This window comes from Petromyzon marinus, chromosome 5 (assembly GCF_048934315.1).
Source record: "Petromyzon marinus isolate PM22_M1 ecotype Great Lakes invasive population chromosome 5, UKy_Petmar_22M1.pri1.0, whole genome shotgun sequence".
NCBI lineage: Eukaryota > Metazoa > Chordata > Hyperoartia > Petromyzontiformes > Petromyzontidae > Petromyzon > Petromyzon marinus.
In genome coordinates, this window is record NC_133671.1 from 859036 (window position 1) to 930914 (window position 71879).

The window sequence follows — 71879 nt, forward strand, 5'->3', positions numbered from 1 at the left end:
TCCTTGGTCTTGGGGGAACCGCCCGCCGTAGTTGTTCAGCGCCCACGGAGGACCACCTCTTCGTTTCCAGCAGTCGCGGGCAAGATGACCCCTCCGCCCGCACTCGTAGCAGGTCCGATGCACGCCGTCTCCATATGCCCCGGGACGACGCCGTCGGTCTCTGGTCGACACTCCGGCCGCCGCTGCCATCGGCGGCGCCTCGTCCACCACCACCGCCACCATGCTCGCAGCCCGGGCAGGGGTCGTCAGCGACGGCTGCGCTACTGCCGCCGCTGGTTCGTCTCGTATATCAAGGTTGACTTGTATGTTCCTGGCGATCAGCAACGATGACACGTCGTCGTCATCATCCTTGTCCGGGAGCGACAAGACGACTTTCAGTTCCTTCGCCAGCTGTAACATCTTCTCTTGCAGCAGGGAGTCCCAGCCCTCCTCGTCCATCGCCGGGTACGCAACCTGGGCAAGGGCCAGCAAGGCGCTGCGAAATGCCAGGGGGGACACCGTGGCCTCCCGTTTCCTCTGTTGAAATCGACGTTTGGCGACCGACCGCGGCTCGTAGACCTTCCTCATTGCCGCAATAGCACCGTCCAATGTTTTTCTGACAGCGGCAGGGAGTCCGTTAAAAGTCGCCAAGGAGTCATCATCCAATGCCGTCGGCAGTGCTCGTAACGCGGCACTCTCCGTCCACTTCAGGGACTCGTAAGCCGCATGGAATCTTCATATGAATGCCGTCCAATCTCCCACTTTGGCCTCAAATCGATGTATGTGTAGCCGTCGTGGCGGTCCCTCCGTCTGGTCGTCTTCGTCGTCAGAATCTTCCAACCGCTCCGGCTGAGCGGCAACCTCCGGCGGTGGACCCGGTACGGGTAGTTGAATGCAGTTCTCCGTCAAGAAGTTCTGGAATTCCTCCGACAATGTCTCCATTCTGGCCTCCCACTGGGTCATGAGGACTCGCCAATCGTCTGGCGATCCCGGGCCTTCAGCACCACCCGAACCGCTGTCACCGTCCGGAGTACTGCCGGTCATCTGGCCGGGCTGCAAATCGTCGTTTTCGCTGTCGCCGCCCGAGTCCACTCGCACATTTCTTTTCTTTGCCGCTTTCCTTGACATCGTGGCGTGTTCCGTACTTTTCTGACACCAAATGTAGTGCCGTGAATTCACTCGGACGACAACCTTCGCTTTTTCCGCCGCCACTTTTATTCCATGGTTCCGTACACACAGTAATTCTCTCTGTGCTCTGCCAACTCGGACACTCCGATTTACTTCAGCATCGTCCGTGCATCCCCTTCCACACACAGTGTTTCTTCGCCTATCTCTTCACACACAGTGGTTTCCCTTCCACACACAGTGGTTCGTCTTCTATCTCCTCACACACAGTATCGCCGCTATCTCTTCACACACAGTGACTTCCCTTCCACACACAGTGGTTCATCTTCTATCTCCTCACACACAGTATCGCTGCTATCTCTTCACACGCAGTGACTTCCATCTATTCACACACAGTGACTCTATCTATCTCCGCTAACGCTGACTCTCCCTATCGCTATTTACTGTCTTTGGGGTCCGGCTCTCTATCTATTCTTCCCTAACATTTCCAGCTGTCTTCTTCGTATCTCTTCACCTCTCGCCAACAACTGCCCAGCAACAACTCTCCAGCAACAACTCCCCAGCAGCAACTCCTCTCCGTTCAAACCACCTCGCGTTTTATCCCCTCTCGCATTAGCCTGAATTAATTGCCACGTGGCTCGCTGGCCGTTTTCCCGCCAGCTCGCACCTGTCCCCATCGTCAGACTTCGAGATGCCACCACTTAACACTAACAGCCTCTCGACCAATCACAGCCCTCGTGCCACGACTCCCTTAATTACTTCGGGTTGTTTACGCCACCCGTGACTCGACCACCTGTTCGACCTCATGTGACCCGTTCTCCTTGTCTGTCTGTATGTACTGTATATGGCCAATTCCTATGCGTATTATTTACTCCACTACACCTGTATAAAAGACACCAGTCCACAGAAGCAATCAATCAATCAGATTCCAAACTCTCCACCATGGACAAGACCAAAGAGCTCTCCAAGGATGTCAGGGACAAGATTGTAAACCTACACAAGGCTGGAAAGGGCTACAAGGTCATTGCCAAGCAGTTTGGTGAGAAGGTGACAACAGTTGGTGCGATTATTCGCAAATGGAAGAAACACAAAAGAACTGTCAATCTCCCTCGGCCTAGGGCTCCATGCAAGATTTCACCTCGTGGAGTTGCAATGATCATGAGAACGGTGAGGAATCTTCCCAGAACTACACGGGAGGATCTTGTCAATGATATCAAGGCAGCTGAAACCATAGTCACCAAGTAAACAATTGGTAACACACTACGCCGTGAAGGAATGAAATCCTGCAGCGCCCGCAAGGTCCCCCTGCTCAAGAAAGCACATATACATGCCCGTCTGAAGTTTGCCAATGAACATCTGAATGATTCAGAGGACAACTGGGTGAAAGTGTTGTGGTCAGATGAGACCAAAATGCAGCTCTTTGGCATCAACCCAACTCGCCGTGTTTGGAGGAGGAGGAATGCTGCCTTTGACCCCAAGAACACCATCCTCACCGTCAAACATGGAGGTGGAAACATGCTTTGGGGGTGTTTTTTCTGCTAAGGGGACAGGAGAGCTTCACCGCATCAAAGGGACGATGGACGGGGCCATGTACCGTCAAATCTTGGGTGATAACCTCCTTCCCTCAGCCAGGGCATTGAAAATGGGTCGTGGATGGGTATTCCAGCATGACAATGACCCAAAACACACGGCCAAGGCAACAAAGGAGTGGCTCAAGAAGAAGCACATTAAGGTCCTGGAGTGGCCTAGCCAGTCTCCAGACCTTGATCCCATAGAAAATCTGTGGTGGGAGCTGAAGGTTCGAGTTGCCAAACGTCAGCCTCGAAACCTTAATAACTTGGAGAAGGTCTGCAAAGAGGAGTGGGACAAAATCCCTCTGAGATGTGTGCAAACCTGGTGGCCAATTACAAGAAACGTCTGACCTCTGTATTTGTCAACAAGGGTTTTGCCACCAAGTACTAAGTCATGTTTTGCAGAGGGGTCAAATACTTATTTCCCTCATTAAAATGCAAATCAATTTATAACATTTTTGACAGGCGTTTTTCTGGATTTTTTTGTTGTTCTTCTGTCTCTCACTGTTCAAATAAACCTAACATTAAAATTATAGACTGATCATTTTTTTGTCAGTGGGCAAACGTACAAAATCAGCAGGGGATCAAATACTTTTTTCCCTCACTGTATAGTAAAGCATGAATGTTTTTTTTGTTACCATAAGTACGTGTGGTTAATGCAGACAATTTCAACATGTCCTATTATATTGCCAAATATGGTAAAACCTATTTTTTACGTAAAAGTTACCATAGATATAACTGATCAATGCGAGCTATAAGTGTTCTGATACGTGCAATGCTTTTGCACTGTTCGTTTTTTGCCGTTCTTTGGTCTGACACTGGTGAGACAGGGTCATAACGATGGGTGTATCTGGTGTAGGCTAATCAGTAAAAAAAAAACAATGTATACATTATTATCAGACCATGCTTATGTGCATGTTTTGCCACAATTACGTATGGTTAACGCAGACTTGATGCCTTACGAAAGGTATCTATTTAATGCAATTTGTGTTATAAAAAATCAATCGGAATTCTGCTGGTTCTTCCCCCAAGTCAGGTGAGCAGTGCTGAATTTGCGATTAAGAGTCTCAAGATCATTTGGGCCAAAGGTGAAATTGAATGCCCTGTTGTGGGGAGGTGTGGGTGCATGAGGGTACATGTGTTGAATTTTTTCACACCGTACGTAGCCATCATAATTAGAAGTGTGGGGGAAGGACAAATATCTAAACAGAAAAAGTAGTTTTATAGAAATTCGTTTTCAAACTAGATGATTTATAAGTGCAAAGCTCCAATGGCTTCCTAATATCGGAAGGAAGAGTGTTCCAGATGGCTGTAGAATCACATCCAGAAACATGCGATGCTGTGACCATCTTTGGTCGATGACGAGCCAAAAGCCACTGTGAGGATGAATGGGGTGATCAGATTTGGATGTGGACTCCGTGCTGAAGGGACTGAGTTGACGTTTGTTGTGTGATGTGGAGGGGTGACAGGGGGTGGTGGTTAGTCTGGTCACGATTGTAGAGGCACGCAAACGCTTCTCATGAAGAACACTTTGCAATGAAGCGTTGTTGCCGTTTCACAAACCTCGTGCTCAGCTGTCGTCGAGTCACCCCAACTTCTCCTGAGGACAGATCACAACGAACTATACTACATTTGTCGTTGTCTATGTAGCGGATAGGGCGGGCCCGGCTACACCTGGCTGATGCTGCCAGTGCTGCAACCGCGTCGAATATTATCCATACTAAATGTTATTTTTAGGTTAGATCGCGTAAAAGCCGCCACCACCCAAAAGACAATGCTAGCTAATCACCTGACGAAGCTGGTTGTTGTTGTAATCACCATCGAAACGTTACAGTACTCGAATTGTAAATGCTGTTGTGGGTTAACTCTCCAACACACAACCGGTCAGTGCTGAAGTAGAAACTAAATTAGCATGTTTTGTTTACAAACCTTACCGATTACAAACCTTACTGACTGGCCGTGTCAAGTGGAGGGTTTATCGACATATATTTATATTTACGCTATCTAACCCAAAAAAACCCTTTATTATTATTGGGTGAGCATAGATAAAGTATTTGGTTCACCAAATGCATTGCGGGCAATGAAGACATTATGTATTGGATACATCTTGACTTAAAGCTTTCGTGACTGCAGGAATTCATATTCTTTGGATCTTTCGGTAAAGTCATGTAGATATGTTAAAAAAATATTAAAAAAACTACGACGTTTCGATCGCAACACAAGCGATCGAAACATCGTAGTTTTTTTTCTTTGAACCTATTTACGTGACTTTACCGAAAGACCCAAAGAATAATTATTTGAGAATCGAGCCGAGTGTATCTTTTGGGGGAAAATATGGATGTAACTGGACTTTTTGCAATTTTTCATTATTAATTCCAATCCTTAAATTTTGCCTTAAAGCTTTCGTGGCTGCAGGAATTCACATTATTGGGTCTTTCGGTAAATGCACGTAGATAGGTAAAAAAAATAACAAAAAATAACAAAAAAACTATGACGTTTCGATCACAACACAAGCGTTCGTCGTAATGACCGCTGCTCAAATGAAGGGATGGAATGAAGTGCAATGTAAAGAATCAGCTTGAGGTGGCGCTTGGTACGGTATAAGCCTCCTTGAACTCAAACTGTGATGTAATCTCCTGCATAGGCAGAAATTAAGTTTGTAAGAATAATTGCTCCTCAGAATTGTTTTTACAAAATACCTATTAGTAGTTGGATTATTCATAGTTCATCAACATACATAATGTCACCACATAACATAAAAATGTAGAGAAATTTAACTTAACTATTTTTATTTTACCAGACAAGGCACACTGAGCCATCTACAGTAGCTATTTTTCAGAAGCGACCTGACCATCACAAACGATAGCTTAACAAAGTGGCTTATCATCACGTAGACATGTAAAGCAGTAGTAAAATACTCTAAACTATAAACGAAACTTTTTTTTATTTCACCAGGTAAGGCCCACTGAGCTGTATAGATCTTTTTCAGAAGCGACCTTGCGATCACAAATTATGACTCATGTGGAAATTTACAGCAGCCAAATACTCCAAGTGCACATTTATTCTAAATTTGGAAGGAAAAACCGGAGCACCCGGAGAAAATCCATACTTCCACAGGGGAGACACGCACACTCCAAATATTAAAGTACATGTAACCAACTAAACAAACTTATAATCAGCAGCCAAAATACTCTAAACGCGTGATGTTGTTTAAAAAATGTGGAGGGGAAAACCCAAACGAGCCGGGGAAAAAAATCCACGTGATCACAGGGAAAGAGACGCAAACTCCAAACATACAATTGGTATCGTCAGGGTCGGGATCAGTATCGAACCCACGTCCTCCTGCATATCAGGCAAGGCAGCTAACCTCTCGCCACCGTAATCGTGTTTCGGGAGAAGCTCATGCCACGGGTTTGTAATGGGATGTGACCAAGCCCTGTCCCAGATTGTCCATGGTAGCACGTACTCCCGCAACCTGTGCTCTTTTCATTTGTGGCCTGCTTGTTGGCTGAATTTCCCCTTGCAGCTTCTCACGCGTCTCACGAGAGCATGACCTGCATGAGCGTTGGTATAGCGGCCATAATTTTCCCTGAACCATGCCCAACTGAGCGTGAGAGATTTGCATGATGTTAATGTGAGAAATGATCATGTAACTGTAGAAAAGAAGTAGAAGAGCGGCCTCCACGACGAGGGAGTGCAACCCAACGGGTGTAATCCGAAGGGCCTGTGAGTATGAGAGTGCAATCCAAAAGACATGTGAGCATGACAGTGCAATCCAAAGGCATGAGAGTGCAATGCAACGGGCATGTGAGCATGAGAGATCTAAGAGAGAGGCATAGAGAGACAGACAGAGAGTCGAAATAACAGCTGATATGCAGGTTGTATGGAAACATCACAGTAAGTTAAGACTTTACCTGGTTGATAACATCCTTCCAATGATTGCTCAGTTTGTAGCCATCCTCTCGGCTGAAGTTGTGTCTGTGTTTATATATCTGGATAGCTTCATGGACAAATCTCTGAAGGTAGCCAGTAAGTTTGCAGAGTACCTCCGTCTTGGAAAAAAATAATTTTGTGTGAGCCCACAGCATTAAAACAATGATTGGCAATGGCAGAGGTATTGGTACTACCGTGTTTCAGATCTGCCTTGTGTTCACGGACGCGGTCCAACATATGTTGTTTCGTTTCCCCAATTTAACTGCTGCTGCAACCTCAGCTCAGTTTGTAGACACCACATATTTTACAGATGGGATTAGATCACGGATTTTGTGTACTGAAATGAAACAAACCTGGATCTTGTGATTTTGGAAATCTTTTTGGTAACCCCTGCTATGTACGGTAAAGTGATGGTTTTGGTTGGATCCTCAGAAGGTTGTCTCAGCATGGCTGGGGAGACAGCTTTGCAGATTGTACGGTCTGAGTATCCGTTCATCCTGAGGGCTTGGTGTACGTGCTCCAACCCACTGGCTAGGTGGTGCTGGTCGGAGATGCAACGGGCCCTATGGTGTAGTGTTTTGATGAGGGAATTCTTCTGGGCTGGATGGTGGTGGTGGGGGTCAGGCTTTAGATAGGCATCCATGTGGGTTGCTTTCCTGTAGACCGAATGTCCCAATGAGCCATCAGGTCTCTTCTCGATCAGAACATCCAGGAATGGTAGCTTGCCATCCTTTTCCACTTCCATGGTGAATTTGATAGACGGGTGTATGGAATTGATGCGGTTGAGAAATCGGTTCAATGATGGCAGGCCATGTGGCCAGATGATAAACGTGTCATCTACGTATCTCTTCCACAAGGAAGGACGTAGGGTGGATGTCTGGATAGCATCTGTCTCAAATTTTTCGATGAAAATATTCGCTACCACTGGCGATAAGGGAGAACCCATTGGGGTACCCTCATTTGGTCTGTAGAATGTACCATTCCAGGTGAAGTATGTGTTGGTAAGACAATGCCTTACCAAAGTTGGTACATCTGGATTCAGTCCTTGTTGGACTAATTCTTCAATGATTGCAATGGTGTCAAGTACAGGTACATCGGATTGCACTCTCATGCTCACATGTCTTTTGGATGGCACTCGCATACTCACAGGCCCTTCGGATTACACCCTTTGGGTTGCACTCCCTCGTCGAGGAGGCCGCTCTTCTTCCCCTTTTCTACAGTTACATGCTAATTTATCACATTAACATCATGCTCATCTCTCACATTAACATAGCCACTTCTGTGCCCTCTAATTTCTCACATTAACATCATGCTAATCTCTCACATCAACATAGCCACTTCCGTGCCCTTGTCGAGAAGGCCGCTCTACTATTTTACAGTTACATCCTAATTTCTCACATTACCATCAATAGCCCCGGCCACTTCTTTATAACCCTTGAGCTACACACACTTCAAACATTTTAAAACAGTCTGCCTCAGCAGCAGACCATGCTTTCCCACCTGATGATGCTTGTGTTGTGCCCGAAACGTCGTGATTTATTTTATTTTATACCTACGTGACTTAACCGAAAAACCAATGAGTATGGATTCCTGCAGTCACGAAAGCTTCAAATCTAGATGTTTCATCCCCACTACCCCAACGCCGGGTGTCTGATGTGCCCGACCAGCCCGGGTGTGCGACCACCGAGGTTGTGCCTCAGCAGGTTTCTGTTCCTCCGCCCACAGGGATCCGGCACTTAACTTCCAGGGAGCCACCCGTTACGCCATTGGAAGGCCATCCAAGGAGGAGGGAGAGGCCGACATCCACTTCTCTTCCTCCCCCATCTTCTTTCCAAGAGGGGCCGCGCCCGTTAGGCCAACTTCAACTCGTCCCCGGAAAACCCGCCCTTGTTCCGCCTGGGGGCCCGGCGACGAGAACCCGGTCCAGAACTTTGCGGTTTAAATGATTGCCCCGGTCATCCTATTTATTCCGACACCGCCTGGCAAGAGGCCACAGCTACGAGCTGGGCTGTGTTTGCCAGTTGAACTGGGTCCTTCCTAGGTTCGTGGGCTGTGGCGGGAAAGCGGTCATCGGGTGTTGTACATAGTCTGGGGGTGGGTTATTGCAGTGCATTACGTAATATTTTTTGTGTTGTTGTTGACTCACAAAGAGGGGGGGGGGGCTTACGGTTGTTGTTGTCATTGACTTGAGAAGGGATCTGACAGTTGGTTGCTGTGTTGTGACAGGATTGTTGTTGTTATGGTGGGTTGTCCCGCTGCGCGAAGTATCAGGGTCAGCCGGGACGGCTGTATATTATAAGGGGGGGGGGGGGGGGAGTGTGATGTAGTGATGTAAAAATGGATCACTGTGGCGCGTAGTGCTAAGTGCTGTAAAACAAGGAATTATTGGTGCAGAGGCCAGCACACCGTGCAGTACCATACAGTGGGTCACTAGGGGCGTGGTACCGGGTGCTAGCAGAAAGAGGCAAATGAGTCCTGCCAACAGAGTAGGGAATAGCAGCCACTCCTCCAGTGCAGCGAGTAATTGCCAGATACTTGGTCACTGGCAGAAGGGGGCATATGAGGATGAGTCATCCTGGCATTGGTTAAAGCACATGATGGGCCGGGGTGAGAAATGGGGGGAAAAGGTGACCGAGGGGACATGGGAAGTGTAGCCAGGAATCGTCTATAGAGTTCCCGAAGGGGGCTGCATTGCTGCATGGAAATACATACCGCCCAACACCGCAATGTTCCCCGAGTTACTTTTCGTAAGAAGTACAGAGCACCAAACCAAGCTGCTATCGCAAAACAGAAACATCCTTAAATAATACATGGTTTATATTGATACGTATATATTACAATAGGCCGACTAGAGACTTATGTTATCACCTGTAATTGGTTGTTAATTGATGGTATCAAACCATTACTGAAGTCATAGTTAAAAACAACATGTATGGTGTGTATGTATCCTCAACTACTTTTGCAACGACTGTAGCTAACCGTGCTAATCGGATGTGCAAATACGCTGCTGGGTGAGGGCCTGTGCAGGCTATGTGTGCTGTTAGTGCTACTCATATGTCGGACTAGTTAGGTAATATGGGGGATCGTCGAGGTGGGAGCATAGCAGGGCAGTACAACTAATGGCTGTTGCTGCTCTGCCCTGTGTAGCTCTGTAGCCCAGTCGCAATAACTCTGTGTTTGTGTGTCCATGTTATCGTAACTACTACTAGTACTACACAGTTTGTATCGTTACTAGTACTATACAGTTTATACTCTTTGGGTCTTTTTGTAAAGTCACAGATAGAAAAATATAAAAAAACACCACGTTTCGATCGCAACACAATCGTCTCCAGGTGAAAAAAATACAGCAGGCGAACTGCTGAGGCAGGAGAAATATATACTGTATCTTACCTATAAATGTCATTTTCATCTGTCTGTGTGTGTGCATGCGCTTGCGAAGGATTTGGCTCTCAAACGGTGGAGTTTACGTTAAAAAAAGCCCGGTACCACACCGTAAGCCCCGCGGTGAGCAAGCTCTATTCCGTTTTCCCATCCGTTAACTTTAAAGCACTTAAATTAGCGATTTTGTGCTGCTTTCACTTAATTATTTATTACATTACACGCGATCGACGATTCCAACTCAGTGGGGGGGGCCTTTACCAAGTCACACTCGTTCGATGGGGGTGAGGGGGATATTTTATTTTACACGTTTAAAATTCAATAAAAATACACAACGCTTAAATACACATCACAGTGTGATGTCCTCTTCTCCCCCCCCCCCCCCCCACCCCGATGCGTGCAGTTACTACTATAGAGTCCGTAGGTATTAATATAATAGCGCTTAGATCGTATTATGGTGGTGCGGGCAGGGAGATGGTGGTGGGGGGGGGGGTTGGCGGCTCAGTCCCCAGCCTGCAAAGGTGCCACCTCTGCCGGCTGGGCAATCTATACAAGGCCGGGGGCTCTGCACGTGACTAGGCCTCACGACGTCACTCTGGCAGGTTAGTTGTTTGCTCACACCACAGTCAGTATGCACTGCTGTAATCATAGCAAGTACCACCACAGTCAGTATGCACTGATGCAATCATAGCAAGTACCACCACAGTCAGTATGCACTGTTGTAGTGAAAGCAGGTACCACCACAGTATGCCTGCTGTAATCATAGCAGGTGCCACCACAGTCAGTATGCACTGCTGTAGTGAGAGCAGGTACCACCACAGTATGCACTGCTATACTCATAGCAGGTACCACCACAGTCATTATGCACTGCTGTAGTGAAACCAGGTACCACCACAGTCAGTATACACTGCTGTAACCATAGCAGTGACCAGCACAGTCAGCATGCACTGCTGTAGTGAAACCAGGTACCACCACAGTCTGTAAGCACTGCTGTAGTGAAAGTAGGTACCACCACAGTTGGTATGCACTGCTGTAGTTATAGCAGCAACGACCACAGTCGGCATTCACTTCTGCCGTGAAAGCAGGTACCACCACTGTCGGTATGCACAGCTGTTGTCATAGCAGGTACCAGCATAGTCAGTATGCACTCATGTAGTGAAAGCAGGTACCACCACAGTCGGCATTCACTTCTGCCGTGAAAGCAGGTTCCACCAGAGTCGGTATGCACTGCTGTAGTGACAGCAGGTACCACCACAGTCGGTATGCACTGCTGTAGTGATAGTAGATACTGCTATCGAGTTACTAGATACTGCTAAATAGAGTTAGTAGATTCTAAAACAGTCAGTATATTCCACTAGGGTCAGTAAATACTACTATAGTCAGTGGATACTACTAAGAGTCAGCAGATACTACTATAGATTAGTAGTTACTACTATAGAGTCTGGATATACTACTGTAGGGTCAGTAGATACTACTACAGTCAACAGTTGCTACAATCAGTACATACTACTATACAGTCAGTAGCTACTACTGGCTCAGTATATACTACTGTAAAGTCAGTAGAGACAACTACAGAGCCAATAAATACGACTTACTCTGTTTTCTGTAGGGTGTGTACGTGTATATATATAAACCTACACGGGGGTAAAAATATTTATAAGTGGGGCGGGGGGGGGGGGGGGGAGGCGGTCGACACTTTTCGGAAATCTTTTATATCAACTATTTACCCCCCACTATCTATACCTTTTTGGACTTCTGCAAGCCTCTTATAATAATGTTGGTGGAGAAATGGACAAACGGCCCACCGGGCTTTCATTTATATCTAAGGTTTTTAAGAGAAGTTTAGAAATATATTTTTCGCTGGGGCAATGCCGGGTACTTCCGGCTAGTATCATATATTTCTCCTGCCACAGCAGTTCGCCTGCTGTATTTTTTTCACCTGAAGACAATTGCTTGTGTTGCGATCGAAACGTCGTGATTTTTGTTATTATTTTTCTATCTATGTGACGTTACCGAAAGACCCAAAGAGTATGAATTCCTGCAGTCACAAAAGCTTTAAGTCACTATACAGTTTGTCTAGATACTCGTACTACAGTTTGTCTAGCTACTAGTTCTACACAGTTTGTCTAGCTACTATTACTACACAGTTTGTCTATCTGAAGAAAATGACTTCTTGACAACAGGAGGATTGTATAACCAGACGGAGACGAGGATTCTTACTTAAGGCTGCTTGCCGTTTATTCACTCATACACACTCTGTCCACTACCCTCACTGCTTGTTTACACTCTCTGCACTCAATGCTTACACCCGTTATGGTGCACGTCAGAACTCTGTCCTTTACACGGACATCCCTTCATTACCTACTCCCCGGTATGGCTCCCTTTTGTCTACCCACTCGTCTGTCCCGGGCGGGGGATCACCCAACACCGCCCGGCAATGAGGTGAGACCTCTACATCTCAAGCTCTCTTCAGCAGCGGCTGGTATGTCGTCCACGCAGGCTCTCATTCCTCTCTATCTCTCAACGATGGCGACCTCACTCTCCCAACGGCGACCCAGAACTCACACACACTCCTGCTTATATATCCCTCCTTATTCTGAGTCCGCACGTGCTCCCAAATAAGCTTCCGTCTGCATGGCGCCCCTCGCATCCCATGCTCCCACTTAATCTGTAGTCTCTATGGCGCCCCTCAATTAGCTAATCCTTATCATCACCCCCATCTCCATGGCGCCAAACCCGTGATCCCACACGCACACCCGTTCGCCCCCAATTGCCCTCACTCACAGAGACACTTGCACAAGGTTGCATCATGCATGCCCTTGCACGACCTTTCCACAAACTCACACTTTCCCGCGCTCTTCCCTCGCGGTACTCTACATATCTACTAGTAGTAGAGTTTGTCTAGCTACTAGTACTACACAGTGTGTCTCGCTACTAGTACGACACAGTGTGTCTAGCTACTAGTACTACACAGTTTGTCTAACTACTAGTACTACACAGTGTGTCTAGCTACTAGTACTACACAGTGTGTCTAGCTGCTAGTACTACACAGTGTGTCTAGCTACTAGTACTACACAGTGTGTCTAGCTACTAGTACTACACAGTGTCTAGCTACTAGTACTACACAGTTTGTCTAGCTACTAGTACTACATAGTATCTCAATACTAGTACTACACAGTGTGTCTAGCTACTAGTACTACACAGTGTGTCTAGCTACTAGTACTACACAGTGTGTCTAGCTACTAGTACTACACAGTGTGTCTAGCTACTAGTACTACACAGTGTGTCTAGCTACTAGTGCTACACAGTGTGTCTAGCTACTAGTACTACACAGTGTGTCTCGCTACTAGTACGACACAGTGTGTCTAGCTACTAGTACTACACAGTTTGTCTAGCTACTAGTACTACACAGTGTGTCTAGCTACTAGTACTACACAGTGTGTCTAGCTGCTAGTACTACACAGTGTGTCTAGCTAGTAGTACTACACAGTGTGTCTAGCTACTAGTGCTACACAGTGTGTCTAGCTACTAGTACTACACAGTGTCTAGCTACTAGTACTACACAGTGTGTCTAGCTACTAGTGCTACACAGTTTGTCTAGCTACTAGTACTACACAATGTGTCTAGCTACTAGTACTACACAGTGTGTCTAGCTGCTAGTACTACACAGTGTGTCTAGGTACTAGTACTACACAGTGTGTCTAGCTACTCGTACTACACAGTGTCTAGCTACTAGTACTACACAGTGTGTCTAGCTACTAGTGCTACACAGTATGTCTAACTACTAGTACTACACAGTGTGTCTAGCTACTAGTACTACACAGTGTGTATAGCTACTAGTACTACACAGTGTGTCTAGCTACTAGTACTACACACTGTGTCTAGCTACTAGTACTACACAGTGTGTCTGGCTACTAGTACTACACAGTGTGTCTAGCTACTAGTGCTACACAGTGTGTCTAACTACTAGTACTAAATAGTGTGTCTAGCTACTAGTACTACACAGTGTCTAGCTACTAGTACTACACAGTTTGTCTAGCTACTAGTACTACACAGTGTGTCTCACTACTAGTACTACACAGTGTGTCTAGCTACTAGTACTACACAGTGTGTCTAGCTACTAGTACTACACAGTGTGTCAAGCTACTAGTACTTCACAGTGTCTCGCTACTAGTACTACACAGTGTGTCTAGCTACTAGTGCTACACAGTTTGTCTAGCTACTAGTACTACACAGTGTGTCTAGCTACTAGTACTACACAGTGTGTCTAGCTGCTAGTACTACACAGTGTGTCTAGCTACTAGTATTACACAGTGTGTCTAGCTACTCGTACTACACAGTGTCTAGCTACTAGTACTACACAGTGTGTCTAGCTACTAGTGCTACACAGTGTGTCTAACTACTAGTACTAAATAGTGTGTCTAGCTACTAGTACTACACAGTGTCTAGCTACTAGTACTACACAGCTTGTCTAACTACTAGTACTACACAGTGTGTCTAGCTACTAGTGCTACACAGTGTGTCTAGCTACTAGTACTACACAGTGTGTCTAGCTACTAGTACTACACAGTGTGTCTAGCTACTAGTGCTACACAGTATGTCTAGCTACTAGTACTACATAGGCGTAAAATGCCATCTTTGTGAGGAGTATTGAAGGTAGTTTAATTTAATCTTCACTTAAAGCTTTCGTGACTGCATGAATTCATATTCTTTATTTTTTTCCATCTACGTGGTTTTGCTTTATTTTTTTCTATCTACGTGGCTTTACCGAAAAACCCAAAGAATATAGTTAAATTTACTTTTTTTCGTCGATGAGTTCTAAGGTAATTGATGGCACTAATAATGAACATAATTAGGGCATTTGTCACGAAGTAATGAAACATTTTTATGGTCGAAAAAGTGCGTTCTTTAATTAAACCAAAAACGAGCGAAAACCAAGGTCACAGAATGCAGGTAAATATCCGGATGCTTAGCCCACATACCAGGAGTACTGTACCATGCGGATGAGGTCAAAGCAATGCGAGTTTTGAAATGCTTCGATGTTGTCTGTCGGGTGGGTGGGTGCGCCGGTCAGTTTACCTGTGAGTGTGTAAAGTGGGCCAGCGAGTGTGTGGGTAAGTGTGCCGGTGTGTGGGTGTGTAAAGTGTGCCAGTGAGTGTGCTATTGAGTGTGTGCCTGGGTGAGTGAGTGTGCCAGTGAGTGCGTGTCTGGGTATGTGAGTTTGCCAATGAGTGTGTGAGTGGGCTAGTGAGTGTGTGCGTCAGTGATTGAGGAAGCCAATGTGTGTGTGGGTAGGTAAGTGAGTGTTCCAGTGAGTGTGGCTGAGTGTGCCAGTGAATGTGTGAATGTGCGAGTGAGTGCATGAGTGAATGTGCCAGTAATTATGTGAGTGGGCCAGTGAGTGTGTGGGTGAGTGTGCCAGTGTGTGTGTGGATGGGCCAGTGAGTGCATGGATAAGTGAATGTGCCAGTAATTATGTGAGTGGGCCAGTGAGTGTGTGGGTGAGTGTGCCAGTGTGTGTGTGGATGGGCCAGTGAGTGCATGGATAAGTGAATGTGCCAGTAATTATGTGAGTGGGCCAGTGAGTGTGTGGGTGAGTGTGCCAGTGTGTGTGTGGGTGAGTGTGCCAGTGATTGTGTGGGTGAGTGTGCCAGTGAGTGTGTGGGTGAGTGTGCCAGTGAGAGTGTGGATGGGCCAGTGAGTGCATGGGTAAGTGAATGTGCCAGTAATTATGTGAGTGTGCCTGTGTGTGTGTGGGTTAGTGTGCCAGTGATTGTGTGGGTGAGTGTGTCAGTGAGTGTGTGGGTGAGTGTGCCAGTGTGTGTGTGGATGGGCCAGTGAGTGCATGGGTAAGTGAATGTGCCAGTAATTATGTGAGTGGGCCAGGGAGTGTGTGGGTGAGTGTGCCAGTGTGTGTGTGGGTGTAATTTATTGTGTACCAGTGAGTAGGGCAGTGTGAGTGGCCCAGTGAATGTGTGGGTATTATGTAGTGGTTAGCGCTGCCCTGCGCTACGAACCTGGCAGATACCCGAGTTCGATTCCCACTCACGGCCACGAATACCACCAACACCAGTGATAGTGATTATCTGAACCGGTGCTGGGCCTCCCCTAGTTCGACTCAGCCTCAGATGAGTACCTGGTGCGGTGTGTCGTAAACACAGCCACGAAGGATAATACGGCGGCCGGGCGTGGTGCTGCCCACCCCACCCCCTCATGTGCCGTGCCGGCTTTCATAGTTTCTCGCTAACAGCACTAACCCTAAACATCTGTTAAGCCTATATTTGTGTTTTGGGTGAGTGGGTGGAGCGGTGGTGCAGCAGTTGGCGCGTTGCGCTACGAACCCAGCAGAGGCCCGAGTTCGATTCCGCTCGCGGCCACGAATATCACCAACACCTGTGATAGCGATTATCTGAACCGGTCCTGGGCTTCCCCTCGGCCGACTTAGCCTGAAATGGGTATCCTGGCGCAGTGGTGTGTAGTAAACATCGCCACTGGGGAGACAAAGGCGGTTAGGCGTGGTTTGGTGTTGGCCACCCACCCTCCCGTGTCAGCACTTGCCCCAACAGTCTGTTAGAGGCTACGCGGGTAACTTTTGTCCTTGTCTCTTGACGCACGCACGCACGTGCTCCGTGATTTGAGAGAAATGTTGGGCGGACCCACACACACACAGCGCCCCTATAAAGATCACCCCTATAGTCGCCTTACCAGATTGTAGGGCCAGTCCGCTATATACCCTGCCCACAGCTATTATCCTCAGTCAGTCGGTGATTACCTTGCAAGGCGAGATACTATATATGTATTGTTTTACTTATTTACTATTTTAATTTACTATTTTGTTTATTTTACCAGAGAGAGACAGAGAGAGCCGTTTTTGTTTTTGAAGATGGAAGGCAGTGAGCATGCAGAAGCGAAAGGTAAGCACTTGTTAAGTGTGCGTTTGTGTGTGCATTTAGACGCGAAGGTGTGTGTGTCTAGGTGTGTGTGTGTCGAGGTGTGTGTGTCTAGGTGTGTGTGTCGAGGTGTGTGTGTGTCTAGGTGTGTGTGTGTCTAGGTGTGTGTGTGTCGAGGTGTGTGTGTGTCGAGGTGTGTGTCTAGGTGTGTGTGTGTGTCGAGGTGTGTGTGTCTAGGTGTGTGTGTCTAGGTGTGTGTGTGTGTAGGTGTGTGTGTGTCGAGGTGTGTGTGTGTCGAGGTGTGTGTGTCTAGGTGTGTGTGTCGAGGTGTGTGTGTGTGTAGGTGTGTGTGCCGAGGTGTGTGTGTGTCGAGGTGTGTGTGTGTCGAGGTGTGTGTGTCTAGGTGTCTGTGTGTGTCGAGGTGTGTGTGTCTAGGTGTGTGTGTGTCTAGGTGTGTGTGTGTCGAGGTGTGTGTGTAGGTGTGTGTGTGTCGAGGTTTGTGTGTGTCTATGTGTGTGTGTCTAGGTGTGTGTGTGTGTCTAGGTGTGTGTGTGTGTCGAGGTGAGTGTGTGTCGAGGTGTGTGTGTAGGTGTGTGTGTCGAGGTTTGTGTGTGTCTAGGTGTGTGTCTAGGTGTGTGTGTGTCTAGGTGTGTGTGTGTGTGTGTGTCGAGGTGAGTGTGTGTCGAGGTGTGTGTCTAGGTGTGCGTGTATGTCGAGGTGTGTGTCTAGGTGTGTGTGTCGAGGTGTGTGTGTCGAGGTGTGTGTGTGTCTAGGTGTGTGTGTATGTCGAGGTGAGTGTGTGTCGAGGTGAGTGTGTCGAGGTGTGTGTTTGTAGCAGAGCGGTGGTGTTGCGGTGAGCGCTATGCTACGAACCTGGCCATCCGAGTTCGATTCCCGCTCACGGCCAACACCAGTGACGGTTATCTGAACCGGTCCTGGGCCTCCCGTAGGTCGACTCAGCCTCAAACGAGTACCTGTTGCGGTTTGTAAACATCGCCACTGGGGAGACAAATGCGGCCGAGCGTGGTGCTGGCCACCCCACCCCCTTGTGTGCCGTGTCGGACTTCATAGGTGCTCGCTAACAGCACCTGCCCCACCAGTATATTAAAGCTATATGGGGGATCTTTGTTTTTTTTGTTTAGGGGAGCGGTAGGGTAGCGGTTAGTGCGCTGCACGACGAACCCGGCGACTCGAGTTCGATTCCCGATCACGGCCAACACCAGTGATGATTATAATCGGATAATTATCTGAACTGGTCTTGGCCCTCCCCTAGGTTGACTCAGCCTCAAATTAGTTTCTGGTGCGGTGTGTAAACATAATCACAGGGAGACAAAGGCGGCCCGGCGTGGCGCTGGCCACCCACTCTCTCGTATGCCGTTCCAGGCTTTATAGGTGCTGCTGCTCGCTCTGAGTACTTGCTCCAACACGGGGATCTTTGTTCATGTACAAAGAGCGCCTGCATAGCCTAAAAGTCAGGAGACATAGGGTTATTATATTTCTTGCAACAAATCACATTAGGTGATTATATTTAGTTTAATAATCACATAAGATTATTATAACTATTTTAATAAATGCATGCATATTTACAGTCGCCTTATTTAACATACGTTATAAAAACTAGTTGAACTGGTTCGTCTCGAGTCAATTTCATTTATATTTTTAAATGTCACTTGAAAAGGAAGACTGAAACATAGATGTTAATAATGATAATCTATATTCTTGGTTCTTTCGGTAAAGTCACATAGAAGGGAAACAAAATAATAAAAATATAAAACAATGATAATCTAGCTAAAATATTAACTTAAAGAATAAACAATTTAAATATTTAATTGCCAATTAAAATATATATTAAACAACCCTATGTGTCCTGACTTCCTGTCCAGACCCATGTGCCATGGGTTGACTGCTGTGCCAGGCTAGGTGCAGGAGGAGGAAGTCACGGGACAGACTCAGGTGCCATATGTTGACTGCTGTGCCAGGCTAGGTGTAGGAGGAGGAAGTGACGGGACAGACCCAGGTACCATGGGTTTACTGCTGTGCCAGGCTAGGTGTAGGAGGAGGAAGTCACGGGACAGACCCAGGTACCATGGGTTTACTGCTGTGCAAGGCTAGGTGTAGGAGGAGGAAGTCACTGGACAGACCCAGGTACCATGGGTTTACTGCTGTGCCAGGCTAGGTGTAGGAGGAGGAAGTCACGGGACAGACCCAGGTACCATGGGTTTACTGCTGTGCCAGGCTAGGTGTAGGAGGAGGAAGTCACGGGACATACTCAAGTGCCATATGTTGACTGCCGTGCCAGGCTAGGTGTAGGAGGAGGAAGTCACTGGACAGACCCAGGTACCATGGGTTTACTGCTGTGCCAGGCTAGGTGTAGGAGGAGGAAGTGACGGGACAGACCCAGGTACCATGGGTTTACTGCTGTGCCAGGCTAGGTGTAGGAGGAGGAAGTCACGGGACAGACCCAGGTACCATGGGTTTACTGCTGTGCAAGGCTAGGTGTAGGAGGAGGAAGTCACTGGACAGACCCAGGTACCATGGGTTTACTGCTGTGCCAGGCTAGGTGTAGGAGGAGGAAGTCACGGGACAGACCCAGGTACCATGGGTTGACTGCTGTGCCAGGATAGGTGTAGGAGGAAGAAGTCACGGGACAGACCAAGGTACCATGGGTTTACTGCTGTGCCAGGCTAGGTGTAGGAGGAGGAAGTCACGGGACAGACCCAGGTACCATGGGTTGACTGCTGTGCCAGGCTAGGTGTAGGAGGAGGAAGTCACGGGACAGACCCAGGTACCATGGGTTGACTGCTGTTCCAGGCTAGGTGTAGGAGGAGGAAGTCACGGGACAGACCCAGGTACCATGGGTTTACTGCTGTGCCAGGCTAGGTGTAGGAGGAGGAAGTCACGGGACAGACCCAGGTACCATGGGTTGACTGCTGTGCCAGGCTAGGTGTAGGAGGAGGAAGTCACGGGACAGACCCAGGTACCATGGGTTGACTGCTGTGCCAGGCTAGGTGTAGGAGGAGGAAGTCACGGGACAGACCCAGGTACCATGGGTTGACTGCTGTGCCAGGCTAGGTGTAGGAGGAGGAAGTCACGGGACAGACACAGGTACCATGGGTTGACTGCTGTGCCAGGCGAGGTGTAGGAGGAGGAAGTCACGGGACAGACCCAGGTACCATGGGTTGACTGCTGTGCCAGGCTAGGTGTAGGAGGAGGAAGTCACGGGACAGACCCAGGTACCATGGGTTGACTGCTGTGCCAGGCTAGGTGTAGGAGGAGGAAGTCACGGGACAGACCCAGGTACCATGGGTTTACTGCTGTGCCAGGCTAGGTGTAGGAGGAGGAAGTCACGGGACAGACCCAGGTACCATGGGTTTACTGCTGTGCAAGGCTAGGTGTAGGAGGAGGAAGTCACTGGACAGACCCAGGTACCATGGGTTTACTGCTGTGCCAGGCTAGGTGTAGGAGGAGGAAGTCACGGGACAGACCCAGGTACCATGGGTTGACTGCTGTGCCAGGATAGGTGTAGGAGGAAGAAGTCACGGGACAGACCAAGGTACCATGGGTTTACTGCTGTGCCAGGCTAGGTGTAGGAGGAGGAAGTCACGGGACAGACCCAGGTACCATGGGTTGACTGCTGTGCCAGGCTAGGTGTAGGAGGAGGAAGTCACGGGACAGACCCAGGTACCATGGGTTGACTGCTGTTCCAGGCTAGGTGTAGGAGGAGGAAGTCACGGGACAGACCCAGGTACCATGGGTTTACTGCTGTGCCAGGCTAGGTGTAGGAGGAGGAAGTCACGGGACAGACCCAGGTACCATGGGTTGACTGCTGTGCCAGGCTAGGTGTAGGAGGAGGAAGTCACGGGACAGACCCAGGTACCATGGGTTGACTGCTGTGCCAGGCTAGGTGTAGGAGGAGGAAGTCACGGGACAGACCTAGGTACCATGGGTTGACTGCTGTGCCAGGCTAGGTGTAGGAGGAGGAAGTCACGGGACAGACACAGGTACCATGGGTTGACTGCTGTGCCAGGCTAGGTGTAGGAGGAGGAAGTCACGGGACAGACCCAGGTACCATGGGTTGACTGCTGTGCCAGGCTAGGTGTAGGAGGAGGAAGTCACGGGACAGACCCAGGTACCATGGGTTGACTGCTGTGCCAGGCTAGGTGTAGGAGGAGGAAGTCACGGGACAGACCCAGGTACCATGGGTTTACTGCTGTGCCAGGCTAGGTGTAGGAGGAGGAAGTCACGGGACAGACCCAGGTACCATGGGTTGACTGCTGTGCCAGGCTAGGTGTAGGAGGAGGAAGTCACGGGACAGACCCAGGTACCATGGGTTTACTGCTGTGCCAGGCTAGGTGTAGGAGGAGGAAGTCACGGGACAGACCCAGGTACCATGGGTTGACTGCTGTGCCAGGCTAGGTGTAGGAGGAGGAAGTCACGGGACAGACCCAGGTACCATGGGTTGACTGCTGTGCCAGGCTAGGTGTAGGAGGAGGAAGTCACGGGACAGACCCAGGTACCATGGGTTGACTGCTGTGCCAGGCTAGGTGTAGGAGGAGGAAGTCACGGGACAGACACAGGTACCATGGGTTGACTGCTGTGCCAGGCTAGGTGTAGGAGGAGGAAGTCACGGGACAGACCCAGGTACCATGGGTTGACTGCTGTGCCAGGCTAGGTGTAGGAGGAGGAAGTCACGGGACAGACCCAGGTACCATGGGTTGACTGCTGTGCCAGGCTAGGTGTAGGAGGAGGAAGTCACGGGACAGACCCAGGTACCATGGGTTTACTGCTGTGCCAGGCTAGGTGTAGGAGGAGGAAGTCACGGGACAGACCCAGGTACCATGGGTTGACTGCTGTGCCAGGCTAGGTGTAGGAGGAGGAAGTCACGGGACAGACCCAGGTACCATGGGTTTACTGCTGTGCCAGGCTAGGTGTAGGAAGAAGAAGTCACGGGACAGACCCAGGTACCATGGGTTTACTTCTGTGCCAGGCTAGGTGTAGGAGGAGGAGGTCACGGCACAGACCCAGGTACCATGGGTTGCCTGCTGTGCCAGGCTAGGTGTAGGAGGAGGAAGTCACGGGACAGACCCATGTGCCATGAGTTTACTGCTGTGCCAGGCTAGGTGTAGGAGGAGGAAGTCACTGGACAGACCACGGTACCATGGGTTGACTGCTGTGCCAGGCTAGGTGTAGGAGGAGGAAGTGATGGGACAGATCCAGGTACCATGGGTTTACTGCTCTGCCAGGCTAGGTGTAGGAGGAAGTCACGGGATAGACCCAGCAGGCGCCATGGGTTGACTGCTGTGCCAGGCTAGGTGTAGGAGGAAGTCACGTGACAGACCCAGCAGGCGCCATGGGTTGACTGCTGTGCCAGGCTAGGTGTAGGAGGAGGAAGTCACGGGACAGATCCAGGTAAAATGGGTTGACTGCTGTGCCAGGCTAGGTGTAGGAGGAGGAAGTCACGGGACAGACCCAGGTACCATGGGTTGACTGCTGTGCCAGGCTAGGTGTAGGAGGAGGAAGTCACGGGACAGACCCAGATACCATGGGTTGACTGCTGTGCCAGGCTAGGTGTAGGAGGAGGAAGTCACGGGACAGACCCAGGTACCATGGGTTGACTGCTGTGCCAGGCTAGGGGTAGGAGGAGGAAGTCACAGGACAGACCCATGTGCCATGGGTTTACTGCTGTGCCAGGCTAGGTGTAGGAGGAGGAAGTCATGGGACAGACCCAGGTACCATGGGTTGACTGCTGTGCCAGGCTAGGTGTAGGAGGAGGAAGTCACGGGACAGACCCAGGTACCATGGGTTTACTGCTGTGCCAGGCTAGGTGTAGGAGGAGGAAGTCACGGGACAGACCCAGGTACCATGGGTTGACTGCTGTGCCAGGCTAGGTGTAGGAGGAGGAAGTCACGGGACAGACCCAGGTACCATGGGTTGACTGCTGTGCCAGGCTAGGTGTAGGAGGAGGAAGTCACGGGACAGACCCAGGTACCATGGGTTGACTGCTGTGCCAGGCTAGGTGTAGGAGGAGGAAGTCACGGGACAGACACAGGTACCATGGGTTGACTGCTGTGCCAGGCTAGGTGTAGGAGGAGGAAGTCACGGGACAGACCCAGGTACCATGGGTTGACTGCTGTGCCAGGCTAGGTGTAGGAGGAGGAAGTCACGGGACAGACCCAGGTACCATGGGTTGACTGCTGTGCCAGGCTAGGTGTAGGAGGAGGAAGTCACGGGACAGACCCAGGTACCATGGGTTTACTGCTGTGCCAGGCTAGGTGTAGGAGGAGGAAGTCACGGGACAGACCCAGGTACCATGGGTTTACTGCTGTGCAAGGCTAGGTGTAGGAGGAGGAAGTCACTGGACAGACCCAGGTACCATGGGTTTACTGCTGTGCCAGGCTAGGTGTAGGAGGAGGAAGTCACGGGACAGACCCAGGTACCATGGGTTGACTGCTGTGCCAGGATAGGTGTAGGAGGAAGAAGTCACGGGACAGACCAAGGTACCATGGGTTTACTGCTGTGCCAGGCTAGGTGTAGGAGGAGGAAGTCACGGGACAGACCCAGGTACCATGGGTTGACTGCTGTGCCAGGCTAGGTGTAGGAGGAGGAAGTCACGGGACAGACCCAGGTACCATGGGTTGACTGCTGTTCCAGGCTAGGTGTAGGAGGAGGAAGTCACGGGACAGACCCAGGTACCATGGGTTTACTGCTGTGCCAGGCTAGGTGTAGGAGGAGGAAGTCACGGGACAGACCCAGGTACCATGGGTTGACTGCTGTGCCAGGCTAGGTGTAGGAGGAGGAAGTCACGGGACAGACCCAGGTACCATGGGTTGACTGCTGTGCCAGGCTAGGTGTAGGAGGAGGAAGTCACGGGACAGACCTAGGTACCATGGGTTGACTGCTGTGCCAGGCTAGGTGTAGGAGGAGGAAGTCACGGGACAGACACAGGTACCATGGGTTGACTGCTGTGCCAGGCTAGGTGTAGGAGGAGGAAGTCACGGGACAGACCCAGGTACCATGGGTTGACTGCTGTGCCAGGCTAGGTGTAGGAGGAGGAAGTCACGGGACAGACCCAGGTACCATGGGTTGACTGCTGTGCCAGGCTAGGTGTAGGAGGAGGAAGTCACGGGACAGACCCAGGTACCATGGGTTTACTGCTGTGCCAGGCTAGGTGTAGGAGGAGGAAGTCACGGGACAGACCCAGGTACCATGGGTTGACTGCTGTGCCAGGCTAGGTGTAGGAGGAGGAAGTCACGGGACAGACCCAGGTACCATGGGTTTACTGCTGTGCCAGGCTAGGTGTAGGAGGAGGAAGTCACGGGACAGACCCAGGTACCATGGGTTGACTGCTGTGCCAGGCTAGGTGTAGGAGGAGGAAGTCACGGGACAGACCCAGGTACCATGGGTTGACTGCTGTGCCAGGCTAGGTGTAGGAGGAGGAAGTCACGGGACAGACCCAGGTACCATGGGTTGACTGCTGTGCCAGGCTAGGTGTAGGAGGAGGAAGTCACGGGACAGACACAGGTACCATGGGTTGACTGCTGTGCCAGGCTAGGTGTAGGAGGAGGAAGTCACGGGACAGACCCAGGTACCATGGGTTGACTGCTGTGCCAGGCTAGGTGTAGGAGGAGGAAGTCACGGGACAGACCCAGGTACCATGGGTTGACTGCTGTGCCAGGCTAGGTGTAGGAGGAGGAAGTCACGGGACAGACCCAGGTACCATGGGTTTACTGCTGTGCCAGGCTAGGTGTAGGAGGAGGAAGTCACGGGACAGACCCAGGTACCATGGGTTGACTGCTGTGCCAGGCTAGGTGTAGGAGGAGGAAGTCACGGGACAGACCCAGGTACCATGGGTTTACTGCTGTGCCAGGCTAGGTGTAGGAAGAAGAAGTCACGGGACAGACCCAGGTACCATGGGTTTACTTCTGTGCCAGGCTAGGTGTAGGAGGAGGAGGTCACGGCACAGACCCAGGTACCATGGGTTGCCTGCTGTGCCAGGCTAGGTGTAGGAGGAGGAAGTCACGGGACAGACCCATGTGCCATGAGTTTACTGCTGTGCCAGGCTAGGTGTAGGAGGAGGAAGTCACTGGACAGACCACGGTACCATGGGTTGACTGCTGTGCCAGGCTAGGTGTAGGAGGAGGAAGTGATGGGACAGATCCAGGTACCATGGGTTTACTGCTCTGCCAGGCTAGGTGTAGGAGGAAGTCACGGGATAGACCCAGCAGGCGCCATGGGTTGACTGCTGTGCCAGGCTAGGTGTAGGAGGAAGTCACGTGACAGACCCAGCAGGCGCCATGGGTTGACTGCTGTGCCAGGCTAGGTGTAGGAGGAGGAAGTCACGGGACAGATCCAGGTAAAATGGGTTGACTGCTGTGCCAGGCTAGGTGTAGGAGGAGGAAGTCACGGGACAGACCCAGGTACCATGGGTTGACTGCTGTGCCAGGCTAGGTGTAGGAGGAGGAAGTCACGGGACAGACCCAGGTACCATGGGTTGACTGCTGTGCCAGGCTAGGTGTAGGAGGAGGAAGTCACGGGACAGACCCAGGTACCATGTGTTGACTGCTGTGCCAGGCTAGGGGTAGGAGGAGGAAGTCACAGGACAGACCCATGTGCCATGGGTTTACTGCTGTGCCAGGCTAGGTGTAGGAGGAGGAAATCACGGGACAGACCCAGGTACCATGGGTTTACTGCTGTGCCAGGCTAGGTGTAGGAGGAAGAAGTCACGGGACAGACCCAGGTACCATGGGTTTACTGCTGTGCCAGGCTAGGTGTAGGAGGAGGAAGTCACGGGACAGACTCAAGTGCCATATGTTGACTGCCGTGCCAGGCTAGGTGTAGGAGGAGGAAGTCACTGGACAGACCCAGGTACCATGGATTTACTGCTGTGCCAGGCTAGGTGTAGGAGGAGGAAGTGACGGGACAGACCCAGGTACCATGGGTTTACTGCTGTGCCAGGCTAGGTGTAGGAGGAGGAAGTCACGGGACAGACCCAGGTACCATGGGTTTACTGCTGTGCCAGGCTAGGTGTAGGAGGAGGAGGTCACGGCACAGACCCAGGTACCATGGGTTGCCTGCTGTGCCAGGCTAGGTGTAGGAGGAGGAAGTCACGGGACAGACCCATGTGCCATGAGTTTACTGCTGTGCCAGGCTAGGTGTAGGAGGAGGAAGTCACTGGACAGACCACGGTACCATGGGTTGACTGCTGTGCCAGGCTAGGTGTAGGAGGAGGAAGTGATGGGACAGATCCAGGTACCATGGGTTTACTGCTCTGCCAGGCTAGGTGTAGGAGGAAGTCACGGGATAGACCCAGCAGGCGCCATGGGTTGACTGCTGTGCCAGGCTAGGTGTAGGAGGAAGTCACGTGACAGACCCAGCAGGCGCCATGGGTTGACTGCTGTGCCAGGCTAGGTGTAGGAGGAGGAAGTCACGGGACAGATCCAGGTAAAATGGGTTGACTGCTGTGCCAGGCTAGGTGTAGGAGGAGGAAGTCACGGGACAGACCCAGGTACCATGGGTTGACTGCTGTGCCAGGCTAGGTGTAGGAGGAGGAAGTCACGGGACAGACCCAGGTACCATGGGTTGACTGCTGTGCCAGGCTAGGTGTAGGAGGAGGAAGTCACGGGACAGACCCAGGTACCATGTGTTGACTGCTGTGCCAGGCTAGGGGTAGGAGGAGGAAGTCACAGGACAGACCCATGTGCCATGGGTTTACTGCTGTGCCAGGCTAGGTGTAGGAGGAGGAAATCACGGGACAGACCCAGGTACCATGGGTTTACTGCTGTGCCAGGCTAGGTGTAGGAGGAAGAAGTCACGGGACAGACCCAGGTACCATGGGTTTACTGCTGTGCCAGGCTAGGTGTAGGAGGAGGAAGTCACGGGACAGACTCAAGTGCCATATGTTGACTGCCGTGCCAGGCTAGGTGTAGGAGGAGGAAGTCACTGGACAGACCCAGGTACCATGGATTTACTGCTGTGCCAGGCTAGGTGTAGGAGGAGGAAGTGACGGGACAGACCCAGGTACCATGGGTTTACTGCTGTGCCAGGCTAGGTGTAGGAGGAGGAAGTCACGGGACAGACCCAGGTACCATGGGTTTACTGCTGTGCAAGGCTAGGTGTAGGAGGAGGAAGTCACTGGACAGACCCAGGTACCATGGGTTTACTGCTGTGCCAGGCTAGGTGTAGGAGGAGGAAGTCACGGGACAGACCCAGGTACCATGGGTTGACTGCTGTGCCAGGATAGGTGTAGGAGGAAGAAGTCACGGGACAGACCAAGGTACCATGGGTTTACTGCTGTGCCAGGCTAGGTGTAGGAGGAGGAAGTCACGGGACAGACCCAGGTACCATGGGTTGACTGCTGTTCCAGGCTAGGTGTAGGAGGAGGAAGTCACGGGACAGACCCAGGTACCATGGGTTTACTGCTGTGCCAGGCTAGGTGTAGGAGGAGGAAGTCACGGGACAGACCCAGGTACCATGGGTTGACTGCTGTGCCAGGATAGGTGTAGGAGGAAGAAGTCACGGGACAGACCAAGGTACCATGGGTTGACTGCTGTGCCAGGCTAGGTGTAGGAGGAGGAAGTCACGGGACAGACCCAGGTACCATGGGTTGACTGCTGTTCCAGGCTAGGTGTAGGAGGAGGAAGTCACAGGACAGACCCAGGTACCATGGGTTTACTGCTGTGCCAGGCTAGGTGTAGGAGTAGGAAGTCACGGGACAGACCCAGGTACCATGGGTTGACTGCTGTGCCAGGCTAGGTGTAGGAGGAGGAAGTCACGGGACAGACCCAGGTACCATGGGTTGACTGCTGTGCCAGGCTAGGTGTAGGAGGAGGAAGTCACGGGACAGACCCAGGTACCATGGGTTGACTGCTGTGCCAGGCTAGGTGTAGGAGGAGGAAGTCACGGGACAGACACAGGTACCATGGGTTGACTGCTGTGCCAGGCTAGGTGTAGGAGGAGGATGTCACGGGACAGACCCAGGTACCATGGGTTGACTGCTGTGCCAGGCTAGGTGTAGGAGGAGGAAGTCACGGGACAGACCCAGGTACCATGGGTTGACTGCTGTGCCAGGCTAGGTGTAGGAGGAGGAAGTCACGGGACAGACCCAGTTACCATGGGTTTACTGCTGTGCCAGGCTAGGTGTAGGAGGAGGAAGTCACGGGACAGACCCAGGTACCATGGGTTGACTGCTGTGCCAGGCTAGGTGTAGGAGGAGGAAGTCACGGGACAGACCCAGGTACCATGGGTTTACTGCTGTGCCAGGCTAGGTGTAGGAGGAAGAAGTCACGGGACAGACCCAGGTACCATGGGCTTACTTCTGTGCCAGGCTAGGTGTAGGAGGAGGAGGTCACGGCACAGACCCAGGTACCATGGGTTGACTGCTGTGCCAGGCTAGGTGTAGGAGGAGGAAGTCACGGGACAGACCCATGTGCCATGAGTTTACTGCTGTGCCAGGCTAGGTGTAGGAGGAGGAAGTCACTGGACAGACCACGGTACCATGGGTTGACTGCTGTGCCAGGCTAGGTGTAGGAGGAGGAAGTGATGGGACAGATCCAGGTACCATGGGTTTACTGCTGTGCCAGGCTAGGTGTAGGAGGAAGTCACGGGATAGACCCAGCAGGCGCCATGGGTTGACTGCTGTGCCAGGCTAGGTGTAGGAGGAAGTCACGTGACAGACCCAGCAGGCGCCATGGGTTGACTGCTGTGCCAGGCTAGGTGTAGGAGGAGGAAGTCACGGGACAGATCCAGGTAAAATGGGTTGACTGCTGTGCCAGGCTAGGTGTAGGAGGAGGAAGTCACGGGACAGACCCAGGTACCATGGGTTGACTGCTGTGCCAGGATAGGTGTAGGAGGAAGAAGTCACGGGACAGACCAAGGTACCATGGGTTTACTGCTGTGCCAGGCTAGGTGTAGGAGGAGGAAGTCACGGGACAGACCCAGGTACCATGGGTTGACTGCTGTTCCAGGCTAGGTGTAGGAGGAGGAAGTCACGGGACAGACCCAGGTACCATGGGTTTACTGCTGTGCCAGGCTAGGTGTAGGAGGAGGAAGTCACGGGACAGACCCAGGTACCATGGGTTGACTGCTGTGCCAGGATAGGTGTAGGAGGAAGAAGTCACGGGACAGACCAAGGTACCATGGGTTGACTGCTGTGCCAGGCTAGGTGTAGGAGGAGGAAGTCACGGGACAGACCCAGGTACCATGGGTTGACTGCTGTTCCAGGCTAGGTGTAGGAGGAGGAAGTCACGGGACAGACCCAGGTACCATGGGTTTACTGCTGTGCCAGGCTAGGTGTAGGAGTAGGAAGTCACGGGACAGACCCAGGTACCATGGGTTGACTGCTGTGCCAGGCTAGGTGTAGGAGGAGGAAGTCACGGGACAGACCCAGGTACCATGGGTTGACTGCTGTGCCAGGCTAGGTGTAGGAGGAGGAAGTCACGGGACAGACCCAGGTACCATGGGTTGACTGCTGTGCCAGGCTAGGTGTAGGAGGAGGAAGTCACGGGACAGACACAGGTACCATGGGTTGACTGCTGTGCCAGGCTAGGTGTAGGAGGAGGATGTCACGGGACAGACCCAGGTACCATGGGTTTACTGCTGTGCCAGGCTAGGTGTAGGAGGAGGAAGTCACGGGACAGACCCAGGTACCATGGGTTGACTGCTGTGCCAGGCTAGGTGTAGGAGGAGGAAGTCACGGGACAGACCCAGGTACCATGGGTTGACTGCTGTTCCAGGCTAGGTGTAGGAGGAGGAAGTCACGGGACAGACCCAGGTACCATGGGTTTACTGCTGTGCCAGGCTAGGTGTAGGAGTAGGAAGTCACGGGACAGACCCAGGTACCATGGGTTGACTGCTGTGCCAGGCTAGGTGTAGGAGGAGGAAGTCACGGGACAGACCCAGGTACCATGGGTTGACTGCTGTGCCAGGCTAGGTGTAGGAGGAGGAAGTCACGGGACAGACCCAGGTACCATGGGTTGACTGCTGTGCCAGGCTAGGTGTAGGAGGAGGAAGTCACGGGACAGATCCAGGTAAAATGGGTTGACTGCTGTGCCAGGCTAGGTGTAGGAGGAGGAAGTCACGGGACAGACCCAGGTACCATGGGTTGACTGCTGTGCCAGGATAGGTGTAGGAGGAAGAAGTCACGGGACAGACCAAGGTACCATTGGTTTACTGCTGTGCCAGGCTAGGTGTAGGAGGAGGAAGTCACGGGACAGACCCAGGTACCATGGGTTGACTGCTGTTCCAGGCTAGGTGTAGGAGGAGGAAGTCACGGGACAGACCCAGGTACCATGGGTTTACTGCTGTGCCAGGCTAGGTGTAGGAGGAAGAAGTCACGGGACAGACCCAGGTACCATGGGTTGACTGCTGTGCCAGGATAGGTGTAGGAGGAAGAAGTCACGGGACAGACCAAGGTACCATGGGTTGACTGCTGTGCCAGGCTAGGTGTAGGAGGAGGAAGTCACGGGACAGACCCAGGTACCATGGGTTGACTGCTGTTCCAGGCTAGGTGTAGGAGGAGGAAGTCACGGGACAGACCCAGGTACCATGGGTTTACTGCTGTGCCAGGCTAGGTGTAGGAGTAGGAAGTCACGGGACAGACCCAGGTACCATGGGTTGACTGCTGTGCCAGGCTAGGTGTAGGAGGAGGAAGTCACGGGACAGACCCAGGTACCATGGGTTGACTGCTGTGCCAGGCTAGGTGTAGGAGGAGGAAGTCACGGGACAGACCCAGGTACCATGGGTTGACTACTGTGCCAGGCTAGGTGTAGGAGGAGGAAGTCACGGGACAGACACAGGTACCATGGGTTGACTGCTGTGCCAGGCTAGGTGTAGGAGGAGGATGTCACGGGACAGACCCAGGTACCATGGGTTTACTGCTGTGCCAGGCTAGGTGTAGGAGGAGGAAGTCACGGGACAGACCCAGGTACCATGGGTTGACTGCTGTGCCAGGCTAGGTGTAGGAGGAGGAAGTCACGGGACAGACCCAGGTACCATGGGTTTACTGCTGTGCCAGGCTAGGTGTAGGAGTAGGAAGTCACGGGACAGACCCAGGTACCATGGGTTGACTGCTGTGCCAGGCTAGGTGTAGGAGGAGGAAGTCACGGGACAGACCCAGGTACCATGGGTTGACTGCTGTGCCAGGCTAGGTGTAGGAGGAGGAAGTCACGGGACAGACCCAGGTACCATGGGTTGACTGCTGTGCCAGGCTAGGTGTAGGAGGAGGAAGTCACGGGACAGACACAGGTACCATGGGTTGACTGCTGTGCCAGGCTAGGTGTAGGAGGAGGATGTCACGGGACAGACCCAGGTACCATGGGTTGACTGCTGTGCCAGGCTAGGTGTAGGAGGAGGAAGTCACGGGACAGACCCAGGTACCATGGGTTGACTGCTGTGCCAGGCTAGGTGTAGGAGGAGGAAGTCACGGGACAGACCCAGTTACCATGGGTTTACTGCTGTGCCAGGCTAGGTGTAGGAGGAGGAAGTCACGGGACAGACCCAGGTACCATGGGTTGACTGCTGTGCCAGGCTAGGTGTAGGAGGAGGAAGTCACGGGACAGACCCAGGTACCATGGGTTTACTGCTGTGCCAGGCTAGGTGTAGGAGGAAGAAGTCACGGGACAGACCCAGGTACCATGGGCTTACTTCTGTGCCAGGCTAGGTGTAGGAGGAGGAGGTCACGGCACAGACCCAGGTACCATGGGTTGACTGCTGTGCCAGGCTAGGTGTAGGAGGAGGAAGTCACGGGACAGACCCATGTGCCATGAGTTTACTGCTGTGCCAGGCTAGGTGTAGGAGGAGGAAGTCACTGGACAGACCACGGTACCATGGGTTGACTGCTGTGCCAGGCTAGGTGTAGGAGGAGGAAGTGATGGGACAGATCCAGGTACCATGGGTTTACTGCTGTGCCAGGCTAGGTGTAGGAGGAAGTCACGGGATAGACCCAGCAGGCGCCATGGGTTGACTGCTGTGCCAGGCTAGGTGTAGGAGGAAGTCACGTGACAGACCCAGCAGGCGCCATGGGTTGACTGCTGTGCCAGGCTAGGTGTAGGAGGAGGAAGTCACAGGACAGACCCATGTGCCATGGGTTTACTGCTGTGCCAGGCTAGGTGTAGGAGGAGGAAATCACGGGACAGACCCAGGTACCATGGGTTTACTGCTGTGCCAGGCTAGGTGTAGGAGGAAGAAGTCACGTGACAGACCCAGGTACCATGGGTTTACTGCTGTGCCAGGCTAGGTGTAGGAGGAGGAAGTCACGGCACAGACCCAGGTACCATGGGTTGACTGCTGTGCCAGGCTAGGTGTAGGAGGAGGAAGTCACGGGACAGACCCATGTGCCATGAGTTTACTGCTGTGCCAGGCTAGGTGTAGGAGGAGGAAGTCACTGGACAGACCCAGGTTCCATGGGTTTACTGCTGTGCCAGGCTAGGTGTAGGAGGAAGTCACTGGATAGACCCAGCAGGCGCCATGGGTTGACTGCTGTGCCAGGCTAGGTGTAGGAGGAAGTCACATGACAGACCCAGCAGGCGCTATGGGTTGACTGCTGTGCCAGGCTAGGCGTAGGAGGAGGAATTCACAGGACAGACCCAGCAGGCGCCATGGGTTGACTGCTGTGCCAGGCTAGGTGTAGGAGGAGCAAGTCACGGGACAGACCCAGGTACCATGGGTTGACTGCTGTGCCAGGCTAGGTGTAGGAGGAGGAAGTCACGGGACAGACCCAGGTACCATGGGTTGACTGCTGTGCCAGGCTAGGTGTAGGAGGAAGTCACGGGATAGACCCAGCAGGCGCCATGGGTTGACTGCTGTGCCAGGCTAGGTGTAGGAGGAGGAAGTCACGGGACAGACCCAGGTACCATGGGTTGACTGCTGTGCCAGGCTAGGTGTAGGAGGAGGAAGTCACGGGACAGACCCAGGTACCATGTGTTGACTGCTGTGCCAGGCTAGGTGTAGGAGGAGGAAGTCATGGGACAGACCCAGGTACCATGGGTTGACTGCTGTGCCAGGCTAGGTGTAGGAGGAGGAAGTCACGGGACAGACCCAGGTACCATGGGTTGACTGCTGTGCCAGGCTAGGTGTAGGAGGAGGAAGTCACGGGACAGACCCATGTGCCATGGGTTTACTGCTGTGCCAGGCTAGGTGTAGGAGGAGGAAGTCACGGGACAGACCCAGGTACCATGGGTTTACTGCTGTGCCAGGCTAGGTGTAGGTGGAGGAAGTCACGGGACAGACCCAGGTACCATGGGTTGACTGCTGTGCCAGGCTAGGTGTAGGAGGAGGAAGTCACGGGACAGACCCAGGTACAATGGGTTGACTGCTGTGCCAGGCTAGGTGTAGGAGGAGGAAGTCACGGGACAGACCCAGGTACCATGGGTTGACTGCTGTGCCAGGCTAGGTGTAGGAGGAGGAAGTCACGGGACAGACCCAGGTACCATGGGTTGACTGCTGTGCCAGGCTAGGTGTAGGAGGAGGAAGTCACGGGACAGACCCAGGTACCATGGGTTGACTGCTGTGCCAGGCTAGGTGTAGGAGGAGGAAGTCACAGGACAGACCCATGTGCCATGGGTTTACTGCTGTGCCAGGCTAGGTGTAGGAGGAGGAAATCACGGGACAGACCCAGGTACCATGGGTTTACTGCTGTGCCAGGCTAGGTGTAGGAGGAAGAAGTCACGGGACAGACCCAGGTACCATGGGTTTACTGCTGTGCCAGGCTAGGTGTAGGAGGAGGAAGTCACGGCACAGACCCAGGTACCATGGGTTGACTGCTGTGCCAGGCTAGGTGTAGCAGGAGGAAGTCACGGGACAGACCCATGTGCCATGAGTTTACTGCTGTGCCAGGCTAGGTGTAGGAGGAGGAAGTCACTGGACAGACCCAGGTTCCATGGGTTTACTGCTGTGCCAGGCTAGGTGTAGGAGGAAGTCATGGGATAGACCCAGCAGGCGCCATGGGTTGACTGCTGTGCCAGGCTAGGTGTAGGAGGAAGTCACATGACAGACCCAGCAGGCGCTATGGGTTGACTGCTGTGCCAGGCTAGGCGTAGGAGGAGGAATTCACAGGACAGACCCAGCAGGCGCCATGGGTTGACTGCTGTGCCAGGCTAGGTGTAGGAGGAGCAAGTCACGGGACAGACCCAGGTACCATGGGTTGACTGCTGTGCCAGGCTAGGTGTAGGAGGAGGAAGTCACGGGACAGACCCAGGTACCATGGGTTGACTGCTGTGCCAGGCTAGGTGTAGGAGGAAGTCACGGGATAGACCCAGCAGGCGCCATGGGTTGACTGCTGTGCCAGGCTAGGTGTAGGAGGAGGAAGTCACGGGACAGACCCAGGTACCATGGGTTGACTGCTGTGCCAGGCTAGGTGTAGGAGGAGGAAGTCACGGGACAGACCCAGGTACCATGGGTTGACTGCTGTGCCAGGCTAGGTGTAGGAGGAGGAAGTCATGGGACAGACCCAGGTACCATGGGTTGACTGCTGTGCCAGGCTAGGTGTAGGAGGAGGAAGTCACGGGACAGACCCAGGTACCATGGGTTGACTGCTGTGCCAGGCTAGGTGTAGGAGGAGGAAGTCACGGGACAGACCCATGTGCCATGGGTTTACTGCTGTGCCAGGCTAGGTGTAGGAGGAGGAAGTCACGGGACAGACCCAGGTACCATGGGTTTACTGCTGTGCCAGGCTAGGTGTAGGTGGAGGAAGTCACGGGACAGACCCAGGTACCATGGGTTGACTGCTGTGCCAGGCTAGGTGTAGGAGGAGGAAGTCACGGGACAGACCCAGGTACCATGGGTTGACTGCTGTGCCAGGCTAGGTGTAGGAGGAGGAAGTCACGGGACAGACCCAGGTACCATGGGTTGACTGCTGTGCCAGGCTAGGTGTAGGAGGAGGAAGTCACGGGACAGACACAGGTACCATGGGTTGACTGCTGTGCCAGGCTAGGTGTAGGAGGAGGAAGTCACGGGACAGACCCAGGTACCATGGGTTGACTGCTGTGCCAGGCTAGGTGTAGGAGGAGGAAGTCACGGGACAGACCCAGGTACCATGGGTTGACTGCTGTGCCAGGCTAGGTGTAGGAGGAGGAAGTCACGGGACAGACCCAGGTACCATGGGTTTACTGCTGTGCCAGGCTAGGTGTAGGAGGAGGAAGTCACGGGACAGACCCAGGTACCATGGGTTGACTGCTGTGCCAGGCTAGGTGTAGGAGGAGGAAGTCACGGGACAGACCAAGGTACCATGGGTTTACTGCTGTGCCAGGCTAGGTGTAGGAGGAAGAAGTCACGGGACAGACCCAGGTACCATGGGCTTACTTCTGTGCCAGGCTAGGTGTAGGAGGAGGAGGTCACGGCACAGACCCAGGTACCATGGGTTGACTGCTGTGCCAGGCTAGGTGTGGGAGGAAGTCACGGGACAGACCCATGTGCCATGAGTTTACTGCTGTGCCAGGCTAGGTGTAGGAGGAGGAAGTCACTGGACAGACCACGGTACCATGGGTTGACTGCTGTGCCAGGCTAGGTGTAGGAGGAGGAAGTGATGGGACAGATCCAGGTACCATGGGTTTACTGCTGTGCCAGGCTAGGTGTAGGAGGAAGTCACGGGATAGACCCAGCAGGCGCCATGGGTTGACTGCTGTGCCAGGCTAGGTGTAGGAGGAAGTCACGTGACAGACCCAGCAGGCGCCATGGGTTGACTGCTGTGCCAGGCTAGGTGTAGGAGGAGGAAGTCACGGGACAGATCCAGGTAAAATGGGTTGACTGCTGTGCCAGGCTAGGTGTAGGAGGAGGAAGTCACGGGACAGACCCAGGTACCATGGGTTGACTGCTGTGCCAGGCTAGGTGTAGGAGGAGGAAGTCACGGGACAGACCCAGGTACCATGGGTTGACTGCTGTGCCAGGCTAGGTGTAGGAGGAGGAAGTCACGGGACAGACCCAGGTACCATGGGTTGACTGCTGTGCCAGGCTAGGTGTAGGAGGAGGAAGTCACAGGACAGACCCATGTGCCATGGGTTTACTGCTGTGCCAGGCTAGGTGTAGGAGGAGGAAATCACGGGACAGACCCAGGTACCATGGGTTTACTGCTGTGCCAGGCTAGGTGTAGGAGGAAGAAGTCACGGGACAGACCCAGGTTCCATGGGTTTACTGCTGTGCCAGGCTAGGTGTAGGAGGAAGTCACGGGATAGACCCAGCAGGCGCCATGGGTTGACTGCTGTGCCAGGCTAGGTGTAGGAGGAAGTCACATGACAGACCCAGCAGGCGCTATGGGTTGACTGCTGTGCCAGGCTAGGCGTAGGAGGAGGAATTCACAGGACAGACCCAGCAGGCGCCATGGGTTGACTGCTGTGCCAGGCTAGGTGTAGGAGGAGCAAGTCACGGGACAGACCCAGGTACCATGGGTTGACTGCTGTGCCAGGCTAGGTGTAGGAGGAGGAAGTCACGGGACAGACCCAGGTACCATGGGTTGACTGCTGTGCCAGGCTAGGTGTAGGAGGAAGTCACGGGATAGACCCAGCAGGCGCCATGGGTTGACTGCTGTGCCAGGCTAGGTGTAGGAGGAGGAAGTCACGGGACAGACCCAGGTACCATGGGTTGACTGCTGTGCCAGGCTAGGTGTAGGAGGAGGAAGTCACGGGACAGACCCAGGTACCATGGGTTGACTGCTGTGCCAGGCTAGGTGTAGGAGGAGGAAGTCATGGGACAGACCCAGGTACCATGGGTTGACTGCTGTGCCAGGCTAGGTGTAGGAGGAGGAAGTCACGGGACAGACCCAGGTACCATGGGTTGACTGCTGTGCCAGGCTAGGTGTAGGAGGAGGAAGTCACGGGACAGACCCATGTGCCATGGGTTTACTGCTGTGCCAGGCTAGGTGTAGGAGGAGGAAGTCACGGGACAGACCCAGGTACCATGGGTTTACTGCTGTGCCAGGCTAGGTGTAGGTGGAGGAAGTCACGGGACAGACCCAGGTACCATGGGTTGACTGCTGTGCCAGGCTAGGTGTAGGAGGAGGAAGTCACGGGACAGACCCAGGTACCATGGGTTGACTGCTGTGCCAGGCTAGGTGTAGGAGGAGGAAGTCACGGGACAGACCCAGGTACCATGGGTTGACTGCTGTGCCAGGCTAGGTGTAGGAGGAGGAAGTCACGGGACAGACACAGGTACCATGGGTTGACTGCTGTGCCAGGCTAGGTGTAGGAGGAGGAAGTCACGGGACAGACCCAGGTACCATGGGTTGACTGCTGTGCCAGGCTAGGTGTAGGAGGAGGAAGTCACGGGACAGACCCAGGTACCATGGGTTGACTGCTGTGCCAGGCTAGGTGTAGGAGGAGGAAGTCACGGGACAGACCCAGGTACCATGGGTTTACTGCTGTGCCAGGCTAGGTGTAGGAGGAGGAAGTCACGGGACAGACCCAGGTACCATGGGTTGACTGCTGTGCCAGGCTAGGTGTAGGAGGAGGAAGTCACGGGACAGACCAAGGTACCATGGGTTTACTGCTGTGCCAGGCTAGGTGTAGGAGGAAGAAGTCACGGGACAGACCCAGGTACCATGGGCTTACTTCTGTGCCAGGCTAGGTGTAGGAGGAGGTCACGGCACAGACCCAGGTACCATGGGTTGACTGCTGTGCCAGGCTAGGTGTGGGAGGAAGTCACGGGACAGACCCATGTGCCATGAGTTTACTGCTGTGCCAGGCTAGGTGTAGGAGGAGGAAGTCACTGGACAGACCACGGTACCATGGGTTGACTGCTGTGCCAGGCTAGGTGTAGGAGGAGGAAGTGATGGGACAGATCCAGGTACCATGGGTTTACTGCTGTGCCAGGCTAGGTGTAGGAGGAAGTCACGGGATAGACCCAGCAGGCGCCATGGGTTGACTGCTGTGCCAGGCTAGGTGTAGGAGGAAGTCACGTGACAGACCCAGCAGGCGCCATGGGTTGACTGCTGTGCCAGGCTAGGTGTAGGAGGAGGAAGTCACGGGACAGATCCAGGTAAAATGGGTTGACTGCTGTGCCAGGCTAGGTGTAGGAGGAGGAAGTCACGGGACAGACCCAGGTACCATGGGTTGACTGCTGTGCCAGGCTAGGTATAGGAGGAGGAAGTCACGGGACAGACCCAGGTACCATGGGTTGACTGCTGTGCCAGGCTAGGTGTAGGAGGAGGAAGTCACGGGACAGACCCAGGTACCATGGGTTGACTGCTGTGCCAGGCTAGGTGTAGGAGGAGGAAGTCACAGGACAGACCCATGTGCCATGGGTTTACTGCTGTGCCAGGCTAGGTGTAGGAGGAGGAAGTCACGGGACAGACCCAGGTACCATGGGTTTACTGCTGTGCCAGGCTAGGTGTAGGAGGAAGAAGTCACGGGACAGACCCAGGTACCATGGGTTTACTGCTGTGCCAGGCTAGGTGTAGGAGGAGGAAGTCACGGCACAGACCCAGGTACCATGGGTTGACTGCTGTGCCAGGCTAGGTGTAGGAGGAGGAAGTCACGGGACAGACCCAGGTACCATGGGTTGACTGCTGTGCCAGGCTAGGTGTAGGAGGAGGAAGTCACGGGACAGACCCAGGTACCATGGGTTGACTGCTGTGCCAGGCTAGGTGTAGGAGGAGGAAGTCACGGGACAGACCCAGGTACCATGGGTTGACTGCTGTGCCAGGCTAGGTGTAGGAGGAAGTCACGGGATAGACCCAGCAGGCGCCATGGGTTGACTGCTGTGCCAGGCTAGGTGTAGGAGGAGGAAGTCACGGGACAGACCCAGGTACCATGGGTTGACTGCTGTGCCAGGCTAGGTGTAGGAGGAGGAAGTCACGGGACAGACCCAGGTACCATGTGTTGACTGCTGTGCCAGGCTAGGTGTAGGAGGAGGAAGTCATGGGACAGACCCAGGTACCATGGGTTGACTGCTGTGCCAGGCTAGGTGTAGGAGGAGGAAGTCACGGGACAGACCCAGGTACCATGGGTTGACTGCTGTGCCAGGCTAGGTGTAGGAGGAGGAAGTCACGGGACAGACCCATGTGCCATGGGTTTACTGCTGTGCCAGGCTAGGTGTAGGAGGAGGAAGTCACGGGACAGACCCAGGTACCATGGGTTTACTGCTGTGCCAGGCTAGGTGTAGGTGGAGGAAGTCACGGGACAGACCCAGGTACCATGGGTTGACTGCTGTGCCAGGCTAGGTGTAGGAGGAGGAAGTCACGGGACAGACCCAGGTACAATGGGTTGACTGCTGTGCCAGGCTAGGTGTAGGAGGAGGAAGTCACGGGACAGACCCAGGTACCATGGGTTGACTGCTGTGCCAGGCTAGGTGTAGGAGGAGGAAGTCACGGGACAGACCCAGGTACCATGGGTTGACTGCTGTGCCAGGCTAGGTGTAGGAGGAGGAAGTCACGGGACAGACCCAGGTACCATGGGTTGACTGCTGTGCCAGGCTAGGTGTAGGAGGAGGAAGTCACAGGACAGACCCATGTGCCATGGGTTTACTGCTGTGCCAGGCTAGGTGTAGGAGGAGGAAATCACGGGACAGACCCAGGTACCATGGGTTTACTGCTGTGCCAGGCTAGGTGTAGGAGGAAGAAGTCACGGGACAGACCCAGGTACCATGGGTTTACTGCTGTGCCAGGCTAGGTGTAGGAGGAGGAAGTCACGGCACAGACCCAGGTACCATGGGTTGACTGCTGTGCCAGGCTAGGTGTAGCAGGAGGAAGTCACGGGACAGACCCATGTGCCATGAGTTTACTGCTGTGCCAGGCTAGGTGTAGGAGGAGGAAGTCACTGGACAGACCCAGGTTCCATGGGTTTACTGCTGTGCCAGGCGAGGTGTAGGAGGAAGTCATGGGATAGACCCAGCAGGCGCCATGGGTTGACTGCTGTGCCAGGCTAGGTGTAGGAGGAAGTCACATGACAGACCCAGCAGGCGCTATGGGTTGACTGCTGTGCCAGGCTAGGCGTAGGAGGAGGAATTCACAGGACAGACCCAGCAGGCGCCATGGGTTGACTGCTGTGCCAGGCTAGGTGTAGGAGGAGCAAGTCACGGGACAGACCCAGGTACCATGGGTTGACTGCTGTGCCAGGCTAGGTGTAGGAGGAGGAAGTCACGGGACAGACCCAGGTACCATGGGTTGACTGCTGTGCCAGGCTAGGTGTAGGAGGAAGTCACGGGATAGACCCAGCAGGCGCCATGGGTTGACTGCTGTGCCAGGCTAGGTGTAGGAGGAGGAAGTCACGGGACAGACCCAGGTACCATGGGTTGACTGCTGTGCCAGGCTAGGTGTAGGAGGAGGAAGTCACGGGACAGACCCAGGTACCATGGGTTGACTGCTGTGCCAGGCTAGGTGTAGGAGGAGGAAGTCATGGGACAGACCCAGGTACCATGGGTTGACTGCTGTGCCAGGCTAGGTGTAGGAGGAGGAAGTCACGGGACAGACCCAGGTACCATGGGTTGACTGCTGTGCCAGGCTAGGTGTAGGAGGAGGAAGTCACGGGACAGACCCATGTGCCATGGGTTTACTGCTGTGCCAGGCTAGGTGTAGGAGGAGGAAGTCACGGGACAGACCCAGGTACCATGGGTTTACTGCTGTGCCAGGCTAGGTGTAGGTGGAGGAAGTCACGGGACAGACCCAGGTACCATGGGTTGACTGCTGTGCCAGGCTAGGTGTAGGAGGAGGAAGTCACGGGACAGACCCAGGTACCATGGGTTGACTGCTGTGCCAGGCTAGGTGTAGGAGGAGGAAGTCACGGGACAGACCCAGGTACCATGGGTTGACTGCTGTGCCAGGCTAGGTGTAGGAGGAGGAAGTCACGGGACAGACACAGGTACCATGGGTTGACTGCTGTGCCAGGCTAGGTGTAGGAGGAGGAAGTCACGGGACAGACCCAGGTACCATGGGTTGACTGCTGTGCCAGGCTAGGTGTAGGAGGAGGAAGTCACGGGACAGACCCAGGTACCATGGGTTGACTGCTGTGCCAGGCTAGGTGTAGGAGGAGGAAGTCACGGGACAGACCCAGGTACCATGGGTTTACTGCTGTGCCAGGCTAGGTGTAGGAGGAGGAAGTCACGGGACAGACCCAGGTACCATGGGTTGACTGCTGTGCCAGGCTAGGTGTAGGAGGAGGAAGTCACGGGACAGACCAAGGTACCATGGGTTTACTGCTGTGCCAGGCTAGGTGTAGGAGGAAGAAGTCACGGGACAGACCCAGGTACCATGGGCTTACTTCTGTGCCAGGCTAGGTGTAGGAGGAGGAGGTCACGGCACAGACCCAGGTACCATGGGTTGACTGCTGTGCCAGGCTAGGTGTGGGAGGAAGTCACGGGACAGACCCATGTGCCATGAGTTTACTGCTGTGCCAGGCTAGGTGTAGGAGGAGGAAGTCACTGGACAGACCACGGTACCATGGGTTGACTGCTGTGCCAGGCTAGGTGTAGGAGGAGGAAGTGATGGGACAGATCCAGGTACCATGGGTTTACTGCTGTGCCAGGCTAGGTGTAGGAGGAAGTCACGGGATAGACCCAGCAGGCGCCATGGGTTGACTGCTGTGCCAGGCTAGGTGTAGGAGGAAGTCACGTGACAGACCCAGCAGGCGCCATGGGTTGACTGCTGTGCCAGGCTAGGTGTAGGAGGAGGAAGTCACGGGACAGATCCAGGTAAAATGGGTTGACTGCTGTGCCAGGCTAGGTGTAGGAGGAGGAAGTCACGGGACAGACCCAGGTACCATGGGTTGACTGCTGTGCCAGGCTAGGTGTAGGAGGAGGAAGTCACGGGACAGACCCAGGTACCATGGGTTGACTGCTGTGCCAGGCTAGGTGTAGGAGGAGGAAGTCACGGGACAGACCCAGGTACCATGGGTTGACTGCTGTGCCAGGCTAGGTGTAGGAGGAGGAAGTCACAGGACAGACCCATGTGCCATGGGTTTACTGCTGTGCCAGGCTAGGTGTAGGAGGAGGAAATCACGGGACAGACCCAGGTACCATGGGTTTACTGCTGTGCCAGGCTAGGTGTAGGAGGAAGAAGTCACGGGACAGACCCAGGTTCCATGGGTTTACTGCTGTGCCAGGCTAGGTGTAGGAGGAAGTCACGGGATAGACCCAGCAGGCGCCATGGGTTGACTGCTGTGCCAGGCTAGGTGTAGGAGGAAGTCACATGACAGACCCAGCAGGCGCTATGGGTTGACTGCTGTGCCAGGCTAGGCGTAGGAGGAGGAATTCACAGGACAGACCCAGCAGGCGCCATGGGTTGACTGCTGTGCCAGGCTAGGTGTAGGAGGAGCAAGTCACGGGACAGACCCAGGTACCATGGGTTGACTGCTGTGCCAGGCTAGGTGTAGGAGGAGGAAGTCACGGGACAGACCCAGGTACCATGGGTTGACTGCTGTGCCAGGCTAGGTGTAGGAGGAAGTCACGGGATAGACCCAGCAGGCGCCATGGGTTGACTGCTGTGCCAGGCTAGGTGTAGGAGGAGGAAGTCACGGGACAGACCCAGGTACCATGGGTTGACTGCTGTGCCAGGCTAGGTGTAGGAGGAGGAAGTCACGGGACAGACCCAGGTACCATGGGTTGACTGCTGTGCCAGGCTAGGTGTAGGAGGAGGAAGTCATGGGACAGACCCAGGTACCATGGGTTGACTGCTGTGCCAGGCTAGGTGTAGGAGGAGGAAGTCACGGGACAGACCCAGGTACCATGGGTTGACTGCTGTGCCAGGCTAGGTGTAGGAGGAGGAAGTCACGGGACAGACCCATGTGCCATGGGTTTACTGCTGTGCCAGGCTAGGTGTAGGAGGAGGAAGTCACGGGACAGACCCAGGTACCATGGGTTTACTGCTGTGCCAGGCTAGGTGTAGGTGGAGGAAGTCACGGGACAGACCCAGGTACCATGGGTTGACTGCTGTGCCAGGCTAGGTGTAGGAGGAGGAAGTCACGGGACAGACCCAGGTACCATGGGTTGACTGCTGTGCCAGGCTAGGTGTAGGAGGAGGAAGTCACGGGACAGACCCAGGTACCATGGGTTGACTGCTGTGCCAGGCTAGGTGTAGGAGGAGGAAGTCACGGGACAGACACAGGTACCATGGGTTGACTGCTGTGCCAGGCTAGGTGTAGGAGGAGGAAGTCACGGGACAGACCCAGGTACCATGGGTTGACTGCTGTGCCAGGCTAGGTGTAGGAGGAGGAAGTCACGGGACAGACCCAGGTACCATGGGTTGACTGCTGTGCCAGGCTAGGTGTAGGAGGAGGAAGTCACGGGACAGACCCAGGTACCATGGGTTTACTGCTGTGCCAGGCTAGGTGTAGGAGGAGGAAGTCACGGGACAGACCCAGGTACCATGGGTTGACTGCTGTGCCAGGCTAGGTGTAGGAGGAGGAAGTCACGGGACAGACCAAGGTACCATAGGTTTACTGCTGTGCCAGGCTAGGTGTAGGAGGAAGAAGTCACGGGACAGACCCAGGTACCATGGGCTTACTTCTGTGCCAGGCTAGGTGTAGGAGGAGGTCACGGCACAGACCCAGGTACCATGGGTTGACTGCTGTGCCAGGCTAGGTGTGGGAGGAAGTCACGGGACAGACCCATGTGCCATGAGTTTACTGCTGTGCCAGGCTAGGTGTAGGAGGAGGAAGTCACTGGACAGACCACGGTACCATGGGTTGACTGCTGTGCCAGGCTAGGTGTAGGAGGAGGAAGTGATGGGACAGATCCAGGTACCATGGGTTTACTGCTGTGCCAGGCTAGGTGTAGGAGGAAGTCACGGGATAGACCCAGCAGGCGCCATGGGTTGACTGCTGTGCCAGGCTAGGCGTAGGAGGAGGAATTCACAGGACAGACCCAGCAGGCGCCATGGGTTGACTGCTGTGCCAGGCTAGGTGTAGGAGGAGCAAGTCACGGGACAGACCCAGGTACCATGGGTTGACTGCTGTGCCAGGCTAGGTGTAGGAGGAGGAAGTCACGGGACAGACCCAGGTACCATGGGTTGACTGCTGTGCCAGGCTAGGTGTAGGAGGAAGTCACGGGATAGACCCAGCAGGCGCCATGGGTTGACTGCTGTGCCAGGCTAGGTGTAGGAGGAGGAAGTCACGGGACAGACCCAGGTACCATGGGTTGACTGCTGTGCCAGGCTAGGTGTAGGAGGAGGAAGTCACGGGACAGACCCAGGTACCATTGGTTGACTGCTGTGCCAGGCTAGGTGTAGGAGGAGGAAGTCACGGGACAGACCCAGGTACCATGGGTTGACTGCTGTGCCAGGCTAGGTGTAGGAGGAGGAAGTCACGGGACAGACCCAGGTACCATGGGTTGACTGCTGTGCCAGGCTAGGTGTAGGAGGAGGAAGTCACGGGACAGACCCATGTGCCATGGGTTTACTGCTGTGCCAGGCTAGGTGTAGGAGGAGGAAGTCACGGGACAGACCCAGGTACCATGGGTTTACTGCTGTGCCAGGCTAGGTGTAGGTGGAGGAAGTCACGGGACAGACCCAGGTACCATGGGTTGACTGCTGTGCCAGGCTAGGTGTAGGAGGAGGAAGTCACGGGACAGACCCATGTGCCATGGGTTTACTGCCTTGCCAGGCTAGGTGTAGGAGGAGGAAGTCACTGGACAGACCCAGGTACCATGGGTTGACTGCTGTGCCAGGCTAGGTGTAAGAGGAGGAAGTGACGGGACAGATCCAGGTACCATGGGTTTACTGCTGTGCCAGGCTAGGTGTAGGAGGAAGTCACGGGATAGACCCAGCAGGCGCCATGGGTTGACTGCTGTGCAAGGCTAGGTGTAGGAGGAAGTCACGTGACAGACCCAGCAGGCGCCATGGGTTGACTGCTGTGCCAGGCTAGGTGCAGGAGGAGGAAGTCACAGGACAGACCCAGCAGGCGCCATGGGTTGACTGCTGTGCCAGGCTAGGTGTAGGAGGAGGAAGTCACGGGACAGATCCAGGTAAAATGGGTTGACTGCTGTGCCAGGCTAGGTGTAGGAGGAGGAAGTCACGGCACAGACCCAGCAGGCGCCATGGGTTGACTGCTGTGCCAGGCTAGGCGTAGGAGGAGGAATTCACAGGACAGACCCAGCAGGCGCCATGGGTTGACTGCTGTGCCAGGCTAGGTGTAGGAGGAGCAAGTCACGGGACAGACCCAGGTACCATGGGTTGACTGCTGTGCCAGGCTAGGTGTAGGAGGAGGAAGTCACGGGACAGACCCAGGTACCATGGGTTGACTGCTGTGCCAGGCTAGGTGTAGGAGGAGGAAGTCACGGGACAGACACAGGTACCATGGGTTGACTGCTGTGCCAGGCTAGGTGTAGGAGGAGGAAGTCACGGGACAGACCCATGTGCCATGGGTTTACTGCTGTGCCAGGCTAGGTGTAGGAGGAGGAAGTCACGGGACAGACCCAGGTACCATGGGTTTACTGCTGTGCCAGGCTAGGTGTAGGAGGAGGAAGTCACTGGACAGACCCAGGTACCATTGGTTGACTGCTGTGCCAGGCTAGGTGTAGGAGGAGGAAGTGACGGGACAGATCCAGGTACCATGGGTTGACTGCTGTGCCAGGCTAGGTGCAGGAGGAGGAAGTGACGGGACAGATCCAGGTACCATGGGTTTACTGCTGTGCCAGGCTAGGTGTAGGAGGAAGTCACGGGATAGACCCAGCAGGCGCCATGGGTTGACTGCTGTGCCAGGCTAGGTGTAGGAGGAAGTCACGTGACAGACCCAGCAGGCGCCATGGGTTGACTGCTGTGCCAGGCTAGGTGCAGGAGGAGGAAGTCACAGGACAGACCCAGCAGGCGCCATGGGTTGACTGCTGTGCCAGGCTAGGTGTAGGAGGAGGAAGTCACGTGACAGACCCAGCAGGCGCCATGGGTTTACTGCTGTGGCAGGCTAGGCGTAGGAGGAAGTCACAGGACAGACCCAGCAGGCGCCATGGGTTGACTGCTGTGCCAGGCTAGGTGCAGGAGGTCAAGGGACAGATTGAAGTGCCATGGGTTGACTGAGATGACGGGCAGATGTATATCACCTGTGCTCCCCATTGTTCATACTCTCTGGACTGTATCTGCCCGGTGCTTCGCTTGTTGTGAGTCGCTCCTCTGCCCTCCGCTGTTGCTGGAAGGTGACTGCCTCCAACTGCCCATTGGCATCAAGGTGCACCTAGCATGGCACTGCCCCGTACCGTTCTTCACACATCAGCATTAGCATTGCAACCCGTGGATTGATTTCTGTCGGTGTTTTTACCATGTGAACGGATCTTCACAAAAATGGTTCTAACCTTGAACGTTTTTTTAACTCGAACGGCTCTTCACGCAAACAACGGGTTATTCACATAAACGTGTTTTATGCGGACGGTTCTTAATTTTAAGGGTTTTTCACATGAACCTTTTTTTTGTACTTGAACGGTTTGTCACATGAACGACGTTTCTTCACCACAGGAGACGACGACGCGGATGAGCCAACGCCCGACCGTCCGATACCTGGAGGTGGCGGACACTCAGCCAGGAGTCATGGTCCATTGCCATCGCAGAGGTAGCGCTGCTGCTGAAGTTGCTTCTGTTGCCAAATCATTGCTTTTGCCGAAAAAAGGCAGCGAGCAGTGGCGTAGCGGTTAGCGCACTTTGTGTGTGTCTGTGGGGAGCGGTGGCACAGTGGTTAGGACACTGTGTGTCTGTGGGGAGCGGTGGCGCAGTGGTTACGACACGATGTGTGTGTGTGTGGGGAGCGGTGGTACAGCGGTTAGTGCACTGTATGTGTGTGGTAGTGGGGAGCGATGGCGCAGTGATTGGTGCCCTGTGTGTGAGCGGGGAGCGGTGGTGCAACGATTAGCGCAATCTGTACGTGTGGAGCGGTGATGAAGTGGTTAGCACACTGTGTCTGTGTGAGCTGGGAGTGGTGGTGCAGTGGTTAATACTGCTATGTTGCATGTTTAGCTCTCAGAGACACCGTCTTGTCTTCTGTATATTTATTAAGAGTAAAGTCCAATGACAACTCAACCCATAACCGAGAGTAACTCCTTACACTTGGGTATTGACACAACTCTTTTCTGAGACAACATAGCTTCCAGTCTCAAGACAACTTGCAGACGATGGAGACGACCCAATCCAAGGCAACGATGACAGCAGTTCCCCACACCAAGCAGCCCCAAGCCTTCGCTCGCGCTGCTACTTATCCTCGCCTGGTCTGGCCACGACCTTATTCCCGAATTCTCCTCACCACACCTGGCCCTGCCGATCACCGCCCTTATTACACTTTCCCGCCATTGGATCCCGTGCTCCCCCTCACGTGACCCTGTCAATGCTTGTCTCATTAATCATCATTAGCTCATCCATTAGTAACCATGATCCCGGGGAACCATACTGTCCCACTATGCTCCACACTGTCATTACATCACCCCCCCCTCTTAAAAAAATAGCCGTCCTCGGCTAACACAATTTCAACAATTTATTTTTAGGCCGAATCAACCATATAACACAACACGTAACAATTGTTTAGGGGTTGAAGGAACGACCTATACTTCAGAAACCCAATGTGAACTTCCGCAACAAAACCCGTAACACAATAATATCGCCAACCCCGAACAACACACGCACACAACCCCCGCGACCACGCCCAGCCACGGACACAAAAATAAGGGCGACCCGTCAACGGAATGTCAACCCCCTTGACTAAGTCCTCGATGCCGGCCCGTGTCGGGTGGGAATATGGCTGCCGTCGGCCAACGATGGCTCAGCCATCGGAACGGAGGGGTCAAAGTCCTCAGTGGCTGGCCCGGGAGAAGTTGGCAGGTCCTCTGCCCGGTGTTCCCTTAAGTGTGGAGGGCCCTCGAGATTCCCCCAACGTCAGGGGCTTGAAAACTGCGGACGGAACACACCATTTACCCGGCGTCCGATTACTTTGGCCAACCGCCCTGGCCCATCCGACACATCAAACCCCGACCACATAGACTCTGGGTATGAATTCTCAAATCGGGGATGCACATACGGCTTTAAACGTGACGCGTGAACAAACCAGCGGCGACACCCTACCTGTACACGCACACATTATGGCCATCTAACCTCAACGATTTCCACTGGTCGTTGCCATGGTCGGTGCAACTTGGGGCAGTGCAGCCACGCTCTATCTGCTACCACCCACGGCAACACATTCTTGTGATGGTGCACGTTCCTTTCGTTAGCAGCCTGCGTTAGAGATTCGGTCCAGCATGACCTGTAAGGCCACCGGCAGAGACTGCTTCTTCCTACCGGGGGTCAGACCCAATGCAGAGGCGTCCTATAAGCTGCTAGGACCCTAAGGACATGTAGGTTCTAATTCGTCCGCGCCCCATCGACAGCTTGGCAAAGCATCGACGTCAGGGTTTTGTGAAGGCGTTCCACCATGCTATCCGTCTGAGGGTGGTAAGGCGATGTCCGGATCTTCTTTGTGCCTAGCACGTCACACACCTCACATAACAATTTTGACGAAAAATTATTGCCCTGGTCTGTTAGGAGCTGTTTGGGAGCCGCTTTATCCAGCATGTACACGTGCAAAAAGGTGTCCGCTATAGACACTGCCGTCTGGTCGGGTGGGAGCCAAGCTACCGGCCACTGGGAGAAGTACTATACCCCGACCAGAAGGAACTTATTACCCCTTTGCGTTGGGGGAAAAGGCCCAAAAATGCCGAGCGCGAACAGCTCGCTAATCCATGACACCATGATGGACTGCAAGGGGGGTTGACACTTTCTGACTGGCGGTTTCCGACGTGCGCGCAAGCGGTGCAGCCCTTAACGAGGTGGTACACATCATCTGACATGCCCGGCCAGAACAAATCCCTTTGCAGCATTAGTAACGTTTTACGAACACCAAGGTGTAACAACTTGGTTTCATGTACCACCCGAGTCAATGCACTCTGAAGAACTGTGGGAACCACCAGGCAATAGCGTTGCAGCCTGTTCCTCAGCACGATTTTCGAGACCTTCGCCAGGCTAGAGTTCGTCCGTTCCCACTCCGCACGCCACCGAACTTGTAACAAGGACATGTCCTCCATTTGCAACCGACCCCATTCGGCAAGCGTGAGGCCCAGCATTCTATCTACTGGCAAGACGTCACCAACCGGTGCTGCGCTCTCCACCAATGCCACCACCTCGGGTGGCTTCGCGTCCTATGGCCTACATCGACCCTCGCCCGTCGAGCAAGCACAACTTTATCCTCTCGGCAATCACGACAGTGGGTCCGCATTATTGTGGCGTAACCCTTTCTGGTAAACCACCCAGAATGAATATTCCTGTAATATTTCCAACCAACGTGAAAGTTGGCCCGAGGGTTGATCCACTCGCAAGGATTATTCGAGGGCCGCGTGGTCCATACAGACCACGAAGTCCCTCCCATACAGTTGGGTCTGTATTGTTGCACAAAGTGCACCATCGCCAAGAGTTCCCTTCTGGTTATGCAGTAACGCTGTTCTGCGGATGACAGGACGCGGCTCCCATACGCAACCACCCTTTCAACGCCATTCTTAACCTGTGACAGGACAGCCCCTATGCCCGTGTCACTGGCATCAGTATCCAAGATGAATGACAGGGAAAAATCCGGATACACCAGGGAAGGCGCATTGGCAAGGCTCTCACGCATTGTGACAAAAGCGGCCTCCTCCCCCTCTTCCCACCTATATTTCTGGCCTTTAGCCATCAAAGCATTGAGAGGCTTAGCGATTGTCGCGAACTACGGAACGAACCTTCGGTAATAGGACACGAAACCGACAAAACTCCGCACCTCCCCCACTGACTGAAGAGTCGGCCAGTTGCGCACACACGCCGTTTTGTTGGGGTCCATCACTATTCCGGAATCGCTCACGATGTGGCCCAAATACCGCACAGAGGCTTGCAACAGGTGGCACTTCGCTGGCTTCAATTTAAGATTGGCCGACCGTATCCTCAACAATACGGAACACAATGAGGTGGTGGACGTGCAAGACCCCGTCAATGTCCGAGCAGCATTTTGGCATCCCCGCATGAAGTGGCAAAGTTGGCTGCAACGGAAACAGGCGGCCCTGGCCACTCGCGATGATGGCATCGCCCCGACCCGGGATCACCACTCTCGGTTCCATCGCGGCATGTCTCCTCGCGGCTGCACCCATCCCCAAATCGCCGCTGACACCTCCACCATAGATTCGGCGCCATCCTCCGTTGGCTCCTCAATGCCCCCGTGATGGTCGGCCGAGCGACCCGTCTCCCGGCCACAGCTTCCCTGTCCACACGGCCACTCTGGTCTGCTTCCGCAGCGTTTCATACGCTTGCAGAAACCGGGCGGCCCACAAGGATGTCTGAGCCTCTAAGTCTATCACCGGCAGCACGACACCCATCTCTGAAGCCAACTCCAACATCTTCTCCATAACGAGGGAGTCGAGCACCACTTGATCTAACCGCGGGTAGGCCGCCAGCCCCAATGCCTTCAGCGCACCGCGGTAGGTGAGGGGTGTCTCGGCGTCCCCTCGACACCACTGGAGAAACTTTCCTCGCGTGGCTGATTGTGGGTCATATACAGCGGCCATTTCTCTGTACGCCTCCTGCAGCGCAGCTCTTTTCTCTGCAGGGATGGCCCAAAGTGCTGCCAGGCCGTCATCATCCAGAGCCGTAGGCAAGGCCCGCAATGCCTCCTCCTCCGTCCAGTCGACAGATCGGTATGCTGCCTCAAACTGGCGGGTGAAGGCACTCCAATCTCCCCTTGCTGCTGTGAACTTCACCGGGGGTAGCCTTCGTGGTCAATCGGCGGCACCCCGCCTCACCGCAGGAGTTGGCGCTGTCTCTGCAGCCTCCCACACCAGTTCCAAAATAGCGGCCGTTGGTCGCTCTGCATCCAGCAAAATGACGGCCACCGACCGCGCACTCACACACCCTGTCCTGTAGGGTTGGCACTGCACACAAAGCGTGGTGCCATCTAGCGCTATCAATCAGCACTCACCATGTCCTTCTAGGGCCGGTACTACACCCACACCATTGTGGTACCCGCGATGTCGTTACACCGCACGCCGTGTCTCTCTCGGGCTGGCACTGCACATTGACATCCCGCGATGCCACTACACTTATGTACCCTGAGGTATGGGCCACCCATTGGGCCACCTTAACTCTGTGTCCTGGCATTTTGGTCCCCCTGTATAATTTCCACCCTATGTTTCCTCAATTTTGGGCCACCCTGTATAACAATTATCTTATGTGTCCTTAATTTTAGGCCACCCTATGTAATATGCCTGTTTCTTAACTTGTAGGCCACCCTGTATACTAATAACCCTATCTGTACTTACTTTTGGGCCACCCTGTATAATAATAACCCTATGTGTGCTCACTTTTGGGCTACATTGTACAACTGTAGTGAGTCCAACTGAGTCGCAGACATTGTTCCTTTTAGAGGTAACATATTTGTAACGCCGTAACACAAAGGGGTAACTGCCCCTTTACCAGATACAACCTAGGGTGGTGACCACCCAGCTAACTACACTATACAGAGGAGTTACTGCTACGAAGGTTCGGACCCTGACTCGGGTCTCTGACTACGTGGTTCTTCGTAGGACGAAGAGCTTTCAGCTTGAGACGGCGAGCTTCCAGCTTGTAAAATTAAGAGACCCCGGTCCCTCCCAGGGACCCGTCTTATATCCCCCTATGGTCGGGGTCGCTCCGCCCTGGGCCCCACCCGCCTTCTCGAGCATTCTCGTTCCCTATCAATCCCTCTCAAGAGCTCTCCCTGGACATGTGATCACCCACTAACCCCCCCACCTGGGGCCCCCTGTGTGGACATTCTGGATCACGTGTCTATGGGATCAACCAGAGTGCCATGGCCAGGGGCAACCCTGCCCCTGGGCTGACACTCACCCACTCCCCCTCGTGAGAGCCCCCACCACATACTGTGCGTGGTGCCCGCACTATCCCAGTGCTCACCAAGCCCCGCTAAGGCTGGTATTACACACAGCCACCCACACGGTGCTGTCCACGATGTAGGAACATCGAACAGTGCGGCTTTTCTGGGACGGCACCATACAGTGACACCCCCAATGTCACTACACAACAATAAAACTACGTGTCCTGACCTGTATAATACTAACTCTGTGTCCTGACTTTTTGGTCACCCTGTATAATTCCTACCCTATGTGTCCTGAATTTTGTGCCATCCTGTATAATAAACCTATGTGTCCTGACTTTTGGGCTACCCTGTAAAATAACCACCCTATGTGCCCTTCCTTTTGAGCCTTCCTGTATAATAAACCTGTGTGCTGACTTTTGTGCCACCCTATATAATAAGTGTTTCCTCACTTTTGGGCCACCCTGTAAAACAATAACCATATGCGTCCTGACTTTTAGGCCACCCTGTATAATAATAACTATTTGTTCTTACTTTGTGGTCACACTCTATATAACCCTATGTGTGCTGACTTTTGGGCAACCCTGCAAAATCACGACGCTATGTGTCCTGACTTTTTGGCTACCCTGTATAATAACCACCATTGTGTCATACTTTTGGGTGATCCTATATGGCAATAACATATGTGTCCTGACTTTTGAACCGCCCTGTATAACAATAACCCTATATGTCCTTACTTTTTGGTCACTCTGTATAATAATAACTCTATGTATCCTGACTTTTGGGCTACTTTGTACAACAATAAAACTATGTGCCCTGACCTGTATAGTACTGTGTTCTGACTTTTTGGTCACCCTGTATAATTCCCACCCGATGTGTCATGAATTTTGTGCTATCCTGTATAATAAACCTATGTGTCCTTACTGTTGGGTCACCCTGTATAACAATAACCATATGTCTTCTTTGGTTCTTTCGGTAAAGTCACGTAGAATGAGAACAAAATAATAAATTGATAAAATAAAATAACACAATAATATTCTCACGACGTTTCCATATGTGTCCTGACTTTTGGGCCAACTTGAATAACAATGACCCTATGTGTTTTGACTTTTTAGCTATCCTGTATATTAATAACCATCTATGTACTGACTTTTGGGCTACCCTGTATAATAACCCTATTTGTCCTGACCTTTGGGCCGCCCTGTATAAAACACACCATATGTGTCTTGACTATTGGGTCACCCTGTATAATAACAACCCTATGTGTCCTGACTTTTTTGCCACCCTGTATAATAACGTCCCTATATGTCCTGACTTTTGAGCCACCCTGTAAAATAGTAACCATATGTATCCTGACTTTTGCACCACCCTGTATCATAACCCTATGTGTGTTGACTTTTGGGCCACCCTGTATAAAAATAACCCTATGTGTTCTGACATTTGGGCTACCCTGTATAAGAATAACCATCTGTTTACTGACTTTTGGGCTACCCTGTATAATAACCCTATTTGTCCTGACTTTTGGGTCACTCTCTATATAATAACCCTATGTACCCTGACCTTTGGGCCACCCTGTATAAGAAAACACCCTATTTTCCTGACTGTTGGGTCACCCTGTATAATAACAACCATATGTGTCCATACTTTTGGGCCACCCTATATAATAACAACCCTATGTGTCCTGACTTTTGGGCCACTCTGTATTCTAACAACCCTATGTGCTGGACTTGTGGGCCGCCTTGTATAACAATAACCCTATGTGTCCTGACTTTTGGGCCACCCTGTATAACAATAACCTTATGTGTCCTGGCATTTGGGCCACCCTGTATAACAATAACCCTTTGTGTCCTGACTTTTTTGCCACCCTGTATAATAACTACCCTATGTGTCCTGACTTTTTGGCCACCCTGTAAAATAATAACCATGTTGCCTGACTTTTGGGCCACACTGTATTACACTAACCCAATTTGTCCTGATCTTTGGGCCACCTGTATAACAATAACCCTATATGTCCTGACTTTTGTGTTCGTTGTTTGTTACAGCTGTCAAGACGAAGGAGGAGATGGCTCATCCTGTCACCTCCGTGCTAACGCCGATTCGCAAACGCCAAAAGAAGTTGATGTTAAAATAAAAAGTGATTTCGATGCCATGTTAAGTGATTTGGGTTTGACTGAGTTCTACCCTCAAAAATTGACACTCAACTCTGTTTTAAAGATAACCAGAGCTTCTATTTTCAGAAAAAACCCCACGTCTTTGAACGAACTCCCCATGCATTTCCTGTACAATGTAATGAGGGCAAACGGGAAATCTAGAAACACTGAATACAGTTTAAGTCAAGGAACCACGCCTATATATCGTTCTTATGCAAACGATGAAGAAGAGTTCTCTCTGGGTAGCGTGCTTGATCCAGAAGTGTACTCCGTCACCATCCTGGACTTGATAACCGCAGTATTCCTCTGTTCAGACAGCCTCTTGCAGCAGACACTCATGGTCAAGATGTCTCTGTGTCAGTTCGCGTTGCCTCTCTTGCTGCCCGACGTGAGTCAGGGCAGCATCACCTTCCTGCTCTGGGCCATGAGGGCAGTGGTTCACAAATGGAGACCACATTCTAAAGAGGAGAGTAAAGGTTACATTGAGCAAGCGATTGTCACTACAGCGATGCCAATGATCTCTTTTGTGCGAATTGGAGAGTGCGGGGTCTCTAAATCATCGATCATCAACTCCATTGTCTGCAAGGAGCCACACAATTTCTTCGTGCACCGGGACATGGAATGCGGAAAATTTCCCCGAAGGATTTCCAATGGCCTCGTCGAAGTTTGCTTTCACCTGCCATGTGGGGAATCGACCATCGACGTCTTCCCGGAGATATTCGCGGTGGCGAATCTCCATGGTGACATGCGCAACAGCCTGGCTCAGTTCCAATTTTTGAAATCGAACTCGGCCGCGGTGTTCGTTGTTGTGGACAACATTGGCAAAAGAGATTGCGACTTTTTAACCTCGAGCTTCGATCCCAATTCAAACGTCTTTCTCGTGATTAATCCTGATGTGAAGCACCAAAGCCAAACTGAGGGGAGTGTCAGGAGGATTTTGACTGAACTGAAATTGAAAAACCAAAATGTTCACATCTGGGGCAATCAAAATCAGACCGTGTTTTTGAAAAATATGAATGGCAGCATCGACGGCGTGCTGAGATACAGCAAGGCATCGAAAAATTTGGAAAACATGTCTCAAACTGACCCAAAATTATGCATCATGACCGACGAAGTTTGTAGCGACTGCCAGGCATCCGTGACTGTGGCCGACTGGATTGTCAGCGAGATTGAAATGAAGGATAAGGAATCTGTAAAAGCGACGTTGCTAGCTGCTCAGGGGGTTTTCTGGCAGGAATGGTCAAGAAAGGACAAGGAGATGAATCGCTTGAGACATAGAGGAGATGTGGACATCAATGAGTACATTGCACAACTGAGTGAACATAAAATTCAAATCCGCAACGAGCAGGCGAAAGTGGAACTTCCCGATGTGGTGGACTCATTCATCTCGGCGTGCCTCGAACTTTCTGTGGACAAAAAAGTGTTGTTCCTGCAGCGAATGAAAATGAAGCTCGATGCATTGTCAAGCAACATTATCGTTCCTTTGGAAGAAAAATTCAAGGAGCTCTGCTTTGACCCAAACCATGACAAAGAAGCGCTTAAACAAACCAATGCAAAGATTGCTAACTCCCCGGTGGGTCTAGAGCACTTCATGCGCGAACTTGAGCAGATATACGAGGCTTCCAAAGCAAGCAGAAGCAATCCTCAATTCCTGAGGCTTCCATCGGTCATGGCTCAGTTGCTCATAAATGGCTTCCCCATGGAGCTCCTCGACGGAGATACTGGCTGCATTCCCATTGACTGGGTGATGGACGTACTTGCCGAAGTACGCACCCAGCTGGGCGGTGACCCCCGAGTCTTCGTCGTGTCTGTGCTGGGGGTGCAGAGCTCGGGGAAGTCAACACTCCTCAACGTCATGTTCGGCCTGCAGTTCGCCGTGGGCAGCGGTCGATGCACTCGTGGCGCTTTCGTGCAGCTGCTCCATGTTGATGACAACTTGCAGCGAGAGCTCGGCTTTGACTTCCTGCTGGTAATCGACACAGAAGGGCTGAAGGCGCCGCAGCTCGCAAATCTCGATGACAGCTGTGAGCGCGATAATGAGCTAGCCACAGTGGTAATTGCCCTGAGTGACGTCGCCATTGTTAACTTGGCCACGGAAAATGCGGAAGAGATGAAAGACGTACTGCAGGTTGTTGTCCATTCATTTTTACGGATGAGAGAGGCCGGCAAAAAGCCACACTGCCTATTCGTTCATCAGAATTTTAATAGCGTATCTGCAATGGCCAAGACTCTCAACGATCAGAAATATCTGCTGGATCAACTGGACAAGATGACGAAAGCAGCAGCGAAAATGGAGCACAAAGATAAGTACTACAACAAATTTACCGACGTCATAGCACACGATATGAACAAAGACAACTGGTTCATTCCTGGACTTTGGTTTGGCTGTTCTGCCATGTCTCCTGTTAGTTATGGATATACTGAACAAGTATTTCAACTTAAGGCTCACATCTTCGAAGAAAAACTAAAGTTGAAGAAACCCTGTAGCTTATCCGAGTTCGGACAGTGGATGTCGACGGTATGGGACTCAGTAAAAAAGGAAACGTTCATCTTTAGCTTCAGAAACATATTGGTCATTGAGGCATATAACAAACTGTGTACGACATATGCAGATTGGGAGTGGAAGTTTCGTAGAAATCTCCTTTCCTGGACACAACTTGCACAGAACACCATAATGAACACGGTACCGGACAAGCTGCATGATGCGCATGAGAGGTTACAACAGAAAGGAAGGGAAGAAGTCAACAATCACAAGACACTGCTTTTACAGCATGTAGAGGATTTATTTTCAAAACCTTCTGAAGACGCTCACCTCATTGTGAAATACAAAGAGGATTTCAACATTAGCACCAAGCGTCTGGCTGAGCAAATACTTACCGAAGCTCTTGACAAGTGCGAGGAAACCGTCTGTAAGAGGGAATGTCTCCTCGCTTTGGACACTTTGCAGGACCAGTACAGGAAGACCATCTCGCAAAGCGTGAACGATATTCTGGAGAAATGCAAATTTGGCAAAACTAATTTGACTGACGAAGAAATTGAGAAGGAATTCGAGGAAATGTGGTCAAGAACGGTTTCAAAGCTTCCGAAAGAATCCATAAGGAGGCGCAATGTGAAGGAAGACATGCAGCAACGGCTTTGCCATAATACACAGCGCTATAAAGCATTGGTGAATGAAAAGCTACGCGATCCGTCCATCTTATGCACGCAGAAGCATAATTTCCAGGTGAAAAATGAGCACATAGAAGGCTGGTTTATGAGAACGGGGTCTTCTCTGCAAATTAGCCACATACCATCAGAGCTGTATGATTTGTCCTATAACATAATTAAGGAATGCAAAGATTTGATAGAAACCAAGAAAAAGTCAAACAATGATTACCTCCCTACTTATTGGGATGAGCTTTTCACAATCGTAGATTCTCAACTGCAGAGAGGAACTAAACAGAAAATTCCTTTTGGCAAACACTTTGTCGTGGACATCAAGCTTCATATTTGTGCAATTGCCATTGGTCCATTCGTACATCAACATGAAGAGTTTGTTGAGAAAAACAACCCATGGAATCAACTTCCAGCAATGAAGGAGAAATATCACAGTGTATTTGCGGAAATGTATAAGACTGGCGATGAAACACGAAACATTGCAATGGTCTTTTGCGATCAATGCCTCAAGCCTGCTTTGAAAGAAGTCATAGACCAAGAATTAGGTCCAAAGATTGTGGAATATATCAAAAGAAAATGTATCAAGTTATTCGATCGTAAAAACCTCCAACATTCTCTCTTATCCGATTTACTGGAGAAAGATAATTTTGACTTATATCACGGATTCTTAAGCGATTACAAAGAGTTTACGACAACGTGGATAAGGGAGCATGTTGTGAGTTACTGCGAACAAAACAGAGAAGATATTTTCTATCTGACAAAAAGTATCTTGTTCGAAAAATCGGAACGAGCAAAGAGAGTCGTGTCATCTCTCCTGAGGGAATCCACTCCGGTGAAGGTTTCTGACCTTTTGCAAAAGCTAAAGCTATCCCTGGCGGGCGACATTGTCATGAAAACGTACGCCCTCGACATCATCGGCCCGTTCATGCTCCAAGACTCTAACAGTGCCAAACGGTTTTGCGAGTCGCTAGACGGAGGCATCGATCGAGTGAGCCGCGAGGTCGCCATCGACTTCGAGAAGTCCTACGACATTGAGGGGAAATTGGACAGACTGACCGTGCAGCCGCATGGAGAGCTCTTTAAGCTGTTGGCCGGATGCGGCAACGCCTGTCCCCTGTGCAAGGCACCATGCGACCAGGGTGGTGGAGAGCACAGGGAGCATCGGGCGACGTTGCACTACCCTCAAGGCCTCTGCGGCCAAAAGTGGGACTCGCGCAAAAAGCTGTCCGTCGAAGTGTGCACCACCTCTGTTGCAAAGAGATTCTTGTTCTTTTTCAAAGTACATACGTTTTCCAACGTTGACACTAACAGCAAAATCGTTCGTTATGCAGACTACCGCAATGTGAATGAATACTACGGCTCTTGGGATATTCCGGAAAGTTCCACACTAGAGGCCCCACTCTTCTGGAGATTCGTATTCTGCAAGTTCAATGAACAGTTCGCTGAGCGTGCAGTCGCCCAGCCGGCAGACATACCGAGAGGATGGAAATCTATTACCAAGGAACAAGTGGAACGCGATTTGCAAAGAATGTACGGCCTCATTGTAATCAATGAGTGAAATAAATGTAAGTACAGTGAGTCCCAGCTTAACGCAGGAGTATGTGCCTCCCTGAAAATGACGTGTTGGGCCAAAACTATTTCCTCATAAACAATGTAACGACAAAGTTTTGTGAAATACTACGCACGCACACAAATAACTAAGGGTAGGCTGCTCTGTTACTGAATCGTTTTGTGTACTGTATCACTCTACTACTCAGCCATGCAGCTCAACAAAGGAGTTCGTCATCGACCACTCGAAAACTGCGTTTTAGCGGTGCGCGTTTCGCGTTGTGAGAAAAGTGTTGGAAAGAACTACGTTGGTGTGCGAACATCACGCGTTAAGCAAGGACTTACCATACTGAACTGCAATATACAGCACAATTCATGAACTAATAACCCGCATAAAGATTAATGTTAATGTTTGGAAATAAAAAAGTATTATTTAATCCAAGGAATTATATAAAGTTCAAGTGTGAATGTGATTTTACAACGTAATTGCACTTTAAAAAATCTGTAATTGTGGAATGATTTGATATTGTCAGCCGGCTGATTCACCCTTGAGAAATAGCTTAGCTCAGTGGCAAATTTTACTTATAATTATGAATAATTAGTTCGTCAGTGGGAACACAATAATATACCGTATTTAAATGATCATACAGTCAGTGTTATTGAATGTGTTACGGTTCAACAGGGAAACGTTAATCTCATAATTAAAAAAATAATATTGTACATGCATTAGTAGCAATGGTAAAAAAAATACTGCACAGGAAATAAAATAAAGTAACATGAATAGAAAAAGAAAATCTGTTTTATTTTGACTTGAGTGCTGATGCTGGCTTGCTTGTTGGCATAGGGGCAATGACTCATCACAATTGCACACACGCAGACACACAAGGAGGCACGCACACACGCACAGACACCAATGACAAGTGAACCTTATGGCAGTTACCTGTGGGCAACCCCGGCTCTCGCATAATGTCCGTGATGCAGTCGTGTTTAGTTTGAGACCTACATCTCTGCTTTATTGACCTGGCCAAGGCCTATGATACCATCAGTAGGCCTGGGCTCTGGGTTGTTCTTCGTGCTTTTGGAGTCCGTGACCCTCTGCTCACGATCATTAAGGACCTTCATGATGGTGAGCGGGCCCGGGTAAAACTACGTGGCCGGGAGTCAGAGCCATTCCCTGTACACCTTGGGGTGCGACAGGGATGTCCTCTTGCTCCCACATTATTTAACATCTATTTTGGCCACGTAGTTCGTGAAGTCTTCAATAGATGTACCGGGGAAATCTCCATTTGGTACAGATATAATGGGAGGCTGATCGATGCCCGTGTGCGGTCAAGGGATGGCTCCCTATTGCTCAACCACGTTATGTTTGCCGATGATTTGGTAATAGCTGCTCATTCAGAGGAGGAGTTGGAGACGCTGCTGCTGAGACTGGAGCGTGCCACTAAGAGGTGGGGCCTTACCATCAGCCCCACCAAAACTAAGCACCTGCCTGGGTATTTTGTACCATCGGACACTCCACCCCCACAACTCCCAATCGGTGATGGGGCAGTTGTGGAGAGAGTGGAGAGTTTTCCATACCTGGGCAATGTGCTTATGACCGGCTCCAGTTTAACAGCAGAGGTCTCACTCCGAATCAGGCGAGAGGCAATCTTTTCATCGGTTGCGTAACGCTGTGTGGAAGCTACCTCGTCTGTCGCTCCGCACTAAGCTTCAGGTCATCTCGGCCACAGTCATTCCCTCCCTTCTCTATGCTTGCGAAACGGTGACCTCCCTCATGGAACATCTTCGCCGGTTAGAAACATTTAGGCTAGCCTGCCTACGATCCATCCTGGGTTTAACCAGGCTGGATTGTATGAGCTCACAAATCTTTGAAATGATCTGGGCAAGGTCCCATCGGTGAGCTCCTCCGGCAGGCAAGGCTGCGTTGACTGGGTCATGTAGCCCACATGCCCAGCCACCGCATGCCGAAACAGCTTTTGTTCGGTCGGATCGAGGGGGCTAAATGGGCACGGCACGGGCTAGAGAAGAGATGGAGTGATGTGGTACAGGTGGACGTGGAGCTGAGTGGACTTGCCGATGACTGGTACCAGCGGTGTCAAGATCGGCCTCTGTGGAGGAGGCTCGTGAAGGATGCTACTGAGCAGTTGGAAGCAGTCACCCTCCAACAACAACGGAGGGCGGAGGAGCGATGCTCACAACAACGAGCGGAGCGCCGGGTGGCTAAAGCACAGCAGGTTGGCACAGTAGGGGGCACAGGTGGTGCATCAGCCAGTCATCTCAGTCATCTTAGTCGACCCGTGGGACTTGGGTCTGCCCCGTGACCTGCCAGCGGGCGTTCGACACTTGACGTGGCCTCAAGGTGCACATGGCCTTGCACAAGCGTCGTGGTGACGTCACCGCCACTTAGTGGCAAATGGTAGTTGTTGTTGTTTAGTCTGTTGATGGTCGGCGATGCGGCAATCGACTCGTCTCAATGAGCTGTACACGATGCACCACTACGGTGCTTGCGAGCATTCAGGGTTTCAGCGCAATCATCGTCCTCGTTGCATTTCACCATCGCGGAGTGTGGCACTCATTTCGGATTGATTGGTACCCCAGTCGCAGAGTGAAGTAACACCCCTGGAACAAAAATAGTGTCCCGGAAATAAATTATTTAATCGCCTCGGCCATTTTATGTTATTTGGTACCCCGGGGTACCGCCATAAGGATCAATTATCACTCGTATGGCCTTAAAAGGCTGTTGAGGCAAGTGCCATTTGCGAAAGGTGCCGATGAAGGCCGACACGGTACAAAATGCAGTGAGTGGCCAACACCATGCCTGGCGAGCTTTGTTTCCCCAGTGGCGATGTTTACACACCACACCAGGTACTCATTTGAGGCTGAGTCTACTTAGGGGAGGCCCAGAACCGGTTCAGATAATCGTCACTGGTGTTGGCCGTGAGCAGGAAATTGAACTCGGGTCACCGTTTTCATAGCACAGCGTGCTAACCACTACCGTTCCCCACACACTCAAACTTTCACACTTCACACACACCCACACGTGCGTGCGTGCAGACACATACTCCCAACACAAGGCTGACTCATTACATGTCCAGGAGGATTGCTTCTCTGAACAAAATAGTTCAGTTTGCAAGTGCGAGTTAGTGTTTTAAGTCAATGTCAAAATGTTTCATGGATGCTGGTTCGTAAGTGGGTGTTCGTAAGTCGAGGACTGTGTACTTCAGGCTGTGGCCTAGCTTGGTCAAGTAGGCTGGAAGGTGCCAAGGCAAAGTTGAACCAAACTGCAGACATTCGCCATCCGCCACCTTACTCCGTCTTTTCGGGTTATAACATCACGAATTCTGCATTATAAAGGGAGCATATCGCCTTGTGCAAAAAGTGTTGTCTTCTGGAATAAAGCCGTGTTATAGTGAAAACGAATTGTGTGAACAACTCACGTTAAGGCCGGACTTGCCGTATATATGTGGGGGCTACCGTCCCCCGCCATCACTGGATTGTCGGGGCCGTTGCCCACCGACTCCCGCGTTCCATTCATACCGCTACCTCCCCGGCTGCTCTGTCAGGTCCAGACTACCGACCCCTAATGCCTCGCCCCCCTGTACCTCTGCCTGGGATGTCGACCGCGTTTGCGTAGTTTAATTAGCGGCTCATACGCTTTGCGCTCGCGATGCGCTACCCTGTTCAACGGCGGCGTGTCGCGGTGAGCGCGCTCGCAAAGTAAAACCCCGTCCTGCACGGGGAATAAACAGGCGCGGCGCGCCCCCGTGGGATTCCCTCCCACCCACGCTCCACGCGCTTAAGCAAAAACAAACACGCCGCAATTACTTTGCTCCGATTTAACGGGCTGTTTACACAGCTGCGTATTTGCACACGCCAGGCGCTTAATTCGCTATTAGACAATAGCGCGAGTGCGCGCCCGCCACCCCGTCACACAGGCGCGCGAGCGCAAAGCGCTACTGTAGGCTATTTCCCAGGTACACGAGCGCTGGGCACCACCGAAGATATTCGTGTAGGTACGCACGCGCTGAACAATACTGTAAACGATCGTACAGGTACGGACACTAAGCACGTTCTACTCCCTTATTCGCTGCAAACAGCCGCGTATGCGCGCGAACACAAAACACTCTGTACACACTCGTACCGGTATGCGAACACCAAACACTCCGTCTCCCTCCTCGCACTCACAGTGACCACGACACAGCTTTATCCTATTAGTGGTTTTATTCCCCGCGAGTATCGAACTAGACTGTGTGTGTCAGTACGGACCAGCAGGACAGGTCTAACCTATCTCGCTACTGCCTGATACTTAATGGACCTGTCTGCCCTCTATTTCCTCTCCGAATTTCGTCCCTTTGTCTTACCTCTCTCCCTCGTACTTACGGTCCGACCTCGCAGCGATAGAGGTCGCGGATAGATGATGCTGTAAACAGAATCTGGCTGTTCTCTGCCCCGTCTCACGGACATGCGAGTAACAGTCAGGTGACGGCTCCCCGATCCCTCCCTCCTGTTGATCTCCAGTCAAATAAAAAAATGGCCCCTTGCTTCCCCAAAGCGTCCCTTTTTATGCTCCTTTCAAAGCCCTCGCAGCGCCCATCCGCGGTGCATCACGGGTCAGGCCGTTAATCCGCGGTGCATCATGGGTAGGGCCGTTAATCCGCGGTGCATCATGGGTAGAGACGCTTAACCCACGCTGCCCCTCTCCCCACCTGTCTGCTGGTCCGTGTGTGTCTTGAGCATCTCCTCACTGCGGTTCTCAGTGAGTTCGCCGTGGTCATTTAATTCTAAGTTAAGCCACGGCGCCGCAGTGCCATTTGGCCTGGGGGGGGGGGTGCCTGCCAATTCCCTGACCCTGAGAAACCGTGGAGCACCCCCACGAGGGGGCCTCTCGGGTAAAAACTCAGGGCAGGTGCCCCCCTCCCCTCCCCATGAGGCCCTACTTGAGTGTGTGTGTGTGTGTTTTTATTTGGGGGGGGGGGGGGAAGTGCTGTGATGGGAGCCGGGTGGCTTCTCGGTCGCAGCAGCACAGCGACGGCTCCGGTTTCGACGGAGCGGCTTCGCTGTTGTGGCACCACATATACTTCAAGCATGTTTAATTCACAACCTATACTGTATATGTCCCTTTAGATAATGAAACGTTAAGTATAGGGGAACGATATGAATATTAAACATGATACTGTAATGCAATATCACTTGTAACTTATTGACCTTTGGTATGTTGTCGACGCATTTGTATTAAAGCTGTCATAAGCTCAACATGATTTTCGTTGGTAATTGTCGTTGTTAAAGTGATACGCTTATTTTACTTGGTTGAAATCCTAATACCACTGTGATCTGGAAAAAAAAACATTCAAAGATCCATTGTGTTTGGGGATGTTAATATGCTACAATGCATCACATTGGGATGGTGTGTCTTACGAAGTAATGCTTATTGCCTAGGGGTACCATTGAAAGACCTCAATGTTTCTCGAATGCATTGCTTTGCCAGTGGAAACTCGAGATCGTATCTCCCTCGCCTGGAGAATGATCCATAGACTCAACACTGCCCATACTCAACACTCTACCAAAGACTCAACACTGCCGATAGATTAAATTCCGGATTGTCCAGAGACACAACACTGTCCATAAGCTCGCACTACCCTAGACTCAACACTGCCAAAGACTCAACACTGCCCATATACTAAACACTGCCCATACACTAAACACTGCCCATAGACTCACACTGCCTATATACTCAACACTGCCGATAGACGCAAAACTGCTCATAGACTCAACACTTTCCATATACTCAAAACTGCTGAGACTCAAAACTTCCCATAGACTTAAAACTTCCCATAGATTGAGCACTGCCAATAGACGCAACATTGCCCGCAAACACACCACTGCCCGCAAATACAACACTAACCATGCATACATTCGACACAATGCATGTGTAGTGATTGTAGAATCACTACTGTGTACACACGCATAAGCGTGACGTCACTATGCGGGGGAGCGTCATGACCACGCGGGTCTACACACACGCATGACGTCATCCCGGCTGGAGGCGGGAATGACGTCAGGGCCGGTTCTGGGCTCCGGGAGGCCACGAGGGTGGTGTGAGGCCGTGGCACTCTCTGTGACCCCGGCTGGACACGTGACTGGGGGCCTAGGAGGCACCTCGGAGGGCACGTGGACAGCAGGGGGGCTTCGAGAGGGTTCTCGAAGGGAGGCGTGGCCGGGGTGGGGCCCGGGCACGCCGAGGCCCATATAAGCAGCCTCCTCACGAGGTTCGAGGCTGCCCGTATCAAGAACGAAGATGCATCGTGAAGACGCCAAGAGGAGTCAAGCCTCCAGTCAGCGGACCTGGCAGTAGCCACCTGGCTGGGTCACGCTAGAGTATTTGATAAGTATGTGTTAGCTAGAGTAGGTTGGTGGTCACCACCTTATGTGCAGTGTTATATTACTTACCGTTCTAATAAATCAGCGTTGCCTCCCAAGGAGTCGTGTGTGCACCTAATTCGAACCCACTACATTTGGTGTCAGAAGTTGCGGAAAAATAAATTAACGTTAGGTGTTATCCTAGTCAGTATAATATGTGCACGATTACTACAACTTACCTGCTCACTTTCACACGACGAGGAGGCGAGACGATCATCTTCGGGGCAGCGCCGGGGTTCTGCAGCCTCGGTGAAGGAGGGAGATGGCGCTGCAGGCGGGGCAGCAGCACGCACATCACGTCGCTGCTTCGCCGCCATCGAGAGAGAGAGCGACGGAGCTGGAGGAGAGAGGACGCCGCCGCCGCTGCTGCTGCTGCGGGTGCCTGGGCGGGAGATTCGCGCGCGCGTGGTGCACGCGCGGCCGCCATCTTGGCGGGCGGTCGGGACGCGGTTCCCGCCAAAACGCCGTTGCCGCCATTCTCAACGCCTGTGGAGGGAGATCTTGGGCCGTCTTGTTGGCATCCTGTGCTCACCATCCAAGAGTCTTCAAGTTCCACAGTGCAGCCTCCGTTCCTCACGGCCTCTCAGGCGAGTCGTGACACAATGCACCCGGCCCTAAAAACACACTTCACCCATCTTGCGTGCGCCGGGTTGCGATTTGGTGTTTTTTTTACTCGCTGGGTTGCGAAGCGTGTTAGTTGGGTTGGGTGCGTGGTAGATTGACGCGGCGCCCGTGCGTGTGTCTGCTTTGTAACAGTGTTAAGTACGGCGTCGGGATTGTTATCTTAAGGAGCCAGTTAATTATTAATTCGGCTATGTGGGGGGTCTCGGGCTCCGTTAAGATCCAGTGAATTGCCGGGTTAATGATTTGTTGACACTTTGTTTGATTGCCGTTGCGGAGTCGCGATTGTTTTTGCGTAAACAGTATGGCGCTTCGCTCGTGAATGTTGTCAATGTGTGACTGTGCGAAACTTTGCTTCTGAGTGTTAACAATGTATGCTTTGTATGGAGCTTTGTTCGTGATTGTTAATATATAGCTTGTGCCACATTTGTTAACGAAGTGTTGATTTATGGGATTTTTCTCGATCACGATGTGTGGACTGTGTGTACTGCATAGACTGTCTCTCTGCACTGATACGGGTTGTGACGTACATTGTTGTGATCCTTGTTGCGGATCGTTAAATTGTGATGGTGACATGGTGCCAGTGATTTGGATTGTGCTGCTGGCTGTGGCTAATCTGGGCCAAAGATCCTGACCAGAATGCCCCCCTGTCATTGTTGCGTGTTGACACGAGTGTGGTCCCGTCATGGTGTGGCTGACGGCTTGACCTGACAGCCCGGAGATCGAGACACTCCGTGGCGTGTCTATCCTAGTGGGCAGTTCGCTCACATGGCTCGGAGAGTGTGGTCCCGTCATGCTGTGGCTGATGGCTTGACCTGGCGGCCCGGAGATCGAGACACTCTGAGGCGCATCTGAGACAGTGAGCCAGAGGCTCAGGGAGCTTGTGGTGAGTTGCTCGCTCAGCTCGGTTGGTACAGCTAAATGCTGCAATGCGAGGCTTGGAGAGAGGGGTTGGTGTGTCCTCTCAACCCGGTTGGGACAGCTGATTGCTGCAATGCGAGTCCTGGAGAGAGGTGTTCTTGTGTCTTCTCAGCTCGGTCGGAACAGCTACATGCTGCGATGCGAGTCTTGGAGAGAGACTGGGTTATAATTTCCCCGATACGGCCGACACGTGCGCGTCGGAAAGGCGGGGGGTACTACCGAGTGGCATGAGATGTCTGGGTTGGCCTTCAAGGGAGGGCTTCTGAGTTGTGCGAGCGCGGAAAACGCGCGTGGGGCCGCCATTTTGTGCGAGCGCGGTAAACCGCAGGGGATGCGGCCGCCATTTTGTACGTGCATGGGTATTTGTGTGAACCATTTCTGGGCAAGAGCAGGCATTTTTTTTGTCACGTCGATTTAACATTTTTTTTTACAAAAAATGTAGATACTGAGGCAACGCTGAAGTGCGACTTCTTTGCCCAGTACATGGGTCAACCTGGAAGCATGACTTCCTTGACCCGGGATGTTGTACAACATCCAACGGTTGTACCTTTGGTTGCAGCATACTGGCTCAACCTTGAAGAGTGACTTCCTTGAGCCAGTACATGGGTCGACCCTGAAGTGCGACTTCTTGACCTGGGACGTAGGGAGACGTCCGGAATGTTAAGTGGTGTTTGTAGGTGGGTGTTAGACTTTCGGTCTTCGCCCTATTGCCACCTGTGGGGTGGAACGGTAACAGGGCGGTGTGAGACCCTGCCATCTATGGGGTGGTTGTGTGGTTTTTGTTGATTTACCGGTGTTGGTTGTGCATCCAACGCGTCGGAATCTATGTATTTTTGTTTTTATTTCTTCCGCCGGGCGGAATACGATCATCTCCACTTCCCTGGGCCGGGTGGCTGTCGTGTTCGACGAGCTGAGGCGTGGGCTTGTGGTGCTGTGCCTCAGGAGGTGGTTTCTCCTTGTCACAGGATTCCTGCACCTGCCGCCCTTGGAGTCGCCGGTTATGCTGACCGGATGTGGACTTGAAGGGGAGAGTGGAGCGCCCGTACGTCACTCCTGCTCATCCTGTTGCCCAACTCCTGGGGAGGGGCCGTGCCCTTTTTGGGCCTTTTTCAAGTTCCCCCAGGACCTCCAGGGAGAGCGTGCTCGCCTCCCCTGGAGACTCGGCCACGCGAATTCGTTTGAAGACTGGCCGCTGTCCATGACTCTCACACCTTGTTGATTGCCTACACCGTTGTCAAGCAGCCACATTCATATGTCGGTGCATGCCTACAAATTCACACGGATGGGCTGTGCTAAGGGATAAGTGGGTTGACCAGTTCTTTTGGTGTACATGTTGTTGTTGGTTCCCCTCATTCCATACATTCTTCCCTTCCCCTCTCGGTGTGTGTACATATGTTTTTCGGGGTGATTATTGTCGGTCGCCGGTTGTTTGTTGACGTTGTTGTTGGAGGCACACTGTTTTTTTTGTATTGTCACAGCCGAGACGGCTGTTTTTTTTTTTACATGGGGGAGGGTGATGTAGTGATTGTAGAATCACTACTGTGTACACACGCACAAGCGTGACGTCACTATGCGGGGGAGCATCATGACCACGCGGGTCTACACACACGCATGACGTCATCCCGGCTGGAGGCGGGAATGACGTCAGGGCCAGTTCTGGGCTCCGGTGAGGCCACGAGGGTGGTGTGAGGCCGTGGCACTCTCTGTGACCCCGGCTGGACACGTGACTGGGGGCCTAGGAGGCACCTCGGTGGGCACGTGGACAGCAGGGGGGCTTCGAGAGGGTTCTCGAAGGGAGGCGTGGCCGGGGTGGGGCCCGGGCACGCCGAGGCCCATATAAGCAGCCTCCTCACGAGGTTCGAGGCTGCCCGTATCAAGAACGAAGATGCATCGTGAAGACGCCAAGAGGAGTCAAGCCTCCAGTCAGCGGACCTGGCAGTAGCCACCTGGCTGGGTCACGCTAGAGTATTTGATAAGTATGTGTTAGCTAGAGTAGGTTGGTGGTCACCACCTTATGTGCAGTGTTATATTACTTACCGTTCTAATAAATCAGCGTTGCCTCCCAAGGAGTCGTGTGTGCACCTAATTCGAACCCACTACACATGTATACTGTGCACAGAGTTGACGCACACGCGTTGTAGGAGGATGGTCTTTATTATTATGCATTATTTCACCGACATTGGGTATACAATTACAGTACAGTAGATTATCGATTATAATTATCCAGCGGCTTTGGGGGGGAGGGAGCGCAGGATTTTCAAAATCTGGATAATCACTAATAATGATTAAAATTTGCTTATTTTTGCATACCATTATCTTTTAAGGTGTTGTGTATGGTTTTTTTACTGGTTTAAATTAATTTACTATGTGAAATTGTCATAAACATACAAATAGACAAAAATATCCGACTGTAAAAAGTTACTGGATTTACTGTGCTGTACTTACAGTAAGGGAAAAAAGTATTTGATCCCCTGCTGATTTTGTACGTTTGTCCACTGACAAAAAAAATGATCCGTCTATAATTTTAATGGTAGGTGTATTTGAACAGTGAGAGACAGAATAACAACAAAAATATCCAGAAAAACACATGTCAAAAATTTTATAAATTGATTGGCATATTAATGGGGGAAATAAGTATTTGACCCCTCTGCAAAACATGACTTAGTACTTGGTGGCAAAACCCTTGTTGGCAATCACAGAGGTCAGACGTTTCTTGTAGTTGGCCACCAAGTTTGCACACATCTCATGAGGGATTTTGTCCCACTCCTCTTTGCAGATCTTCTCCAAGTCATTAAGGTTTCGAGGCTGACGTTTGGCAACTCGAACCTTCAGCTCCACAGATTTTCTATGGGATTAAGGTCTGGAGACTGGCTAGGCCACTCCAGGACCTTCATGTGCTTTTTCTTGAGCCACTCCTTTGTTGCCTTGGCCGTGTGTTTTGGGTCATTGTCATGCTGGAATACCCATCCACGACCCATTTTCAATGCCCTGGCTGAGGGAAGGAGGTTATCACCTAAGATTTGACGGTACATGGCCCCGTCCATCGTCCCTTTGATGCGGTGAAGTTGTCCTGTCCCCTTAGAAGAAAAACACCCCCAAAGCATAATGTTTCCACCTCCATGTTTGACGGTGGGGATGGTGTTTTTGGGGTCATAGGCAGCATTCCTCCTCCTCCAAACACGGCGAGTTGAGTTGATGCCAAAGAGCTCCATCTTGGTCTCATCTGACCACGACACTTTCACCCAGTTGTCCTCTGAATCATTCAGATGCTCATTGGGAAACTTCAGACGGGCATGTATACGTGCTTTCTTGAGCAGGGGGACCTTACGGGCGCTGCAGGATTTCAGTCCTTCACGGCGTTGTGTGTTACCAATTGTTTTCTTGGTGACTATGGTCCCAGCTGCCTTGAGATCATTGGAGGAGAGAAACAGTCACAATGCGCTGTTATACTCCATGTTATAAACCATACCATTAACCGTGGTGTGAGAGGTATTAGGAGGCAATGCCAGCGAAAGAGCTGCGGCCTGAAGGTCACCATATAATACAATTAATTAAGAACCGAAATGGTTTAAAACATCTTTCCAATGGTTACTAAGCCAGAATCCATCTTCTCGGTTGAAATTGTCTCTGTGCTTGTATATGTGGATGGCCTCATGAACAAATCTCTTATGGTAGCCGATTGGCTTGCAAAGAACCTCCGTCTTGGAGAAGTCAATAATACCTCTCACACCACGGTTACTTAGTTTTTTCACATCGGTTTACTGTATGATAGTTGGGTAGTTGCAACCCTTTAGCGTCCATATAATAAATGCCTCTGTTGATATGTAAACTTTGAATTTAACAAAGCTATTTCTGTGCCCAGGTACAAGCTAATCCCTGAGCTATTTCAATGCTAAATTATCCTGTTTGATATGTAAACTCCTTTGTCAACGTGATTTACTTCTCTCACCTAGCTTAAAAGACGCTACGAATCTTAGCAGCGTTCATTGAAGTGCTATCGTCCCGACAGTTCTGTTCCTTCACCTGAAGAAGACTACTTGTGTTGTGGCCGAAACGTCGTGATAATTTTATTATATTTTATTATCTTCTTTGGTTCTTTCGGTAAAGTCACGTAGAATGAGAATAAAATAATAAATTGATAAAATAAAATAACACAATAATATTCTCACGACGTTTCGGCCACAACACAAGCGGCCTTCATCAGGTGAAGGGACGAGACCTGATGAAGGCCGCTTGTGTTGTTGCCGAAACGTCGTGAGAATATTATTGTGTTATTTTATTTTATCAATTTATTATTTTATTCTCATTCTACGTGACTTTACCGAAAGAACCAAAGAAGATGAATCATTGCAGTCACGAAAACTTTAAATCGAAATATTTTATTATGTTTTATTTTTATTACTTTCATTCCATTTTACGTGACTTTACCGAAAAAACCAAGAAGATGAATCCCTGCAGTCGAGAAAGCTTTAAATCGAAATTTAACCGCCTCTATGGGGAGGGATTCCACGTAACCTTAAGATCCGTCAACAAACTCCGGGATAAGAAGGCTCAACTAATCGAGTCTCTCACCTTTCTGAAGAGATGCCGCGAGTCTAAGGTAATACCAACCACATTTACACTAACCTCTGGTGTTGTAACCTCTTTTAATGCAAAACGAATTCTAGCTAGAACTAGCTTGGCTCTTATCTCAGAAAAAATCAGACTTACACGCACCGAACTAGATCAGTTAGACAAGATACTCTACAAATCACACTTATCATTGACGTCAACAATGTCTACATCGAATTGGAAACATGTAGACAATATGACTGCCTCTTCAGCATCCACTATGTCGACCAAATGTGAGGACAATTTGATTTCCAAATTCAACCGCCTTTCCAACAAGAAATCGGACCCACACACCGAAAAGCTAGACGTTAACAAAGTCATAATTAATCGCAGTAACAGTTCTATTTCTGATGGCCTGAAATCCGTTTTAGCTAAAGGTCTAAACTTTGCAGTCACACCGAGACACATACCAGTTAATGACATCATTGCCCATGTCGACGTTGCACTCAAGGGCCTGGGTCACATCGCTGCAGACGTAGCAAGATCTGAAATCACTGCAACCCTCAAAAACGCTTAGATGCCACCTAGCAACATCAGCAAAGATGAGCGCTTTGAGTTAGCTCAATTAAAAAAGAGAGATGGCATTGTCGTCCTCTCAGCCGACAAGGGCAATGCCACTGTCATCATGGACAAAATAGAATAGAACAACAAAATTCAAGAACTTCTCAATGATGGGAGCTACACAAAAGTAAGAAGAGACCCCACCAACAGCCTGGTTACTAAAACCAACAAAATCATTTCTTATTCAACAGTATTAATTGATCAAACCAAACAGTTCTCGTTGAAACCTTCTGCGGCCAGACCACCAAGATTATATGGCCTTTCAAAGAT

General features: G+C 52.0%; 1 protein-coding gene across 2 annotated transcripts; it reads left to right on the forward strand.

Annotated features, from left to right (window-relative positions):
• Positions 1 to 16601: 16601 nt before the first annotated feature.
• On the forward strand, positions 16602 to 59877 carry LOC116938923 (up-regulator of cell proliferation-like). Of its 2 annotated transcripts, XM_076060766.1 has the most exons (4): positions 16602 to 16900; positions 45917 to 45948; positions 46233 to 46326; positions 53667 to 59877. In XM_076060766.1, exon 4 carries the CDS (start codon positions 53773 to 53775, stop codon positions 58486 to 58488), a length of 4716 nt encoding a protein of 1571 aa, XP_075916881.1. In that variant the 5' UTR covers positions 16602 to 16900; positions 45917 to 45948; positions 46233 to 46326; positions 53667 to 53772; the 3' UTR covers positions 58489 to 59877. The 2 variants fall into 2 exon arrangements, with proteins under 2 accessions (XP_075916881.1, XP_032802543.1); XM_032946652.2 differs by lacking the exon at positions 45917 to 45948 and having other exon boundaries at positions 16603 to 16900.
• Positions 59878 to 71879: the final 12002 nt, after the last annotated feature.

Coding starts and splice junctions, on each gene's coding strand:
- LOC116938923 (XM_032946652.2), top strand. CDS start 16,870: ATGGAAGGCAGTGAGCATGCAGAAGCGAAAG. Junction 16,901..46,232: donor TGAGCATGCAGAAGCGAAAG/GTAAGCACTTGT, acceptor TCTTCACCACAG/GAGACGACGACGCGGATGAG. Junction 46,327..53,666: donor GGTCCATTGCCATCGCAGAG/GTAGCGCTGCTG, acceptor TGTTTGTTACAG/CTGTCAAGACGAAGGAGGAG.